The sequence below is a fragment of the Phyllobates terribilis genome, unplaced genomic scaffold (genome assembly GCF_046119375.1).
Source record: "Phyllobates terribilis strain yellow unplaced genomic scaffold, ASM4611937v1 Scaffold_3__8_contigs__length_932513732, whole genome shotgun sequence".
Classification (NCBI taxonomy): Eukaryota; Metazoa; Chordata; class Amphibia; order Anura; family Dendrobatidae; genus Phyllobates; species Phyllobates terribilis.
The window spans coordinates 8,980,937-9,052,289 of NW_027362763.1; the positions used below are offsets into that span (position 1 = coordinate 8,980,937).

A 71,353-nucleotide genomic window follows, 5' to 3' on the forward strand; every position below is an offset into this window, starting at 1 on the left:
AAATCTGCAGGTGCGGTAGACAAGCAGAGCAGATACACACAAGGTGCTTACAATGAAGTAGTGAGTGAACACTAAACTCACAAACAGAAGTACAGAGACAACGAATTGGAGTTAGGTGCAGGTTCAGACACTACAGGAAAAGAGAAGATACAAATATAGAGACAAACAAGTAACGGGCTAGGACACTGTTCAGACAGGAACTGAACCAGAAGCAAGATACAGGAACCAGCCTGGGAACTCAGCCCCCAGGGTGGCGGAAACAGACTAGAAGTCACAGATACAGGTAAAGGGTCTGGGTATACAGCCCCCAGGGTGGCGGAACAGACTAGAAGTCACAGATACAGGTAACAGGCCTAGGTATACAGCCCCCAGGTTGGCGGAACAGGCAAGATACAGGAGAGGACCTGGCAACTCAGTTGCACAGAACACACTGAAAGAAAGTGTTGCTCAGGCACCTTCTACTGGGTGGAGTGGGTTTAAGTATCCAGTGACTCACAACAATAGGCTGGGGAAACATTAGGAGTGCGTACACAGTAACTACAAGAATCAGACAGTAACTGCGCCGCCGCCCTAAGCAATCAGACAAGAGACATGCACACAGCAAGTACTGAAGCAAAGTATGCAGCCAGGACTGATAGGTAAGATGGCAGTCTTTCATGGTGGGAGGTGGTAAACCATGCCAGCATGCAGCCAGGGATGTTACAGTAACCCCCCCCCCTTTACGCCCCCTTTTCTTCAAGCCTGCAAGGATTTTCTGCAGAGAATTTGGAGGCCGATCCTTCTCTTCAAGAAGATTACCTCTTCTATCCACTAGAGGGAACGAAACTGGTCTCACCATCTTGGTGACTAGGATGCTTCCTCCCATCGAGCCATCCTCAGCAACAGATGAAGTGAGTGAAATACCAGGAACAGGACTCAGGAAAGTCTCTCTCCATTTGTTAATATCGGGTAGCACCCCAAAGGATTCACGGGACAACTGGAGATCCTCCACTGGGTTGGAGGGGTGCAGAGACTCGGGGGTAACCACCACCTTGACATACACTTTGCCAAGCTTACTAGATGAAGTGGGCGAAGTACCAGGTATAGGGTGCAGAAAAGTCTCTCTCCATTTGTTATCAGGTAGCACCCCAAAAGATCCAAGAGACAACTGGAAGTCCTCCGCCTGGTTGGAGGGGTGCAGAGACTTGGAGGTAGCCACCGCCTTGATGGACTTATTGCCAGATTTATTAGAGATGGAGGATCCTTGCTTAGGGACCAACTTCAGTCTGGTTTCTGAGATGACACGTCTGCGAGGCGGGACGGTACCTGAAGCCAGATCATTGGTACAATCATCAAGACTGTGTGGGGACAATGCCTCCGCTTCTCTTCCTTCGGAGACTTCAGCACACAGCGAGTCTGCGACTAGCAGATCTGGTGAAGAAGAAGAAGAAGACACTGCTGACTGTCCTGAAGATATGGGGACTGAACACCCCTTGTACCTCAGCAGTCCCCCAGGAAACACCATGCAGGATCTCCAGACTTGAGCGGGCATTAGATCTCTCGGCTGTGGACGACCTGTGGGTAAACCAGACAGCACCTGGAATGTGAACTTCTTCATGTGTAATGCTCCAATCTGGAGCTTAATTTGTACAGACATATTTTGACTGTTTCTAAGTAGGGCTCGTCCTTCCGCTCACAATGCCCAAACCGGATTCTGGAATTGTCGGACGGGAATCAGACACCGACTCTTCAAGGCTATATGCCCGAAACTTCCGGTTAATCCGAGGCCTTCACTTGTCACGGAGACAATCACGGTCATCTGTGGAGAGGAAACACTAACGCCAAGGGCAGCCTCTCCTACAGGCCTAAAGTCTTGGGATTCTCCAACCTTCGCTGGACAAAGACCGTCAGGGTGTCCCAAACAACTGCAGCGGGACCGCAATCCGATTTTGTGACTGAGTTCCGGACTCTGCTTTGCCTGATGAACATGGTCATCCTTCATGGATTCTGTGCAGGTAGCTGCCTCTACAGTCTGGGGAACAGGAGGTCTTTGGGAGGACAGAACCTGGCGTGACGGTTTACCTCTACGCCTAGCACGTCTGGACTGCCTCTTGAGGTTGGGAAGAGAAGAATTCTGTGGAGCATTGTCATCCTGTGTGGATTCTGTGTGGGCAGCAGTCTCTTCAGGCTGGAGAGCTGGTGGGCTACCTACACGCATCACCCATCGGGACTGCTCCAGGATATTGGGAAGGGAAGCTTTAGCAGAAGCCTCATGGTTAGGGTCATCGAAGACCATTAGAAAGATCACCAGGAAGGCCTGCAGATCAGAAACGATAGGATCCCATGCTTCCCATAGGGGGGTTATCCAATTCAAGGCATCACCCGCTAAGTAGGACATCATAAATGCTACTTTAACCCGATCAGTGGGAAAATAGTGAGCATAGAATTTGAAATGCAGCATACATTGCTCCACAAATGCACGGCTTTGTTTTGGATCCCCGTAGTACCGTGGTGGATCCGCAGGAACGAGTGCTGATAGCTCCATTTGGACTGGTGCGTAAATTGCCTGGACCTCAGCTTGAGAAAATTATTTTCCTTGGTGCATGTATTCGCTAGACAAGAATTCAAATGTCTCCAAGAGTGAAGGGCCATGGGGCTCAACGGGGACCATGGCTTGAGCAAACTGTTACGCACACACCCGGACTGACTGGCGTGAGCATGGTTAGTGATCCCACTGGACCATGAACCGAGGAGTGCATGGAGGGGCGTGGCTAAGTATCAACTCGGTCCAACCAAGGTCGCACGGCGGCTCAGTCGACTCCGTGAACCAGGGAGAAACCGAGCAGAGAGGCCATGTGCTACTCCATGTCTGACCCCGGTCACAGCTGTTGACCCACACCGGGGAATGCAGGAACAGACAAGTTAGACTGGCATACTGACAGGTGGGTACTGGCAGGCACAGCTGGTATGCAGACAGGTGGGTACTGGCAGGCACGGCTGGTAAGCAGACAGGTGGGTAATGGCAGGCACGGCTGGTATGCAGACAGGTGGGTACTGGCAGGTAGGAACGCAGGCAGGAGAGGGACCAGTACAGACTGGGATAAAGGAACAGAGCCACAGGTGCGGCAGACAAGCAGAGCAGAGCAAATCCCGCAGGTTCGGTAAACGAGCAGAGCAGAGCAAAAGCCACAGGTGCGGTAGACAAGCAGAGCAGAGCAAAACCCGCAGGTGTGGTAGACAAGCAAAGCATAGCAAAACCCGCAGGTGTGGTAGACAAGCAGAGCAGAGCAAAACCCGCAGGTGCGGTAGACAAGCAGAGCAGAGCAAAACCCACAGGTGCGGTAGACAAGCAGAGCAGAGCAAAACCCGCAGGTGCGGTAGACAAGCAAAGCAGAGCAAAACCCGCAAGTGTGGTAGACAAGCAGAGCAGAGCAAAACCCGCAGGTACGGTAGACAAGCAGAGCAGAGCAAAACCCGCAGGTGCGGTAGACAAGCAGAGCAGAGCAAAACCCGCAGGTACTGTAGACAAGCAAAGCAGAGCAAAACCCGCAAGTGCGGTAGACAAGCAGAGCAGAGCAAAATCCGCAGGTGCGGTAGACAAGCAGAGCAGATACACACAAGGTACTTACAATGAAGTAGCGAGTGAACACTAAACTCACAAACAGAAGTACAGAGACAACGAGTTGGAGTTAGGTGCAGGTTCAGACACTGCAGCAAAAGGGAAGATGCGAACATAGAGACAAACAAGTAACGGGCTAGGACACTGTTCAGACAGGAACTGAACCAGAAACAAGATACAGGAACGAGCCTGGGAACTCAGCCCCCAGGGTGGCGGAAACAGACTAGAAGTCACAGATACAGGTAACGGGCCTGGGTATACAGCCCCCAGGGTGGCGGAACAGACTAAAAGTCACAGATACAGGTAACAGGCCTGGATATACAGCCCCCAGGGTGACGGAACAGGCAAGATACAGGACAGGACCTGACAACTCAGTTGCACAGATCACACTGAAAGAAAGTGTTACTCGGGCACCTCCTACTGGGTGGAGGGGGTTTAAGTATCCAGTGACTCACAAGAATAGGCTGGGGACACATTAGGTGTGTGCACACAGTAACTACAAGAATCAGACAGTAACCGCACCGCCGCCCTAATCAATCAGACAAGAGACATGCACACAGCAAGTACTGGAGCAAAGTGTGCAGTCAGGACTGATAGGTAAGATGGCGGTCTTGCATGGTGGGAGGTGGTAAACCATGCGAGCACGCCGCCAGGGATGTTACACTTATGTCTCTGTGTGTTGCATTCCAGCACCTGCTTTACACAACGAGGCCCAGAAATGATGCAGGATCGCTGGTCCATCCTGGAAAAAACCCTATAGACACAGTAGACATCCCGCTGCCTCCCGGATTAAAGGGGTCATTCACATTCAGAAAAATATGTGCCAGTAATTATCGAATCTTCAGGAATTTTAATTTACCAGAATCGTCTGAATTTGGTTAAAAATTCTAATAACCCCTTTACCACACAAGGTGGTTTGCACGTTAATAACCAGGCCAATTTTTACAATTCTGACCAGTGTCACTTTATGAGGTAATTACTCTGGAACGCTTCAGCGGATTCCCCTGATTCTGAGACTATTTTTTCGTGACATATTGTACTTCATGATAGTGGTAAAATTTCTTCAATATCACTTGCATTTATTTGCTGAAAAAATGGAAATTTGGCGAAAATTTTGAAAATTTAGCAATTTTCAAACTTTGAATTTCCATGCCCTTAAATCAGAGAGATATGTCACACAAAATAGTTAAGAAATGACATTTCCCACATGTCTACTTTACATCAGCACAATTTTGGACCCAACAATTTTTTTTTGGTAAGAAAGCTATAAGGGTTAAAAGTTGACCAGCGATTTCTCATTTTTCCAACAAAATTTACAAAATCATTTTTTTAGGGACCACATCACATTTGAAGCGACTTTGAGGGGCCTTCATGGCAGAAAATACCCCAAAGTGACACCATACTAAAAACTGCACCCTTCAAGGTGCTCAAAACCACATTCAACGTTATTAACCCTTCACGTTCCTCACAGGAATTTTTGGAATGTGGAAGAAAAAAAATGAACATTTAAATTTTTTCACAAAAATTTTAGTTTAGACCCTAATTTTTTTATTTTTTCAAGGGTAGCAGGAAAAAATGGACCAAAAAATTTGTTGTGCAATTCCGCCTGAGCACGCCGATACTCCATATGTGGGGGAAAACCACTGTTTGGGTGCACGGCAGGGTTCGGAAGGGAAGGAGCGCCATTTGACTTTTTGAATGTAAAATTTACTTGAATAGCGGACTCCATGTTGCATTTGGAGAGCCCCTGATGTGCCTAAACAGTGGAACCCCCCACAAGTGACACCACTTTGGAAACTAGACCCCTTAGGGAACTTATATAATTGTGTGATGAGCACCTTGAACCCCTAGGTGCTTCACAGAAGTTTATAACATGGAGGTGTGAAAATAAAAAAATCTAAGTTTTTCCATTTTTTAGACCCAAATGTTTTATTTTCACAACGGTAAGATGAGAAAATGGACCCCCAAAACTTTTGTGCAATTTCTTATGAGTATGCTGATACCCCATATATAGGGAAAATACACTGTTTGGGCATATGGCAGGGTTCAAAAGGGAAGGAGCACTGTGTGACTTTTTGAACGCAAAATCTGCTGGAATCGAAAGCGTAAGCCATATCCCATTTCAGGAGCACCTGATGTGCCTAAATAGTGGAAACCCCCCACAAGTGACCCCATTTTGGAAACTACACCCCTCAAGGATTTTACCAAGGGGTATAGTGAACATTTTTAACTCAGAGGTATGAATCAGAAATTGATAACATTAGGTCATCATATTGACTAAGTTGTCATTAGTCTTGAGCGCAAGTGCTCGCTACTTGAATTTGCATCAGGCACCCAGGTATGCACCATGTATCGCGGGTGCTCGAGTGACATGCTCGAGTCTGCACCCCATATGTTTCACTGTTATTAGACACCCAAAACAAAACATGCGGGGATTACTCGAGCATGTCACTCCAGCACCCGCTATACTTGGTGCATACCCGAGTACCCGATGCAAACTCAAGTAGCGAGCACTTGCGCTCAACACTAGTCACCATATCATCATCATTTTTTTTCTTTACTTTTGAAAAAATCCCAACCCTAACCCTAGCACATCCCTAACCCTAGCACAACCCTAGCACAACCCTAACCCTAGCACAACCCTAACCCTAGCACAACCCTAACTGTAGCACAACCCTAACTCTAGCACAACCCTAACCCTAGCACAACCCTAGCACAACCCTAACCCTAGCACAACCCTAACCCTAGCACAACCCTAACCCTAGCACAACCCTAACTCTAGCACAACCCTAACTCTAGCACAACCCTAACCCTAGCACAACCCTAGCACAACCCTAACCCTAGCACAACCCTAACCCTAGCACAACCCTAGCACAACCCTTACTGCCATTTTGCGTGTGGTAAAATTGATAAGGCAGCTTTATTCTTCGGGTCAGTACGTTTACAGCGGTACCACATTTATATCATTTTTTTATGTCTTAGCGCTTTTACAAAATAAAAACTATTTTATAGAAAAAATATTTTTTTGTATCGCTTTAATCTGAGAGCTATAACTTTTCTATTTTTTGGCTGACGGTAGCTTGTTTTTTGCGGGACAAGATGTTGTTTTCAGCGGTACTATTTTTATTTACACTTGTCTTTTTGATCGCGTTTTATTCCATTTTTTTGTTTGGCGGTATGATGTTAAAGCATCGTTTTTTGTTTCGTTTTTTTTTTTTTTTTTTACCGTGTTCACTAAAGGGGTTAACTAGTGCGATACTTTTATAGGTCAGGTCGTTCCGGACGCGGTGATACCTAATATGTGTACTATTTTTTCTTTCGTTTTTTATTTTTCATAATAATATTTATTGATGGGTACATTATATATATATATATATTTTTTTTTATATTTTTACAATTTTTTTTTTCACTTTTTGACAGTTTTCCTACTTTTACACTATGTCCCACTATGGGACTTTCACTTTTTCGGCTGTATAGCATAGGAATGCAGCATCATCTCTGTGCTATATGCAGCCTGTCAGTGCTGCAAGCAGAAGATACTTTGATCGTGCACTGCGCATGGTCAAAATATCTTCCGGCTGTCTGGTGACCCGGATGTTGTCATGATGACATCCGGGTCACCATGACAACCACGGGACCTGGCCTCAGACAGCACAGGACGCCGGGGAAGAGGTGAGTACCGGTGCTTACCTCCGGAATGCTGCGATCAACTTCAATTGCAGCATTTCGGGGGTTAATGTGCTGGGAGTGGTGCGGTTTGCAGACTAGTATTAAAAAAAGACTTTTATTATATTCTGAGGTCTTCCAGCCCTGAAGTATAAAATGTTTGGTGTGGGAAGCAGTTAAAGAACAATAAGATGTCCTCCTCAGGACTCCTCTTATCTGTCCCCTCCGGCGCAGCTCCCACCCGTCCTCCGCTCGCTCCATAGCTCCGTCCTTCTCTTAGTTCTTTGCCGACAAATCCTGTTCCAGTTACACCATGAGATCATACCGTGTGCCAGGGCCGGATTTTAACCCATTTTAGCCCATTTGAATCCGGAACATGGCGGCCATTTTCCTGGATTTGTGTGCTTTATTTAATAAAAAATGTGAATTCTTCAGGATCAATTCTAAATAAACTTTTATCTACAAGCAGTTTGATCATCGTTACACGCAGGGTTGTGGAGTTGGGGTCGTGGAGTCGAAGTCGGTGTCCATTTTGGTGGAATCGGAGTCGGTATAAAATAGATCAACTCCGACTCCTAAAATATATAATAAATTGGGTACAGTAGTTCACTGCAGTTTGTGGGGAATATATTTTCATAAGAATTTGGGAAAGTTATGAAATGTCCTATAAATGTCTGTCCTATTCCTGATCTAAGGGTCTGGACTTTTAGCTGAGATGAATCTGTGCTACAGTAAATTTATCACTTAAACATGAGCCGTGTATGAGGGGGTCGGAGTCGGAGTTGGAGTTGGAGTCGTGGAGTCGGTGTCATGGAGATTCAGGAGTCGGAGTCGGAGGTTTGGCTTACCGACTCCACAGCCCTGGTTACACAAAATGTTCTACAACTAAAAAAATATACAGTAAAGACAGAAACAACCAGCAAAATGGATGTGTCTGTCTTTTGAAACAACAGACAAAGAATGTTTCACAACATCACTAGGATCCGCTGTGTCACCAGAGAGTCCTGATCTATCAGTAGACATCAGCTTGCAGTCGTCCTCATCTATGCGGCAAGAACCTGCTGTGAACGTCCCTGCTGTCTGTGGGAATCATTATTACAGCAGAGAGGATTATATAACGCTCCACCATCAACCACCAAGAAAGAGAACATCAGGCGGAAAGTGACCGACCGCCTAGTGACGAGAGAGGGAAAAGCAACCACTAGCTCAGCAAAGGTGGATTAGCTCAAGTGGTAGAGCGCTCGCTTAGCATGCAAGAGGTAGCGGGATCGATGCCCGCATTCTCCAAAATTATCATTTATTGTTTTTTTCAGTTGGTAGAGCGATGATTCTTTTGCAAACTGCTCATGGCTCCCACAGCTAGACCTAGGAGGCTTTCCTCCATAGGCCAAACAAGCCTTTGATAGCTCAGCTGGTAGAGCGGAGGACTGTAGTTGTAAATTAGCAATCCTACTGGCAAACACACCACTGCTATGCTCCTTCTGTACGACTATAAAAAAACCTAGTCCAGGAAACTTTCCTCCGGTGCACCTTGGGAATTCAAAATGTAGGTGGCAGCAACATAGCCTTTACTTGCGGGACCTGCTGTGGGCCAAAGAGGAACGTTCTTCAACCGTAGCATGATACCCAAGCAAAAGACACCAACGTCCCTGGGTGGGCTTGAACCACCAACCTTTCAGTTAACAGCTGAACACGCTAACCGATTGCACCACAAAGACACAAGCCTCTACATAAAACTCTGGTCTATAAAAATATAAAATGCAATAATATGAAAAATTATCAAAACAACTGAATTGCGTTATTTTTTTTGGTCGCCTCCCTGAAAAAATACAGTAAAAAATGAGCAAAGCATCAAATGTTCCCCAACTTCATATCAATAAACGCGTCAGATCACTCCACAAAATATGACAAGTCCCCACACGTCTCCATCAGAGGAAAAACAAAAACGCTACGAAAACAGTCTCTGAAAATGGCGACCGAAAGTGTTTGTTTTAACTTCTGAATTTCTTTTTCATGTTACAATAATCTGTGCAGAAGTTTGTTATCACATCGCTGTAATCGCATCGACCTGGAGAGTCGCGGCATTGTTCGCTTTACTGCATAAAGAACCCTGTAAGAACTTCAAGATGAAAAACACCTACCAGAAACCTGGGGGGGAAACGTATTAATACCGGTAATATATTCATCAGGCATAAGTAGCTGCCTGCAGTAAGAACCGCCACACCTCATAATAAACCAGGAGCAGATCTGGGGTCTCATCTCCAGAAGATCAGATCTACACTGGTGATGGGAGGGGGATACGTGAAGTGACGGGCGGCACAAGCCTGTGATGTGGGGCTTCAACACCGGCCGTCATTTATATCTGATACATAAATGGAGGAGTCTGAATAAGAAAGTACAGCGACTCCTGCATCATCTCCACGGATTGGGTCCTGGGTTGGGTCCTGGGTTGGATCTGAGAAGTCTTGGCTTTATACTGGTGCTGTATGCTCACAGCTTCTCCCATATGGTCTAGCGGTTAGGATTCCTGGTTTTCACCCAGGTGGCCCGGGTTCGGCTCCTGGTATGGGAAGATGGTTCCTTTATTTTGGCTGTTACCTTACTATTGTTACAGTCAGAATCTTATTGACCAGGAAATAATGTATATGTATAATATAGTATAGAAATGTCCAGTATTATGTGACCCATACACCTGGAGACGCAGTGAGGTGATGACGGCAGGAGAACTGCAGTACACAAGCTCAGCTGGTAGAGCGGAGGACTCTAGTGGGGTACAGACATCCTTAGGTCAGTGGTTCAAAGGATGTTTAATTACTTATTGTTATTAGGTGTGAACGGGGTCTTCCGTGGGCGTAACGCTACTCAGAAAACACAGGATGAGGATAAAACAGCGTGACAATACTTTATTGAACCACAAAGCGGACAATAAACACACAGAACAGTCCCAGCAAATGCCCAAGATGGTACAACATTACACAGTCTCACCCTTCCTTCTCCACTTGCCTGGGATAGAACAGCCGTGACTTTGGAGACTTTCAGGGCTGGCTACCTCAACCAGTGACCCCCTTCTTCTGGCGGGCCCTCACAGAGAGGAGGTAGTGACAAGCTTAGGAAGCTACAAGTCCATCAAGGTACAAGGCCAGGAAACCCGAGGGTCCCACCCTGGCCTTTCCGAGAGTATCCATAGGTTCTAGGTGACCGGTGGGTCCCTCCTAGCATTCCCAAAATAACATATCCATGGGGCCAGGTGACTTCTTAGTCCTCTGCTGGACTCCCCAAAATGTATCCATGGTCTCTCTGATGGTTAATGGAGCTGATCCAAATCTTTCCAGTCAGGGCCAATACCCTTAGACTAGAATCATATAGAATACAAATCTGTGTCTCTTTGGATGCCATGCAATCCATCTACGTTTCTGAAGACTGTCTCTCATTTTCCTTCCAAGGTCTTTCTGATGTTCCTTGATTCTCTGTCCCAAGTCTCATTTTGTCTCTAGCACTACAGACATCCCTGTTTATATTTACATCTGTGTAAGGTCATCGAGCACAGGTAAGAGGTAAAGGTGCAGGGCTCAGTTATTATTGAACTAATCTAGTTACATAGTTGGTATCACAGGGGCTGTTGTAAATAGCTGGCTTTTAGTACAATTAGCATATTAGCAAACAACATTGTTTCCAAGAGGAGACCGCAATCAGGGTTAGACAAATACTGGTCTGACCTTTAGAAATACACAAATGTGTACAAGACAATTTAAACACAATAATGTAATTTAAACACAATAGTGTATTCTTTTGACTTAACAAATCTAAATGTCTGGATTATTAAGATTTTACTCTGTATTGTCACAATAGGGTATAACTATCTTCAGAATTAAGCAGTCACATTACTGATGGGGTCACATTGACCACAATATTTATTTTCCTAAACAATCCCTCCTCGCCGTCCGCTCTCCTGATGTGGGTCCTCTATCAGGGTAATTACAGTTCATCACTTACTACAGGACGTTGGCAGATCCAGTAGATTATCCAGACTGAAGGTCGCTTTCTCTGATCACTTTTCTTGTCTGGTTTGTGTATGGAGACACCAGATCCACAATGGCCGCTCCATGATCATAAATCACCAGTGATTGCTTTATGGACAGTTAGGCGACACCACCTGTTACCCTGCAGTCCCACTCAATGGGGGTCAATGGGGTGACAGTGATCATTCCCCGCGTCTGTTTAGATGCTTTGCTGTCTATTGGCCGTTGCATCTAAGGAGTTCTGCCTATCGGGCTCGGGTTTATCTTTTTCTCTTTCGTTTATTCCACCATGACGACTTTTCGCAGCAATGATTCTTGTCTTCAGGGATTAACACCTGGATATTAGAGATGAACAAATAGATTAGAATTTTTTAGGAATTTGCTGAAACCAACAAATATAAACAACTTTCTGCTTCCATAACCCACTAATCGTGACCAATGGCCACACAACTGTGTGGGGGTAAAAGGAGATATTACCTTCACAATTGTACAGGCAACGCCCTCTGCTGGCAGGATCGGTTCCCGCATGTAAAGAGTAGTGTTGAGCAATACCTTCCGATATCGGGAAATATCGGATCGCATTGGATCAGACCGATACCCAAAAAGTATCGGATATCGCTGATTCCGATACCAGAAACCAATGCAAGTCAATGGGACACAAATATCGGAATAAAAATAAACCCTTTCTTTCCTTGTAGGTTAATTCTACATGAAGAAAAACAACTAAGAATAATGTAGAATGTATTACATGAAAAGCCGGCAATTCAGCAGCGGCATACACCGGTACCCGACAATTTACAACAGAAAGAATAGAGCATCACACATAGATTAGATAGATAGAAACATGTCAGTCACATATATATGAAGTACAGTGACAGTGTTGCTTACTGTACTTGTCATTTAGTGTAAAGGATTTATTTAAAAAAATAATAGTGTTTTCATGCACCGTCTCTTTAAGAAAGCCGGCCGGCAATTCAGCAGCGGTACCCGACAATTTAGAATAGAAAGAATAGAGAATCACACATAGATTAGATAGATAGAAACATGTCAGTCACATATATATGAAGTACAGTGACAGTGTTGCTTACTGTACTTTTCATTTAGTGTTAAAGGATTTATTAAAAAAAAATAAAAGTGTTTTCATGCACTGTCTCTTTAAAAAAGCCGGCCGGCAATTCAGCATCGGTACCCGACAATATAGAACTGAAAGAATAAAGCATCACACATAGATTAGATAGATAGAAACATGTCAGTCACATATATATGAAGTACAGTGACAGTGTTGCTTACTGTACTTGTCATTTAGTGTTAAAATAAAGGATTTATTAAAAAAACATTGGCGTGGAGTTGCCCGTAATTTTAGGCTCTAGCGGAGGTTAAGCAGACAGCTGGGGCAGATGTTTGAAGCCTGGGAAGGGGGTAATACCCACGGAGCTTCCCAGACTACTAATATCAGCCCCCAGCTGAATACCCAGCCTTTACTAGCTATTAAAATGGGGGACCCCCCCAAAAAATGACGTGGGATCCCCCCTATTTTAATAGCTAGCAAAGGCTAGGCAGACAGCTGGGGGCTGATATTAATAGCCCAGGAAGGGAGCCATGAATATTGGCCCCCTCCCAGGCTAGAAACACCAGCCGTCAGCCGCCCCAGAAATGGCGCATGCATAGGATTTGCCAATTCTGGCACTTAGCCTCGCTCTTCCCACTGCCCTGTAGCGGTGGCAGTGGGGTAATAGGGCTGGGGTTGATGTCAGCTTATAATGCCAGCTGACATCAAGCCCAGGTTAGTAATGGAGAGGCGTCTATAAGACACCCCCATTACTAACCCCATAGTCAAAGTTTAAAAAAACCACAAACACCCAGAATAAAGTCCTTTAATTGAAATAATGAGAATTTATCTCCAATCCCTGTTTTATCTGCGTGTGGGGCGGCTGAGGGACCGTCTGCTACTGTGAGGCATATTTATAGCCGACCCTATGAAAAAAAAACTCCGACATCCCTGGGTGGGCTTGAACCACCAACCTTTCGGTTAACAACCGAACGCACTAACCGATTGCACCACAGAGACACAAGCCTCTACTTGATTTTCTGACAGCCTCAGCCAGGTCAAACACAATTTACGCAGATGATTTGCAAGAATAACATGATAAAAGAAAGCTATAGAAACAAAGAAACAATTGCAGAACCCTAGGAATACTCTAATCTCAAATGTCACCAGAGGAAAGTATCACTTGGACACCAGCAGGACCTTGTGGATCATTGTGCAGAAGATCATCGTCTCCTCCTTTAGGGGCATTGTAGAGTTGAGCTTTGGGTTGATGTTACCACCACACCTCAGATTAGTGAATGTTGTGACTGACGATAATGTGCCGGTATCTCCACAGCTTTGAGGCAGCCTAAGGCTGATCATGGAACAGGTGGTAACTCTGCTCTAGGTGATGAAACAATTAGGGTCTACTGGTGCCAGTTTGGTTCTTCCTGACTATGAGGAAGAAAAATTTTTGTTCAAGACTTCAAAAATGTTGAACATTTATTTACAGCAGAGCGACCTACAGGGGGCACTAGTAGGGCAGTTTCAATCTTTCTGGAGAGGAGCTTTCCTGGAAACTTCTTTCTCGGGATCGTTGGCATAAAGACTCGTGACTCGTCAGGAGCTTCCATGGATCCGAACGAGTTCTGACTGTAGAAACCTCCCTCATCGGTGATTATTATAATGTATTGAAACAACGTCCACCATCAGGAGATGAGTCTGGAGACTTTCTGGGGGATCTCAGCTCTTTCCCTCATTCTTTCTCCAGTTCCAGGATGTCCGGTCTGCTCTGTGTATGGAGACATCAGATCCAAAATGATCGCTTCATAATCGAGATTCATATTTGACATTAATTGGTGTCACATTCACAGTTAGGAGGCGACACCACCTGTTATTAATCTACAATTACACTGCATGGGGATAAGGTGGGGTGGGTGGGCAGTCAGTGGCAGCCATCCCCTCTGTCTGTTTAGGTGCTATGGTCGCCATTACAGCTAAGTATCTCCGGCTCGGGTCTATATTTCTCTTTTCTGTTTATTCCACCATGATGACTTTTGCCAGCAGAGATTCTTCTCTTCAGTGATTACCACGGATATTAAAGATTAGCAAATAGATTAGATGCAAAATTAATTTGCAACAAAATTATAAGAATTGTCAGAACTCGACAAATGATAACAATTTGCTCTTCACTTCTTGTTAATCGATGAACATGGCCGACACCATTTTACAAATTGCAGATGATTTCATCATCCACAGAAGGTCACATGACCTCAAGTATGGTGGGGCTGCTTCCCCATAATGCCTTGCAGCTATCACATCACATGGTATAACACAGCCAATCAGGTGGGATTATCATAACCTCTACAAAAGGGAAAGCAGCAGCCATTTTGTGGTGATTCTGGATAGTGAAAGAACGTCACAACTCAGAAATGGAGATAAGGAGAGAAAGTAAAGAAATATTAGCCAAATTCTACAGACAATAATGTGCTGTACAACTGATATTGTCACAGGTGTGTCAGAGGTGACAGACAGTCTCCCTGCAGTTGGTTGCAGGAGATCTCTGTGTTTGACATTACAGACTTCTTCTTAGAGGCTGGCTGCCTCTAGGACCCAGAGGCTACCTCCCTCTGGCTAATTAGCTCCCTGGCCTGAGTGTATAAATACCTGGTGTGTCTGAGAGGGAGGGGCCAGCAATATTCATTACTACTTGTGCCGTGTAAGCATTTCTCTGGAATCGTCTAAAGCTAAGCAATCCACCTTGTTTCTCTACCGTTGTTGTCTATAGAGTTTAGTGGAGATCGACTAGTGCTCATTTCCTCCCTTCCCTAGCCTTAGCCATACGCCAGGGAAAGACAGGGCAAGACACGCGTGGGGCGATTGGTGAAGAACCAATATAGGGACGGTAGTTGAGACAGGGTGACACTAGACCAGACTAGGAGGTCTCCACTCCCCCCCACCTTTCCCTAGAGTCTGGGCTCCCTTTTCATCTGTGTTGCACTAAGTCTTTCCCACACCTTGTGTGACAGATATGTTCCCCCTTCGCCATTTTACAGTGTTTTTTTGCATGGAAAATTACAGAAAAAAAGGCTGACAAAACAGTAAAAAGAATGGTTCTGTTCATTTATAGGCTTTTGCCAGTGTTGTAAATGCTTTAGGCTTTCAAAGTCGATGATCGTTTGTAAAAAAGTAATTTACATTCATCAGGAGAAGACGCTCAATACTTAGAATACAAGTCAACGATAGAGATGAGCGTTGTTCTACTCGAACTGTTCGCCAATCTCAAATTCGAGCTGTTTTGGGCGGTGTTCGAGCCGTTCGGCGAACACGAACAATTTGAGAAAAATTCGGCTGTTCGAGGTTATGTTCGATAACTGTTCGTGCACCAAAATCATAACTGGATTTTTTTCTGAGTAATGATGAAAATTAATGTTAATACGCAGTTTGAGTGTACAGCGGGGCGGGGGGAGGGGCAGGGGATGGATCTCTGCAGGAACAATGAAGATCTCCATTTTTTTTTCTCTTTCCCGCATTTGCAGTGGGGAGGTGCAATCTGTCAGCCTATCAGCAGCGCACACACGGAGCGAAGTGCTTTTTTTCACACAAGCAAGGGCATGTGTGATTGGCAGTGTATGTCACATGTCCTTGCCCTATAAGACCAAGCCATTTTCCCCGTCGCCACCATTTTCTCACTGCTGCAGCTGCGTGTTAGACGGCACCGCTGTTGCTGTGTGCGCTATACCTTGTTAATTTCAAGCCAATTTTCGCACAAATCTACAGATAGCTTGGGAGTAGGGAATAGTTGTGATTGCAGTCCTTTTAAGGACTAGGTTACAGCATTTCCTACGACTTTTATCAGGCAGGTCTGTGCTCTTAAATAGATAGATTGTGGGAGTAAAGACTAATTGTAATTGGAGTCCTTTTCAGGACTAGGTTACATCAGTTCCTATCAGTTTTTGCAAGGCAGGTCTGTGCCAGTGCTGTGCAAGTTTTTTTCACAGCATTTGTGTTATGCACACGCCCGGGCTAAGCGGCGTGTGCGTGTGATTGGTAGTGATTCCACTGGACCGTGCCGGAGAGTGAATGCCTGGAGGGGCGTGACTAAGTATTCACCCGATCCGACCAGGGTCGCACGACGGCATACGACGCCAGTGCACCAAGGAGGAACCGAGCAGAGGGACCAGGTGCTACTCCAGGACAGACCCCGGACACGGCTGTTGACCCACACAGGGGAATACAGGAACAGGCTGGTAGGCTGGCACACAGACTGGTGGGTATAGGCAGGCACGACTGGTATGCAGGCAGGCGGGTATGCAGGCAGGGGGGTAAAGGCAAGCACAGCTAGAGTGCAGACAGGGAGGCACTAGCAGGTAGGAACACAGGCGGGATAGGACCCAGTACACACCGGGACTCAGGAACAATACAGGCAGAGGGTTACAGGCAAGCACAGCTAGAGTGCAGACAAGGCTGAGCAGGGAGGACAGGGCTCTGTTCACACGGAACAGACAGGAAGGGAAAGACAGAGCCAGATACTCACACAGTACTTGCAGAGACAACAAGCAGGAGTTAGGTACGAGTTCAGACTCTGCAGAAAAAGGAAGGGAACGAACATAGAGGCAAAACAGGTAAAGGACAGGAGAGAGTTCAGACTGGAACTGAGTGTACGGAGGAGACCGACACTGCAGAGGGATACAGGAGCGGGTCTGGAAATACGGCCCCCAGAGAGGCGGAACGAACAGGCAAGGAGCGTGTTCAGACAGGACAGACCAGACACAGGAGCGGGTCTAGGAAATCGGCCACTAGAAGGCGAGAGGAACAGGCTAGGAGCGAGTTCAGACAGGTCAGACAAGATACAGGAACGGGTCTAGGTAATCGGCCCCTAGAAGGCAGGAGGAACAGGCTAGGAGCGTGTTCAGACAGGACAGACAAGAGAACACAGAAAGGACTCAGTTCAGACACGGGAGCTGATACCGCAAGGCAGGAGACATACAGGACTCAGTTCAGACACGGGAACTGATACAAAAAGCAGGAGACAAGAGACGGGACCTGGCACCTTCAGAGTGCAAGCACACACTGAAGGAAACACTATGCTCAGGCCGGGATAGAAGGGAGCTGCTGAGCTATATACCAAGTGACAGACAGCAATAGGCTGAGGACGCACAAGGGGTGTGACCCACAGCAGGTACAAAAGGCAGGAAGTGATCGGGCGCCGCCCTTAAGCAGCAGAAACAGACACAAACAGACAGCATGGAGGGAAGCCAGAGAGACATTCTGGACAGGAGATCAAGTGCGCCCTCTTGCACAGTGGGAGATGGACCACCATGCAAGGACGCCGCCAGGTATGTTACAGTACCTCCCCCCTTACGCCCCCTCTTCTTCAGGCCTGCCAGAATCTTCCGCAGGGAATTCGAGGACCAGTCGTTCACTGGGTTGGAGGGGGACAGAGACTTAAGGGTAATCTCTGCTTCGAGGTACATCTTGTCAAGCTCACAGGAAGAAATAGACGAGTTATCAGGTACATAATGAGGAAAAGTCACTGTCTCTTTGTTATCTGGTGGTATCCCGGAGGATTCAGGAAACAACTGGAGGTCCTCCGCCGGATCAGAAGAGTGCAGAGGCTCAGAGAAAACAACTGCTTCAGAGTACACTAGATCGGACTCACTGGAGGAAGCAGGCGAGGTATCGGGTACCGAGTATAGGAAAGTCTCTGTCCATTCACCACCAGGTGGCACCCCGAAGGGTTCTGGAGACAGCTGGCGGTCCTCCGCCTGGTCAGAGGGGTGTAGAGACTCACGGGTAACCTCTGCTTCAGAGTACACTAGGTCGGACTCACTGGACGAAGCAAGCGAGGTATCAGATCCAGGATATAGGAAAGTCTCTGTCCATTCACCACCAGGTGGCACCCCGAAGGATTCTGAACACAACTGGAGGTCCTCCGCCTGGTCGGAGGGGTGTAGAGACTCAGGAGTAACCTCTGCTTCGGAGTACACTAAGTTGGACTCACTGGACGAAGCAAGCGAGGTATCAGATCCAGGATATAGGAAAGTCTCTGTCCATTCACCACCAGGTGGCACCCCGAAGGATTCTGAACACAACTGGAGGTCCTCCGCCTGGTCGGAGGGGTGTAGAGACTCAGGAGTAACCTCTGCTTCGGAGTACACTAGGTTGGACTCACTGGACGAAGCGAGCGAGGTATCAGGTACAGAGTATAGGAGAGTCTCTGTCCTTTCGCTACCAGGTAGCACCCCAAAGGGTTCAGGAGACAACTGGAGATCCTCCGCCTGGTCGGAGGGGTGTAGAGACTCGGAGGTAACTACCACTTTGGGGTACCCATTGTCAGGCTCACAGGACGAAGCGGACAAAGTATTGAGTACCGGGTGTAGAGAAGTCTCTCTCCATTTGTCATCGAGTGGTATCCCGGAGGGTTCAGGAGGCAACAGGGGATCCTCCGCCAGGTAGTAGAGGTGCACAGACTCTGAGGTAACCACAGCTTTGGAGCATCCTTGGACATGCACACCGGTTAAAGAGAAAGAAGCATCTGATGCCGGGTGCAGGAAGTTCTCCTGTGTGGAGTCTGGATGGGCAGAAGTCTCTTCGGCCAGGAGAACTGGTGCACTACCCACGCACATTACCCATTGGGGTTTCTCCGGGATACAGGGAGATGAAGCTTCAGTAGGGACTTCAAGGTTGGGGTCAGGAGGTCTCAGGGAGGACAGACCCTGGCGTGACGGCTTGCCTCTAAGTCTAGCACGTCTGGACTGCCTCTTGAGGTTGAGAGAAGTATTCCGGAAAGCGTAGTCACCCTGTGAGGATTCTGGGTGGGCAGTAGTCTCATTGGGCTGGAGGACTATTGCGCTACCCACACACATTACCCGTCGGGGCTGCTCCGGGATATTGGGAAGTGAAGCTTCAGCAGGGGCTTCAGAGTTAGGGTCCTCGAAGACCATACGAAAGGCCACCAGGAAGGACTGCAGGTCAAGGATGACAGGATCCCATGCTTCCCATAGGGGGGTGACCCATTTCAAGGCATCACCCGCTAGGTAGTCAATCATAAAGGCCACTTTAGCCCAATCGGAAGGAAAATAGAGAGGGTAGGCCTTAAAGTGTAGCATGCATTGCTCCACAAATGCACGACACTGTCTTGGATCCCCATAGTAACGTGGCGGATCCGCAGGAACGAGGGCTGATAGATCCATCTGGACGGGTGCGTAATTCGCCTGGAACTCAGCTAAAGGGGGAAAAAAATTTATTTATTTTATTTTAATGCATGTATTCGCTGGAAAAACTTCTCAAAGAGCGAAGGCCGTGGGGCTCAACGGGAACCATGGCCTGAGCATGCTGTTATGCACACGCCCGGGCTAAGCGGCGTGTGCGTGTGATTGGTAGTGATTCCACTGGACCGTGCCGGAGAGTGAATGCCTGGAGGGGCGTGACTAAGTATTCACCCGATCCGACCAGGGTCGCACGACGGCATACGACGCCAGTGCACCAAGGAGGAACCGAGCAGAGGGACCAGGTGCTACTCCAGGACAGACCCCGGACACGGCTGTTGACCCACACAGGGGAATACAGGAACAGGCTGGTAGGCTGGCACACAGACTGGTGGGTATAGGCAGGCACGACTGGTATGCAGGCAGGCGGGTATGCAGGCAGGGGGGTAAAGGCAAGCACAGCTAGAGTGCAGACAGGGAGGCACTAGCAGGTAGGAACACAGGCGGGATAGGACCCAGTACACACCAGGACTCAGGAACAATACAGGCAGAGGGTTACAGGCAAGCACAGCTAGAGTGCAGACAAGGCTGAGCAGGGAGGACAGGGCTCTGTTCACACGGAACAGACAGGAAGGGAAAGACAGAGCCAGATACTCACACAGTACTTGCAGAGACAACAAGCAGGAGTTAGGTACGAGTTCAGACTCTGCAGAAAAAGGAAGGGAACGGACATAGAGGCAAAACAGGTAAAGGACAGGAGAGAGTTCAGACTGGAACTGAGTGTACGGAGGAGACCGACACTGCAGAGGGATACAGGAGCGGGTCTGGGAATACGGCCCCCAGAGAGGCGGAACGAACAGGCAAGGAGCGTGTTCAGACAGGACAGACCAGACACAGGAGCGGGTCTAGGAAATCGGCCACTAGAAGGTGAGAGGAACAGGCTAGGAGCGAGTTCAGACAGGTCAGACAAGATACAGGAACGGGTCTAGGTAATCGGCCCCTAGAAGGCAGGAGGAACAGGCTAGGAGCGTGTTCAGACAGGACAGACAAGAGAACACAGAAAGGACTCAGTTCAGACACGGGAGCTGATACCGCAAGGCAGGAGACATACAGGACTCAGTTCAGACACGGGAACTGATACAAAAAGCAGGAGACAAGAGACGGGACCTGGCACCTTCAGAGTGCAAGCACACACTGAAGGAAACACTATGCTCAGGCCGGGATAGAAGGGAGCTGCTGAGCTATATACCAAGTGACAGACAGCAATAGGCTGAGGACGCACAAGGGGTGTGACCCACAGCAGGTACAAAAGGCAGGAAGTGATCGGGCGCCGCCCTTAAGCAGCAGAAACAGACACAAACAGACAGCATGGAGGGAAGCCAGAGAGACATTCTGGACAGGAGATCAAGTGCGCCCTCTTGCACAGTGGGAGATGGACCACCATGCAAGGACGCCGCCAGGTATGTTACAATTTGGCTGAATCTAGCAAAGCTAATCCTTTTTGGCCTATTGCAGAGTGTGTTAGTCAGTGGAGTAGCCTATCTGTGTTGCAAGATATACCACCTGTGTATAGAATACCAATTTTTTTACTGCACCTAGTGAAGTAAAATCTTTTGGGCATAGCATCATTCTATTAGTCCATCTATACTGACCTCCATCAGGTTGCAAATTGAATATAATTTTTTTCTGCATCTAACCCAGCCAATAGTTTTGGCCTAATACCACAGTTTGGCCACTCAGCTCTGCTCGGTTACCATCCATTGTTTTTTTTTGCAAACAACTCCAGAGTTGTGAATTAGTTAACCACCAAAATGAGTGGAAAAAGGCCTGCTGCTGGTGGAAAGGGGAATAGGCGTGTTGGGAAGGGGAAAAAAGGTTGTGTCCGTGGGGTAGGTGCAGAAGAAAGACCATCTTCCAGCCAAACTAAAATGTCTACTTCTTTTAGCGGACAATGTGATAAGATCCCTTTCTTACGGCCACGCCAATCGCTACAAATTCCAGATGAGGCACAAAAACAGCAGGTGCTTCAACGGATATCAAGTGCTCCTTTAAGTGGGCTCTCCTCCACATCAACTTCAACATCACAAATACTCCAGTCCTCAAAGGTGTCACCCCAATCGCACTTGCTTCCTCACAGCTCCCAAATCTCCAGCTGCCCGTCTGAGTATGAGGTAGAACAGATGGTTGAGTCTGCAGAGCTGTTTACTCATACTATAGCCTGGGAATCAGAGGTCGACTCCAGCGCTTCTGTGAATCCAGACGAGGAAATGATCTGCACTGATGCCCAGAATCTTTATGAGTCGGATCCAGGACCAGACGCAGAAGGTTCTGACCATAATGTAGACCCTCATTCCCAAACTGTAACTCCTGTTGGTGGAGACAATGAGGAAGACGATGATAAGACTCAAATACCTGATTGGAGCGACAACTTTAGTTTTTTGTCAGGGCAGGAACAGGTTGGCTCTGAGGACGACGGGTGTGATAACGCACAGGGTGATGATGATGAGGTTGGAGATCCCACTTACTGTCAACCCACAGTCAGCCAAGAGATGAGGTCAGCAGAGGAGGTGGAGGAAGATGCTAGTGACGACGAGGTCAGGTTGCGCCTTCCTGGACAGAGACGTAGTACTGGAAGCACGTCAACAACTGCATCCTCAAACACAACTCTGCCTCTCACCACAAGTCGTGGTGGCTCTTCAGGTCGCATGGGTGCTAAGCCTTGCATAGCCTGGGCATTTTTTCAGATCGATAAAGATGACCCAACTCGTGTTATCTGTAACATTTGTCAGCAAAAGCTAAGAAGAGGCCAAAAAATACATAGTTTGAGTACTTCATGCATGAACCGGCACATGGACATGAAGCATAAGTTGCAGTGGGAAGCTCAGTGTGCTACAATGCGGCCTAGCCGGCCGGGCCAACCACCGTCTGCCATATCTTGTGCATCCGCAGCCTCTTCATCCTCTGTGACTGGGGGGACAGCAGTCACACCTGTTTTGGGGCGCAGACCTGCCACCTCTTTACCCGCAACAGCCAGCGTGATTGGCAGGTCATCATTTTCTTTGGAGGTGGTAACACCAGCTGGTGTTGAGTGCTGTCCGACATCGATAGCACCACCTTTGGATCAAAGCAACCTGACATGTCCGCCTGCATCTTCCTCACAGACCGGCAGTTTGCCGGGGACACCCTTATCAACCCCGTCTAAGCACAATAGCCAGCCCTCGGTCCCTCAGATGTGGACAACTAAAAGACCATTTCCTCCTAGCCATGAGAAAGCTAAGAGGTTGAATTTCACCATCTGCAAGCTCTTGGCTACAGAAATGCTGCCTTTCCGCCTGGTGGACACAGAGGATTTTCGAGACCTTATGTCCGTCGCAGTGCCCCAGTACCAGATGCCCAGTCGGCACTACTTCTCAAAGAAAGGTGTGCCTGCGCTCCACCAGCATGTCGCACACAACATCACCGCTTCTTTGAGAAACTCTGTGTGTGACAGGGTGCATTTCACCACAGACACTTGGACGAGTAGGCATGGACAGGGGCGTTACATGTCGCTGACTGGGCACTGGGTAACTATGGTGAAAGCAGGACAAGAGGCTGCTGTCCAAGTCTTGCGGTCCCCACGAGTTGTGCGTCAATCCTCTTTATGTCAAAGTTCCTCCACTGCTTCTGCCTCCTCAACCTCCTCTCGGTCTTCTACCTGCACCCAAAGCCTGTCTGGTCATGCCACAAGCTTTCTAACTGCGCAGAAGGGATCCTGCACACCTCCTTACTATGCTGGCAGTAGGGCTCAACGTCATCAGGCGGTTTTTACTTTGAAATGTCTGGGAAATGTGAGTCACACAGCTGAGGAGTTGTGGTCAGCTCTGGAGAACCAATTTCATGAATGGTTGTCTCCACTGGACCTGAAACCAGGTAAGGCCGTGTGCGACAATGCTGCAAACCTGGGTGCGGCCCTTCGCCGGGGCAATGTCACACACGTGCCTTGTATGGCTCACGTGTTGAACCACTATCCCAGACTAGATGGCCTTCTGCAGAGGGCACGGTCGCTGTGTGCTCACTTCTGCCGTTCGCATCCCGCAGCTCAGCGACTTACATCTCTACAGAAGTCGTTGGGCCTGCCACTTCACCGGCTAAAATGCGATGTGCTTACCCGGTGGAATTCAACTCTGCACATGTTGCAGCGACTGTGGCAGCACCGACAAGCCCTGGTGCAATACGTTCTGACGTATAGCCTGGGCCAACGAGATCCAGACGTGGGGCAAATCACGCTGGAGGAGTGGTCTCAGATCAGGGACCTATGCACCCTTCTGCACAGTTTTGAAATGGCGACGAAGATGTTTAGTGCTGACGATGCCATTATCAGCATGACTATTCCGGTGATTTACATGCTGGAGCACATGTTAAACAGAATTTGGAGTCAGGTGGTGGCACAAGAGGAGGTGGTGGAAGTAGAGGAGGAGGAGTTGTATGCGGAAAGGCTAACATCTGCAAGGTCCAGACGGTCGGCAGCACCAAGGCGGCAGGCATGTGAGGGTGGGGGAGATGGTTTTACCAGGGCGCATGGTAGCAGCCAAACTAGTGAGGAAGGTGCAGGAGCCCAGGAAGAAGTGGAGGACGAACTGATGGAAGACTCATCAGATGAGGGAGACCTTGATCACATTTCTGTTGTGCGAGGTTGGGGGGAGAGGACAGAGGAAGGAAGCATGATTGTTACCTCGCCAGCAACACAACAGGGACTTGGTGCTCTTGGATGCGCAACACACATGAGTGCTTTCTTGCTGCACTACCTGCAACATGACCCTCGAATTGGGAGAATTAGAAATAATCCTGACTACTGGGTTGCCACACTGTTAGATCCCCGGTACAAAAGTAAATTTGCAGAAATTATTCCTGCCATAGAAAGGGATGCACGCATGCAGGAGTATCAGCAGAGACTGTTGCAGAATCTTACATGTGCTTTTCCACAAAACACCAATGGTGCACGTAGTGAATCTCACAGTTCCAACTTGCCAACCGTGGGACCGTCAAGTGTTCAGCACTCAAACCATAACAGAACCACAGTATCTGCTGGTAACATCAATTTTGCGCAATCATTTCACCACTTTTTTAGCCCATCCTTTGCAAGGCCACAGGAGACAAGAAGTCTGACACATAGTCAACGCCTAGAGACGATGGTACAGGAGTATCTCCAAGTAAACATTGAAGCCATGACTGTGTCACTGGACCCTTGCTCTTTTTGGGCTTCCAATCTGGATAAATGGCTGGAGCTAGCCACTTACGCCTTGGAGATCTTGTCATGCCCCGCAGCCAGCGTTCTGTTTGAACGTGTCTTCAGCGCTGCTGGTGGTGTGCTGACAGATAAGCGCACGCGGCTCTCCACTGATAATGTAGACAGACTCACGTTCATAAAGATGAACAAATCATGGATCCAAAACGACTTTTCTACCCCTGTGTCATCCTGGGGAGAGTAAAAGATGGATGATTGGTTAAAATCACCGTACCAACCGTTTTAAGCTTTCAAATTACTAATCATGTTTATCTGTATCTTGGCTGGAAAATAATTTGGGCTTTGTAGCAGTGTGCAGCACTGATTCTATTAGGCCATCTATAATAAGCTCCACCAGATTTAAAATTACTAATCATGTTTATCTGTATTTTGGCTGGAAAATAATTTGGGCTTTGTAGCAGTGTGCAGCACTGATCCTATTAGGCCATCTATACTAAGCTCCACCAGATTTAAAATTAATAATAATTTTTAGCTGCATCTAGCCCGGAAAATAATTTTGGGGCTCCGAGATGCGCAAGACACATAAGTGCCTTCTTGCTGCACTACCTGCAACATGACCCTCATATTGTCAGAATTTGAAGTAATCATGACTACTGGGTTGCCACACTCTTAGATCCGCCAAACTTTTCGATCAACCTTTTCATTTTAATAAAGACCAAAAAAAAGGTCATTTTTGAATTTATAAGCATTAGCAGGTTATTAGAAACTGAAATCAAACAGTTTTCAACTCAAAACTTTATTCTAGTTGATGTTACATTTTCACATAGGACCCCTTGTTCGAAAGGAGCTTCTGAACTCTCTCGTCCATTCAATTTGTCAGGTTTTGGATGGTTTCTGCTTCAATTGTTTTGCATGAGGACAGAATACCCTCCCAGAGCTGTTGCTTAGATGTGAACTGCCTCCCGCCATCATAGACACTCCTTTTGATGATGCTCCAGAGGTTCTGAATGGGGTAGAGGTCAGGGGAGCATGGGGGTCACACCATAAGTTTGTCCCCTTTTATGCCCATATCAGCCAGAGATGCAGATGTTTTATGTGCAGCATGAGATGGTGCATTATCATGCAGAAAAATGATCTTGCTGTGAAATACACGGTTCTTCTTCTTGAACCATGGCAGGAAGTGCTGTTTGAGAAAATCCACATACATTATGGAGTTCATCTTTAGCGCCTTCAGGGATCCTAAAGGGGCCGACAATCTCTCTCCCCATGATTCCAGCCCAAAACATTACTCCACCTCCTCCTTGTTGGCGCTGTAGCCGTGTTTGCGTGGGGTGTCCATCAACCAGCCATCCTCCACTCCATCCATCTGGACCATCGAGCGCTGCACGGCACTCATCCGTGAACAAAACAGTTTTGAAATCAGTCTTCATGTAATGTTTGGCCCACTGGAGCCGTTTCTGCTTGTGTGAAGTGGATAGAGGAGGTCGACAGGATGGCGTATGCACAGCTGCAAACCTCTGAAGGACCCTGCATCTTGTTGTTCGGGGGACGTTGGAGGCACCAGCAGCTTCAAAAACTTGTCTGCTGCTATGACAAGGCTTTTTTGCCGCTGCTCTTTTAACCTGACGTAATTGCTTGTAGGAAAGAGTCCTCAATTTGCCCTTATCAGCACGCACACGTGTGTACTGTGAATCAGCTACATACTTCTTGATTGCCAAGACACTTCATCCTGATCATCGCACAATGTTGATTGTAGTCATGCCTTGACCTAAACACTCCACAATTTGTTGCTTCTCAGCAGCCGACACATCCTTTTTCTTTCCCATTTTGGCAGAAAATGTAGGCTGCTTAATAATGTGAGACAGCCTTCTTAAGTAGTCTTGCCTTTCATTGGACACACCTGCCAAACTAATTAGCACAGGTGTCTGCAATTGCTTACAGTGATATAAAGAGCCCTGACACACATCACCATCAATGAGTTTAACTGACAAACAAACAAATTCTTCCCTTATCACTCCTAAACACTTTTTGCATAATAATTTGGAACACAGTGTACATGTGCTTTTCCACAAAACACCAGTGGTTCACGTAGTGAATCTTACAGTTCTAACTTGCCAACCGTGGTCTGTATGGAGTTGTTCAATAAAGGGCCCAAAATTAACATAGATGGGAGAGGTCTCTATGAATAGGAATTCCTAAGTATTTGATACCCTGTGAGGGCCAGGCAAAGGGAAAGTTGGACTGGATGGAATCCTATATGGATTTGGGGAGGGAGACATCGAGGGCCTCAGACTTCGCTGCATTGATTTTAAAATTTGACCATGTAACAAAGTGATCTATTTCAGCCATAACAGCAGGGATGGATATATGTGATTGAGTGATATATACTAGGACATCATCAGCAAATAGAGAGCACTTGTACTCGGTGCCTCCCACCTCAATCCACCTAATATTGGGGTTATGGCGAATTGATGAGAGCAGGTGCTCCGTCACTAGGATGTATAAGAGAGGGGACAGAGAACATCCCTGCCTTGTCCCATTGGTGATTGTGAAAGGTGATGAAAATGTTCTGACGCGCCCCCTGGGCCTTGGGACACCCGGAGCCGGACCCTTTTTGGTGGATGCTGGTGGTTGTAGTCTCCGTGGCGGCGACCCGGTTCCGTGGCTCAGGGCGGTCAAACCAGTGGCTGAACTATTTATGTGGTTTTGATGTTTAAATGTCCGACTACGCCACCCGTGGATTGCGGTCAGAGTGAACCGCCGCTCCAGGGCAGACCGCTGAGGCTGGTGTTGTGGGTGCAGCAGAGCGTAGCATAACTCCCCACGGGAGGAGTATAGCCTCAGGGCAGTGTATGCGGAGGATGGGGGTGATGGTGCAGAGCAGCAGCAGTAACGACACGGAGTCAATGATGCAGTCCAGGGCCTTTACTCACAGTTCTTATTATCCAGACCACGGCTGCAGGTAACGGCTGCCCACGTCTTACTGTGCTCACCAGGTGAGGGGCTCAGACAACTCCCAGATAACTTTGGAGCGCTTCACAGGACCCCCTTTGTGTGTCCTTTGTCTGGCCTTTCTTACCAACCCTTCTGTCCGGCTGCCTCGGGCCTCCTCTTGGTAAACTTGGTGCCAGTTTCCCTGACCCTATGTGGTGCCTTCCTAGCGGGTGTAGCGAGGGGCTGCACCACATAAAATGTCACAGCCTCCGGTTTCTAGCTGAGGGTCGTTTCCTGCCTCCACTAGTTTCGGGGACCGGTCTCCCCCTTTGGCCTGACCCCTCCACGCAGGTGGATTCGGGCGTGCGGTGGCGACTCGCCCGTCCGCACCCCAGGGATCCCTTCATTCCTCGTTCCTGGAGCCTTCTCCGCTCCTCTTCCTTCCTTTTCCCTCTTCCAGGCCTGGGCCTCTGTTGCTAGGCCCGCCTCTGGAGCAGAGCTCATGCAGAGCCCCTGCTCCCTGCCACTTCTGCTCAGACTTCTCTGCACTGAACTAAGATGGTGCCCACCTTTTATACTCCCTTCTCAATGCACCCAGGAACTGATTCCTCCCTGCTCCTGCACTACAGGGTTCCCCTTCCTCAGTGTTCCCTCCCCCCACTCCAGCCAGGGACAGGGACTGTCGTGCCCATCTCAGGGGCATATTGGTCGCCCTGCCCCACGGCAATGTGGTGTAATGCATGCAGGTGTCGGGTCCTGATCCACACTCCATCCTTACTTGAGAGTGAGATATCACACCTCTGGGTGAGGTGCAATACCTCTGTAGCAACCGAGCCCTCAGGGTAATACAGTTCCATTTATCTTCAGCCTAGGTGACGTATTGCGATACAGGGCCGTGATTTTGGCTATAAAAGGGTCCCCTAGACCCCTACCCCAAGCTTTTTAAGAGAATCATATATGGCGTGCCAGGAGACTCTATGGAATGCTTTCTCAGCATCCAACGAGAGTATCTAATTACAAATTTTTAACTGCATCTAGCCCAGGAAATACTTTGTGCCTAGGTGTCTGCTAGTCAGCGGATTATCCCGGCTGTTAAGCAAGCTACACCACCTGTAGTTTTGACACTTAATTTTTTCAAAGGAAATGCTTCGGGACCACGGGATACTCAGTGAAGAGCATCAGGAGGCACCCCAAGGCCTAGGGGCTGGGACTGGCAGTAGGATGCCTTGCGGTGGACAGCCGAGCTCGATCCTTATAAAAGCTTTTTAACTGCAGCAGCTTTAGTGGACGCTACTGGAGCTGGAATTACGCGGCTGCTGGCATGAGACTTGCCCTCCAATTGATCCTTGTAAATGGATTTAAAGTGTATTCATTCAAATTAGAGAGACAATTTAAATTAAAAAGCTTAGAACTGCCTCTACCACAGGGGGGCTCACTCGACCCACCAGCGGACAGGCACCAGTATTGGGAGAGGGGGGCTGGCCGTCAGGGTTCACCGCGGCTCTGGCACAAACCCGGCGACACGGAGGTGGCACGGGCAGGAGCGGACTGAACGTGTCGGCTTCTCACTTTTTGGATTTTAGAAGGGCATGACATGCCTATATCTGTGTCTCCCCCTCCTTTTACTCCTCCACCTCTTTTCTTTTCGCATGACTATATGTACTTGTCACTTTTCCATGTGTTAGTTGTGTCTTCAGAGCAGTTTGTCAGCTTTTGGACACCTTTGAAGGTGTTTTCTATGTGTTTCTATGTGTTTTTGTTTGCCTGCCATTGGTTTTAACGGTGTTCGAAGGTGTTCGACGAACAGTTCGGCGAACACACGGGTGTTCGACGAACCGAACCGAACTCGAACACTACGGGGGTGGCTCAACACTAGTCAACGACTAAATACTGCTGAGAAGATAATTAGGTGATTTTTGCTAGCTTTGTAAGTGTTTCTACCACATTTTATTCATTGCCTGATGGCTTTTAAAAAACGTGAAAAGTATAAAAAAAAAGCACAAAAATTGCTAACAAAACCCCAAACCAAAACAATGGTAAAAAAATGCTGAGTAAACATTCAGAGAACAACCACCTTACACAAAAAGATATATTTCCCAAATACAAAATGTCAGAAAATGGGAAAGTTTCCTCAAGCGTCTTCTGCTGGCAAGATACCGAAAAAAGATGCAGTGTGAACACACGTTTAGGCTCTGTGCGGACAAAAAAAATTGTTTTCATTTGTCATCGACTCGATCTCAAGGCAGGGTGTGTTACGGATCCGGATGGTGAAACCTCTGTGCTGCGGAGCAAGGAAGGACCAGAGGGGCGTGACTAGGTATCACCTCGGACTGACCAAGGTCGCACGACGGCTCAATCGACTCCGTGAACCAGGGAAGGACCGAGCAGAGGAACCAGGTGCTACTCTGGGCCTGTCCTTGTATGAGAGCAGGTGACTCCCACGGGTAACTGGCAGGAGCCTCCGGGTAGGCACGGCAGGTAACTTACAGGAGCCTCCAGGTAGGCTGACTGATAGGCACGGCAGGTAACTGGTACATTCTCCAGGTAGGCAGGCAAGCCAGGCCCATAGACAGACTGGCGGGTTTGGATCGTAGGCAGACAGTCGGGCTGGAGAGTACACTTGGCTGGCGGACTGGACTGGTAGTCAGGCTGGCGGACTGGACTGTTGTCAGGCTGGCGGACTGGACTGGTAGTCAGGCTGGCGGACTGGACTGGTAGTCAGACTAGCAGTGGGACCTGAGGGCTGAAGCAGAGTTTAGGACACAAAGCTACAACCTTGCACGGGCACCTCCATTTTGGAGGAGGTGCCTTTTTATATGAGAGGTCCTCCAGCCATTGGCCGGGGACTCCTTAGGACAGCGCACGTGGCCCCTTTAAGAGGGAGGGAGAGCGCGCACCCTAAGCACAGTGCCCGGGAAGCTGCGCGCACCGGCAGCAGCAGCAACAGGAGAGCCGGGAAGACGCCGGGCCGGGAGCGCAGCGGTAAGAGGGACGGCGTCTCTGCCTGTCAGGGGGCAGAGACACCAATACTACAGTAGCCCCCCCTTTACGCCCCCTCTTTTTTAGGCCGGAAAGAAATTTTTTAAGGAGAAGCGGAGCGTGGATGTTCTCCCTGGGTTCCCAAGTTCTCTCCTCTGGGCCAAACCCCTTCCAATCCACCAGAAAAAATGTTTTTCCTCTTACTCTCTTGGTGGCCAGAATATTCTCTACCTCATAGACGTCCTCAGCGGAGACCGGAGCTGGGGAGGTACCTGGATTGTCGGAAAAAGAATTAAGCACCACTGGTTTGAGGAGAGATACGTGGAAGGAGTTGTGAATCCGTAAGGTGGCCGGGAGTTTTAACTAGTAGGCTACTGGGTTGATTTGCTTGAGGACTTCAAATGAACCGATGAACCGTGGACGCAACTTATAGGAGGGTATTTTGAGACGAACATGTTTGGAGGAGAGCCAAACTTTGACTCCTGGACGGAATTGAGGGGGATCAAGACGTCTCTTATCAGCATGTCTCTTCATCCGCTCAGAGGATTGAAGAAGTGCGAATCTAGTGTCCCAAATGGTGGAAAATTCGCTGACCAGAGACTCAGCGGCAGGGTTGTCCACTGAAGCGGAGACAGGAAACGGAATCCGGGGATGTTGACCGTAGTCCACAAAGAACGGGGACTTGGAAGAAGAGTCACTCTCATGGTTGTTATAGGAGATCTCGGCCCATGGTAGGAGCTCTACCCAATCGGTATGGTGAGCGTTGACGAAGTGCCGGAGGAAGCTGGTAAGGATCTGGTTGATATGTCCACTTGGTCATTGGAAAGCGGATGGTAAGCAGAGGAGAATTCCAGGGTGACATCCAGCAGCTTACACGTAGCTCTCCCTAAGTGTGAAGTAAACTGGACCCCGCTATCAGACACAATGTGAAGGGGTAGGCCGTGGAGACGAAAGATGTGATGGATGAAGTCCTTAGCCAGCACAGATGCAGACGGGAGACCAGGCAGAGGGATGAAGTGGGCCATTTTAGAAAAGCGGTCAGCGACCACCCAAATGACCAAACAACCATCAGAAACAGGGAGATCAGTAATAAAGTCCATAGCAATGTGTTGCCACGGTGCAGCAGGTACTTGGAAGAGGCAGGAGGCGGCCGGCTGGAAGATGTCTGGTAACCATGTTGCAGGCACAGGACGAACAGGCTGTGACGAAGTCTACCACATCCTTGCGCAGGGTAGGCCAACAGTAATGCCGGGTAATGAGCAGGAAGGTCTTCTTCTGGCCAGCATGGCCAGCTAGTTTAGATGAATGACCTCAGTGAAGAACCTTCTTACGATCCGGAACCGCTACAAACGTCTTACCGGGTGGGAGACGAGACAGGTCCAAGGGGGCCACATTCATCACTTTGGAGGGATCGATGATATGCATAGGCTCCTCCTCTTGATTGGAAGACAGGAAGGATCGGGACAAGGTGTCGGCTTTAACATTCTTGTCCGCAGGGCGGTAATACAGGGTAAAGTTAAAGTGGGCGAAGAACAAAGACCACTGGGCCTGACGCGGATTGAGTCTTTGGGCATTCTGTAGATATGCCAGGTTTTTGTGGTCAGTGTAGATGACCACCGGGTGCAGAGCCCCCTCTAACAGGTAACGCCACTCCTCCAGCGCCAATTTGATGGCTAGCAGTTCTCGGTCTCCTATGGAGTAGTTGTGCTCGGACGAGGAGAAGAGCTTGGAGAAGAAGCCGCAGGTTACCATTCTCTCGGACAGAGATTTCTGGGTGAGCACCGCTCCGGCTCCGGAAGAGGAAGCATCAACCTCCAGAAAGAACTGTTTGTTGCTATCCTGACGTTGCAGCACTGGAGCAGAAGAGAAGGCTTGTTTTAAGGAGAGGAAGGCCTCCTCCGCTTCGGATACCCATCCCTTAGGATTTGCTCCCTTGCGGGTGAGCGCAGAGATGGGAGCAGTCCGGGAAGAGAAATGTGGGATGAAGAGACAGTAATAGTTGGCGAAGCCCAGGAATCGCTGAATCGCCTTCAACCCCTCCGTACGGGCCACTTTAAGATGGCAGGGAGCTTCTCGAGGTCCATCCGTAGACCTGTCTTAGAGATAATATAGCCCTGGAACGGAAGAGGCATTTCTCAAATTTTGCGTATAGGTGATTTTGCCAGAGCCTAAGCAGGACCTGACGAACATCCCTCCGGTGTGTGGGAAGATCCGGAGAGAAGACCAAGATATCGTCCAGGTACACCACCACGCAAAAATATAAGAGGTCACGGAAGATGTCGTTAACTAATTCTTGGAAGATGGCTGGAGCATTACAGAGACCGAAGGGCATCACACGGTATTCATAGTGGCCGTCCCGGGTATTGAATGCCATCTTCTACTCGTTTCCTTGGCGGATCCGGACCAAGTTATACGCCCCACGAAGATCGAGCTTGGTGAAGATCTTCGCACCTTTAAGGCGGTCGAACAGCTCAGAGATGAGTGACAGGAGGTATTTGTTTTAATAGTAATCTGGTTGAGTCCTCTATAATCGATACAGGGGTGTAGTGAACCGTCTTTCTTTCTTACGAAGAAGAATCTGGCTCCAGCCGGGGAGGTAGATTTCTGGATGAATCCCCTAGCCAGATTTTCATCGATGTACTCCAACATGGCCCGGGTTTCGGCCAATGACAACGGGTAAATACACCCACGGGGTGGAGTGGCACCGGGTACCAGGTCGATAGGGCAATCATATGGCCTATGAGGTGGCATTGTCTCTGCTTCCTTCCTGTCGAAGACATCTGCATAGGACCAGTAAGGTGCCGGTAGACCAGGTAAATTAGCCGGAGTAGACAGAGGTCGAGCCGGGTGAACCGGGACCAGGCAGGTCTCATGGCAATCCTGCCCCCAACGGAGCACCTCACCGGATTCCCAATTCAGAATGGGTTCATGTCTCTGTAGCCAGGGTAGACCTTGCAAAAGGGAGTGAGAGAGTCCGGAAAGCACATGGAAGGAGATCCTCTCTGAGTGCAGAATTCCCACTTGAAGGGTTACGGGCTCTGTGACGAGCAAGATGGTCACCGGAAGGAGTCTTCCATCCACGGAAGCGACTGCCAATGGTTCAGCCAGAGGTTTGGTAGGAATCTGATACTTCTCTACAAGGGACTGGGAAATGAGATTCCCAGCGGCTCTGGAATCCAGATGGGCGGTTTCAAAGAAGCGGTTCTCTCCACAGGAAATAAAGATGGATAAAGTCAAGAAGAGAGAGGATTTACTCTTGCCTAGGACGACCTCTCCGAGTTGTCCTAGACACTGGAGTTTCCCGGCTTCACCGGGCAGGAACGGATCAGGTGCTCCTTACTACCACAGTAGAAACAGCTCCCCTTGGCTCGGCATGTTTCTTGGCGAGACTTGACCATCTTGGTCTGGTCAATCTGCATAGGTCTGGGATAGCGTGCCCGGGGAGTTGCTGGTTGGGAGGCAGGTTTCTGGAAAACAGGAGCAAGACGAGGAAATCTTCTCTCCCGGGTAGTCTCCTTAGCACGTTCTAGGAAACGGATGTCAATCCAGGTAGCTAGTGACACCAGGTCATCCAGGGTGGTAGGAATGTCCGGCTGGCTAGCTCGTCCTTAATCCGACCGCAAAGACCCTCCCAGAAGGTGGACACCAGGGCCTCATTGTCCCAGGCAATCTCAGAAGTGAGGGTACGGAACTGTATGGCATATTGGCCCACGGTGAGACTCCTTTGGCGGAGACGGAGCAATGAGGAGGCAGTAGAAATCCTTCGTCCAGGCTCATCGAAGACCCTTCCGAAGGCAGTGAGGAAAGCCAGAAGATCGGACACCAGGGAATCCCCTCTCTCCCATAGAGGGTTTAGCCATACCAATTCTTTCCCGGTGAGGTGAGACATGATGAACGCCATCTTGGCCCGGTCGGAGGGAAACTGATGTGCCAGAAGTTCAAAGTGTAGCGTGCACTGGTTCAGAAAACCCCGACATAAGATGGGGTCACCCCAAAAATGAGGAGGCGCAGAAAGCCGGGGTCCTAGGCTGGATGCCGTGGTATTGGTAGGCAGCGGCGCCGCCGGAGCGGGTGTCGCTCGGCTCAAGGCGGGCACAGGTGGGACAGACAGCGTGTCCAGGCGAGAGTTGACAGACCGCAGGTAGGTCAGGATGGTCTCCTGTTGGGATCTCTGACAAGAAACCTCCTGGTACAGGTCAGCAAGCGAAGGAGCCTGGGGGCCACCGGGTTCCATGGCCCGTGCAAACTGTTACGGATCCGGGTGGTGGAACCTCTGTGCTGCGGCCAAGGAGGGACCAGAGGGGCATGACTAGGCATCAACTCGGACTGACCAAGGTCGCACGGCGACTCAATCAACTCCGTGAACCAGGGAAGGACCGAGCAGAGGGACCAGGTGCTACTCTGGGCCTGTCCTTGTATCAGAGCAGGTGACTCCCATGGGTAACTGGCAGGAGCCTCCGGGTAGGCACAGCAGGTAACTTACAGGAGCCTCCAGGTAGGCTGACTGATAGGCACGGCAGGTAACTGGTACATTCTCCGGGTAGGCAGGCAAGCCAGGCCCATAGACAGACTGGCGGGTTTGGATCGTAGGCAGACCGTCGGGCTGGAGAGTACACTTGGCTGGCGGAGACAGGTAGTCAGGCTGGCGGACTGGACTGTTAGTCAGGCTGTCGGACTGGACTGGTAGTCAGGCTGGTGGACTGGACTGTGGACTGGTAGTCAGGCTGGCGGACTGGACTGGTAGTCAGACTAGCAGTGGGACCTGAAGGCTGAAGCAGAGTTTAGGACACAAAGCTACAACCTTGCACGGGCACCTCCATTTTGGAGGAGGTGCCTTATATACGAGAGGTCCTCCGGCCATTTGCCGGGGACTCTTTAGGACGGTGCGTGCGGCCCCTTTTAAGAGGGAGGGAGTGCGCGCCCTAAGCACAGTGCCCGGGAATCTGCGCGTGCCAGGAGCAGCAGCAGGAGAGCCGGAAGACTCCGGGCCGCGAGTGCAGCGGTAAGAGGGACGGCGTCTCTGCCTGTCAGGGGGCAGAGACGCCGATACTGCAGGGTGACTTGATGGATGAACACTCTGTGGGAATATTGATCTTGTGAACCTAGATAGGTCGTCAAGGTCTTCTCCACCATTATCTTGATCCTATCAAGCCATCAGATTGCTGGTCTTCTGTGACCATACAGCTTAAAATCTTAATAAGCCAAATGATTTGATTAGTTAATCCAAGAGAAATACACTTTTGTGTTTAAATTGACTTGTATATGTTTGTGTATTTTAAAGGACAGACTAGTATTTGTATAATCCTGATTGCTGTCTCCTCTTGGTTAGGTGAACAATGTTGTTTGTTACTATGCTAATTACATATTATACTAAGTCAATTGAAAGTTTATTTACAATAGACCCTGTGATACCAACTATGTAAATAGATTAGCTCAAACAATGAGAGCTGAGCCATGTGAGTAACGCCCCCCCTACCCCCAACCTGTGACTGATGACCTTACACAAATGTAAATATAAACAGAGATGTCTTTAGTGGTGCAGACAGGATCAAGAAGGATCAAAAAAGACTTTACTAAGAGAATGAGAGACATCCTTCAGGAAAGTAGATGGATAGCATGGCATCCAAAGTGACACTCAGTAAGTAAGTAAGCTCAGGGTGTGTCAGGGTTACTAGCGGGGGGCCTCAAGGGTCTGTCTTGGGCCCTATATTATTTAATATATTTATTAATGATCTAGTGGAAGGGTTGCATAGTAAAATAGCAATATTTGCAGATGATACTAAACTTTGTAAAGTAGTTAATACAGATGAGGATAGGGCACAGCTACAGGAGGATTTAGATAAATTGGGGAGTTGGGCCAAAAAATGGCAAATGGAGTTCAATGCCGATAAATGTAAGGTCATGCACATGGGAAAGAAAAACAGCAGTCACCCATACATATTAAATGGGAAACTGTTGGGGAAATCTGATATGGAGAAGGACCTGGGCGTCTTGGTTAACAGCAAATTAAATTGGAGTGCCCAGTGTCAGGCAGCAGCTGCGAAGGCAAATAGAGTCATGGCATGCATCAGAAGAGGAATAGGGGCATATGATGAGAACATTGTTCTTCCTCTGTATAAAGCGCTGGTAAGGCCGCACTTAGAATATTGTGCACAGTTCTGGGCTCCGGTGCTCAGGAAAGACATATTGGAGCTAGAGAGGGTACAAAGGAGGGCGACTAAGGTAATAAAGGGAATGGAGGGACTAGAATACCCAGAGAGGTTGTCAAACTTAGGCCTATTTACGTTGGAAAAGAGAAGGCTTAGGGGAGACCTCATAAACATGTATAAATACATCAGGGGACAGTACAGAGATCTCTCCCATGACCTGTTTATACCAAGGATGGTGACAAAGACGAGGGGGCACACTATGCGTCTGGAGGAAAGGAGGTTCCTGCACCAGCATAGAAGGGGATTCTTTACGGTCAGAGCCGTGAGACTCTGGAACTCTCTGGGAGAGGAAGTGGTGATGTCCAACTCACTTAATGAGTTCAAGAGAGGACTGGACGCCTTTCTTGAGAACAATAAAATTATATCTTATGCTTAGTTAATTAATCCAGGGATTTAATCTGACTGCAAGATTGGTGTCGGGAAGTGAATTTTTCCTCAATGATGTAAATTGGCCTATACCGCATGGTTTTTTTTGCCTTCCCCTGGATCAATGCTGCGGAATAGCTGCAGTGCACAAGAAATAGGCTGAACTGGATGGACGCTTGTCTTTTTTCGGCCTTATAAACTATGTAACTATGTAACTATGACACAGATTTGGATTTTACATGATTCTAGCCTAAGGCTATCGGCCGTGACTGGAAAGATTCAGATCTGCTCCATTGACCATCAGAGAGACCATGGATACTTTTGGGGAGACCAGTTGGGATGATGAAGTCACCTGGCCCCATTGATATGCTGTTTGGGGTTGCCAGGCTGACCCACTGGTCGCCTGGAACCCACGGAAATATTCAGAGAAGCCAGATTGGGACCCACCGGTCATCTGGCCCCATGGAAACTCTCGGAGAGGCCAGGGTGGGATTCTCGGGCCTCGTAGCCTTGTACCTCGATGGACTGTTAGCTTCCCAAGCTTGCCACGACCTTCTCTCTGTGGGGGCCCGCCAGAAGCGGGGGGCCACTAGTTGAGGTGGTCAGCCCTGGAAGTCCCAAAGTCGCAGTTGTTCTATCCCAGGCGGGCGGAGAAGGAAGGGTGAGACTGTGTAATTTGCACCATCTTGGGCATTTGCTGGGACTGTTCTGTCTCTTTGTGGTTCAATAAAGTATTGTCACACTGTTTTACCCTCACCCTGTGTTGTCTGAGTGGCGTTATGCCCACGGAAGACCCCGGGTCTTCACATCTTCCTCTTTGCCTTGTTCCTTCTTCCGATCATGACGTCCTTCTCCAGTGATTGCTCTCTTCGTATGATGATGGTTTTTAAGGCATTAACAAAATCAGCAATTTTTCAGACAGAATCCTCTACTGGAAAAGCTCAGACAGTGACTGGTCTGTAGAGATTTCCTTCAGTAGCATCTTGAAATAATGATGGGCACGTTCTTTATCTTCCAGTCATTTTCTAAAACGAGGAAAAAATGAAAAACAAAGAGAAAGAACTCAGGAAAGTGAACTTTACATAGAAAACTCTTCCCATTCAAGTGTTTTACAGCAGTTTTTGAGTCCAGTCCCAGGTTCTGACTATGAGCACAATGTTGCTCTAGAACTCCGAGATCCTGAGGAATTTCTATGTAAAGGAAAAACAGAGAAATTCATCTGTGGGAGCTGAGCCGCACTGACAGCCGGAATTTCTTTAAGAAGGAATAAAAGACTTTCTGCATTGGCTGGGAATCGAACCCGGGTCAACTGCTTGGAAGGCAGCTATGCTCACCACTATAGCACCAACGCTGCATGTATGAGCTGCTCTTCAATTCTATAATCCTGGGAGCATTGTACTGTAGGATGTCAGTCATGGAGCGCTGCATGATAGCGTTGTGCTTGCAGTGTAGAGCAGTGACTGTCCACAGCCGCCCTGATGACTGGCAGTGAGCTGCTGCAGAGAGTAATTATCTCTTCATCTTCTCTCTCTTCTCTTAATGTTTGGCTGCTGCAGACAATCACAGAGATTTACTGCAGCTTTGCTCTATGGCTGCGGGTAAAAAAATTTTTTTCTCCGTTCCATTTAACCCCATCAATATACGGCGATTTTCTTTTTTGTTTTGGTTTCGATTTTTCTTCCCCTGCTTCCAACAGTCAGAACTTTTTTATTTTTCTGGCCATATAGGGCTTGTTTTTTGCAGGACCAGTTGTGCTTTTGAATGCCATGGATCTCATGTGGAGGATTGATATTTCCTCCTCTGTTCACAATATGGGGTTGGTCTGGGAGTCAGTGACAATAATGTAACCCAACCTCAATGTAGTGAATGATGTGTCTGCAGATGAGTGAGTGACACTGCACCAGCTGTAGTCGTGGCCGAGTGGTTAAGGCGATGGACTTGAAATCCATTGGGGTCTCCCCGCGCAGGTTCGAATCCTGCCGACTACGAGGAAAGTTTTGGTTGTACAATGATATAAGACAAACGCATCACTGAGACATTACTGTCACCAACTCAGAGACCAACCCCATTGTGAAGGAAAAATATAATTGTAAGGGATATATGACAGCAGTAGAGTTACATTTAGTGGACAAACTGGATTTACCAGTATTGTAAGAACTCAGAACACAGAGATCTTCTTGCTATGAGTACAGCAGTTTCAATCCCGACATGGCACCCCGGTCACAAACATTCATTATAACCAAGCTGAATATTTTTCATGTATTGTGTGGAGGGAGTAGCTAAAGACATAGGATATTTGACATGCAAGGTCCTGGACCCTAAATTAGCTCACCGTCCAATCACAAATAGCAATTTTTAAATAGTCCAATCCAGGACGTCCTGGAAACCCGAACCCAGGATCAAGTATATAAAAGCTGAGTGGCATAAAAGACAGTTGTTATGTGGGGATCAGCGTCTGCTGATTGTGATCCATAATTCATTTCTCCTTCCCTCAAGGAAACAGAAGATAACTGTAGATGGAAACAAATTTCTGATATTTCTCCCTTTTTATTTTATAACTGCTTTGCATATTTGTGTGTGGTGTTATTTTTACCTTTTTATTTATTTTACTGTAAGCACGGTATATTTTTATATTAAAGTTTAAAGTCTTTAATAACTTTGATCTTTGTATGCTCTAAAGAATCCATAGCCTCTCAGAGGGTGTGTGACCTTTTGATTGTCTGACAGTAAGATATATTTCGGGGACTTATCACCCCGGGTGTTTGATGAGTGGTGGCAGCGTGTTACATATCAGTGTTGTGTAGTCTGTGTCAGGGTGTGATTTATGTTCACTTTATATCCTGTAACAGAGGTTGAGTGCTGGATTGATTGAGAGGAGATAAATAAACCCTTGCAATCACACCCAATGTCAGGTGCTGAGAAGTGTGTACATGACACCCATTATGTTCTCAAAGGCGGCGACATGGACCCTCTACATGAGATCCTGCACCCATGTGATACTGTTCTGTTGGGACCATTATTTTTATCGGTTTGGTTTCAGGTTTCTGCAGTCAGTGCAGGTGCGGGTGCTGCCTCCCTTATTTTGAGCTGTACATTACATTTACAGTTGAAACCAGAAGTTTCCATACACTACATAAAAATACACATATGAATATTTTTCTCAATATCTGACATGAAATCAGAATAAACCTTTCCCGTTTTAGGACAATTAGGATTATACCATAATTTTTAATATTTGCCAAATGCCAGAATAATGAGAGAGAGAATGTTTTAAGGCATTTTTATTACTTACTGCAAAGTTAAAAGTTTCCATACATTTCATTAGTATTTGGTGCCATTGCCCTTAAACTGAATGACTCGGGTCACACGTTTGGGATATCCTTCCACAAGCTTCTCACAATAGTTGGTCAGAATTTGGGCCCATTCCTCCTGACAAAACTGGTGTAACTGATCCAGGTCTGTAGGTCGCCTTGCTCGCAGCCTTTTCAGCTTTGCCCATAAATTTTCAATTGGATTGAGATCAGGACTTTGTAATGGCCACTCCAAAACATTGACTTTGTTATCCTTAAGCCACTTTGTTACCATTTTGGCAGTATGCTTCGGGTCATTGTCCATTTGGAAGACCCATTTCTGCCCAAGCTTTAACTTCCTGGCTGATGTCTTGAGATGTTGCTTCAGTATTGCCACATAATCTTCTTTTCTCATGATGCCATCTATTTTGGGAAGTGCACAGTCCCTCCTGCAGAAAAACAACATCACAACATGATGCTGCCACCCCCGTGTTTCACAGTTGGGATGGTGTTCTTAGGCTTCCAAGCTTCTCTCTTTTTCCTCCAAATGTAATGATTGTCATTATGCCCAAAAAGTTACATCTTAGTTTCATCAGACCACAGGACATGTCTCCAAAAATTAAGAGCTTTGTTTCTGTGTGCATTTGCAAACATTAATCTGTCTTTTTATGTTGCTTTTGGCGTAATGGCTTCTTCCTGGCAGAGTGGCCTTTCAGCCCATGTTGATACAGTACTCGTTTCACTGTGGTTATTGACACAATCTTACCAGCTTCCTCCATCATCTTCACAAGGTCTTATGCTTTTGTCCTTGGGTTGATATGCACATGTCGGAATAAAGCACGTCCATCTCTGGGATACAGAACCTGTCTCCTTCCTGAGCAGTATGATGGCTGGACATTCCCATCTTGTTTGTACTTGCGTATAATTGTAAAGATGAATGAGGCACCTTCAGGTATTTTGAAATTGTACCCAAGGATGAGCCAGACTTGTGCAAGTCCACAATTCTCTTCCTGATATCTTGGCTGATTTCTTTAGACTTTCCCATGATGCTACACAAAGAAGTAGTGTGTTTCAGGTGTGCATTAAAATACATCCACAGTTGTATCTCTAACTCAGATGTTGCCCTGCAGTGGATTTCTACAGGACCAGACTGTGACTAGGAGTACAATATCGCTCAAGAGTGCCGAGATCCAGAGGAATTTCTGTGTAAAGTAAAAATATAGAAGGAAAAATTCTTTCCCAGGAGCTGAGCTGTGTGATGTCAGGAGAATCTTTGGACGCGTCCTCCGGGCTCCGCACTGACAGCCGGATTTCTTTATGAAGGAGTAAAAGATTTTCTGCGTTGGCCGGGAATCAACCCCGACTCAACTGCTTGGAAAGCAGCTATGCTGACCATTATACCACCAACGCTCGGCACTTCAGGTCCTCTACATCTCTATAATACTGGGAACCTCACAGTAGGAGGTCAATCATGGAGCTCTGCATGAAGGCGTCGTGTTCGCGGGGTAGGGCAGTTACCTCGATGGCTGGCAGTGAGCGGCTGCAGGGAGCAGATATCTCTTCATCTTCATCCTTTTCCCGTTTGGCTGCTGCAGATGATCACAGGAGATTTCTGCAGATTAGGACAGATTGTTGATACGATGGTTGAGTCCCGATATGAGCATATTGTCAGCAGAACATCTGATTACACGGGGTGATGTGCTGCCAATCAGTCACTGCTGCTGTGAACACTCATTCACCAACCACCCGCTGACAGGTGACAATCCTGCCTAATTAGCAGGTCCTGATACCAGGACTGAGGGCCTATGAGATCTGGTGAAATCAGCAGCAAAAATCCACAATTTTATAGATGTCAGCACAGTTACAGAGTTTTTCCAGGTGAAGCCGCTTCAGGGAAATGCCAGCGTCCATGTTCCTGAGGTGGCTTTGCCATCATTCTTTTGGCAGCTTTGTTCACAACGGCTTTCGCTCTCTAATATTGACCCCTTCACACCCGGGCGATTTTTTTCCATTTTTGAGTTTTCGTATTTTGCTCACCTTTTTCCCAGAGTCATAACTTTCTTGTTTTTCCATCAATATGGCCATGTGGGGGGCTTGTTTTTTGCTGGACAAGTTGTACTTTTGAATGACACTATTGATTTTACCATATAGTGTACTGGAAAATGGGGGGAAAAATTCCAAGTGCTCGAAATTGCAAAGAAAAAAAAATGCAATTCCACAATTGGTGGGAACCTGCTGTGAACGTCCTTCCTGCCTCTGGGAATTGTTATAGGATTGTATAACGCTCAACTATCAATCAACAAGAAAGAAAACATCAGGTGGAAAATGTCGTCACTGGCCACCTGGTGATGAGAAAGGGAAATGCAACAGTTAGCTCAGCAAAGGGGGATTAGTTCAAATGGTAGAGCGCTAGCCTAGCATGTGAGAAGTAGCAGGATCGATGCCCGCATCCTCCACCTTTTTCAATTTGAGAACATTTTTTGCTTTAGTCCTGATCCTCACACATACTCCCCATTACAGCACGAGGCGACTATCACTGGAGAACTACGAGGCCCACTGCGCAGAAATCTACAACCTCCGAGTAATGGCCCCGAGTGGTGACTGTACGGCCATTACTAATCAACACACTTCTTATTTCTTCCAATCTACGAACATGTTGATGAAATAACAAGATTTTTCTTATTTTGACCCCATGCAAAATTTCTTGGGATTTTTTTCTAGACATTTTCCCTGATTTTTGTTTGCTGCTGTCAACAGGGAAGAATGAAGCTGAAGACAAACGTTGCCGATCTTTAAACTTTAAAAATACATTTCTGTTGTTTTTTTGCATTTTTTTTTTCAGGCTTTTTACTAGAAGTATTTGTAAAAATAAAGGAAACAAGATGAGCTGGTCACATACATAAGATAAAATGGCATGAAAGTCGTGATGAGGGTCTACAAGCACCAAAGCACCCCCCCTCCGACCAAAGGCCGTGTCAGGTACTGCAGCTCAGCCCCACTCACTACACACAGCCCCGGTGAGCGGAGTTTACTCACAGATTTCAGACTGATATTACAGATGATGGAGAAGATCTGAGCTGAATAAGGCTCTTGTATATGGCTGACATCTGATGGATGAACAGGTAAATGTAAGGGGCACCGGAGACTCCAGTGTCAGGAAAGTCGTCCAAACTCGAAGAACTTTTTCAGTCTCCTCCATCATTTGCTTAAAAAATATTGAGAAAGACTGCATTATTTTTTCCAAAAAATGTGAATTTACCCTGATGGAGACTTTAGACATCACTGTTAGGAGCACAAACCCGTTATTGCTGCGTTATTTCCTGCAGTTTTTGTATAAATCTTGGCCAGGAGTTATCAGACTTGTGTTTTTTTTCTCACTTTTTGAGCCCAGGATACGTCAATGACAAATTTATTAAAGAAAAAAGAATCATGAGTGTTTTCTGCACACTCCATTCAGTTTATCTAGAGGACGTAAAATACACATGAAAAAAATGTGAAAAAATCCAAATATGTCTCCTGTAAAACAATGGGGTGAAATCAGCTGCTGTAAGGACCACCACACCTGGTAATAAATCAGAGCAGATCTGGGGTCTCATCTCCAGAAGATCAGCTCTACACCGGTGATGGGAGGGGGATACATGAAGTGACCGGTGGCACTGGCCTGTGATGTGGGGCTCCAGAAGACATTGTCACTTGTATTTGCTACATAAATGGAGGAGTTTGAATCTATATATATAATCGTCTTATCCCGACTGTCTGTCTGTCTGTCTGTCTGTCTGTCCAGGAAATCCCGCGTCGCTCATTGGTCCGGCAGCGGCCAATCAGCGCCGCGGGATTTCTGAAAAAAGATGGCGGCCGTTAGCGGCTCATCTGTGGGACGGAGCTCAGCGGCGATGCAGCAGGGAGATGACCGGCGCGAGGCGCTCATCTCCCGGCCGGTACCAGCAGAAGGACCTCGACCGCCGGACCCATCTGCGGGACGGAGATGCAGCCGGGAGATGAGCGTGTTTAAATGTGGAGCCAAGATCGGTGATTGGTCGCGGCCGATATTTAAATTTGGCGCCCAAATCGGTGATTGGTCGCGGGCAGCGCCAGCGACCAATCAGCGATTTTTAACAGAAATGTCCGGACCTTTGTAACACCATGCGGATACTGTGGGGACATCAGCAGCTAGGCTGTGAAGGGAGGACCGGGGAGCGGCGCTGCGGGTCGGGATACTTCTGCTGCGAGCGCCCGCTCATGTCCCAGGTTCTCGCAGCGGAAGTACCCGCACAGGCAGCGGCGCTCCCCGGTCCTCACTAATACGATTCGCTGATTGGTCGCGCTCTCCGCACCCGACCAATCAGTGATCTTGGCGCTAAACTTAAACACCGCTCTGCTGCTTGGTCGCGGCCGCTGCCCGCGACCAATCACCGATTTGGGCGCCACATTTAAATAGCGGCCGCGACCAATCACCGATCTTACGCCACATTTAAACACTGCTGTGCTAATTGGTCGCGGACGTCAGGTGTGACCAATCAGCGAGCTTGGCGCCAAATTTAAACAAAGCACTGCTGATCAGTCGCGGACACCAGACGCGTCCAATCAGCGAGATTGGCGCCAAATTTAAACAACGCTCTGCTGATAGGTCGCAGCTGGAGTCAACGACCAATCAGCGATTTTGGCGCCAAATTTAAACACCGCTCTCGTGATTGATCGTGGTCGCTGGCCGAGATCAATCAGCAGTATTGGTGCAAAATTTAAACACCGCTCTGCTGATTGGTCGCGGTTGTCGGCCGTGACCAATCAGCAGTATTGGCGCCAAATTTAAACCTCACTCTGCTGATTGGTCGCAACCACTGGCCGGCGACCGCGACCCAACAGCATTATTGGCGCCAAATTTAAACACCGCTCTGCTGATTGGTTGAGGCCGCCACCAATCAGCGATTTTGGCGACAAATTTAAACAACGCTCTGCTGATTGGTCGCGGCCGTCAGCCGCGACTAATCAGCGATTTTGGTGCCAAATTTAAACCCCGCTCTGCATCGCTCTGCTGATTGGTCGCGGTTGCCGGCCGCGACCAATCAGCAGTATTGTTGCCAAATTTAAACACCTCCTTGCTGATTGGTCGCGGCCGCGACTAATCAACGATTTTGGTGCCAAATTTAAACACGCTCTCCAGTCCTCACTAACACGGTTTGCTGAATGGTCGCGGCCGCCGCCCGCGACCAATCAGCAATTTTGGCGCAAAATTCAAACACCGCTCTGCTGATTGGTCGCGGCCGCCATCCGCGACCAATCAGCAGAGCGATGCAGAGCGGGGTTAAAATTTTGCCCCAAAATCGCTGATTAGTCGCGGCTGACGGCCGCCACCAATCAGCCGAGCGTTTTTTAAATTTTGCACCAAAATCGCTGATTGGTCGCGGCCGGCGGCCTCGACCAATCAGCAATTTTGGCGCCAAATTTAAACCCCGCTCTGCATCGCTCTGCTGATTGGTCGCGGTCGCCGGCCGCGACCAATTAGCAGTATTGGCGCCAAATTTAAACACCGCTCTGCTGATTGGTCGCGACTAATCAGCGATTTTGTTGCCAAATTTAAACACGCTCTCCAGTCCTCACTAACATGGTAAGCTGATTGGTCGCGGCCGCCGCCCGCGACCAATCACCGATATTGCCGCCAAATTTAAACACCGCTTTGCTGATTGGTCGCGGTTGCCGAACACGACCAATCAGCGATTTTGGCGCCAAATTTAAACACCGCTCTGCTAATTGCGCCCGGTCGGCCGCATACCTGTTCTAGAATACCCGATGCATTAGAATCGGGCCACCATCTAGTAGGTAATAACAACCAGTGACTCCTGAGTCATCTCCACAGTTTGGGTCCTGGGTCGGGTCCTGGGTCGGGTCCTGGGTCGGGTCCTGGGTCGGGTCCTGGGTCGGGTCCCTGGCTGGGTCCTGGGTCGGATCAGAGGAGTCTCGGCTCTTTGCTGGTGTTGCACATTCACAGCTTCTCCCATATGGTCTAGCGGTTAGGATTCCTGGTTTTCACCCAGGCGGCCCGGGTTCGACTCCCGGTATGGGAAGATGTCTTCCTTTATTTTTGCTGTTACCTTATTCTTGTCACAGTCAGAATCTTCATTACTAGGAAATAATGTACAAGTATAATATATTATACATAATTAATTTTATGACAAAATAGATAGAAGTCTTCAAGGAGAGACACCTTTATTCTCTATACAGACTGATCACATTGTGGGGTCATCGGAGCACAAAGACCCCCTTCATCAGGAATTAAAAGAATAAAATATAAGTACAGTTTGTAAACTCCTGATGAAGAGGTCTCTGTCTTCTGATTACGCCACATTGTGGTGATGCAGTGAGGTGATGACGGCAGGAGAGCTGCAGTACACAAGCCTTCGATAGCTCAGCTGGTAGAGCGGAGGACTGTAGTGGGGCACAGACAAGCTTAGGTCACAGGTTCGATTCCGGTTCAAAGGACATTTTATTACTTATTGTTAGTAGGGTATAATTATCTCCAGAATTAAGTAGCCACATTACTGATGGGGTCACATTGGCCAAAATATTAATTTTCCTTAACAATCCCTCCTCGCCGTCCGCTCTCCTGATGTGGGGCTTCTACTATAGTAATTACAGTTCTTCTCTGATCATTTTCTTCTGTTATCTCTGCTGACTGAGGACAGATACAAGAGGTGAGAGATGTGTCCAGGTGTGATCTCTGTGTACAGGGCGGTGTGTGTGATCTCTGTGTACAGGGCGGTGTGTGTGATCTCTGTGTACAGGGCGGTGTGTGTGATCTCTGTGTACAGGGAGGTGTGTGTGATCTCTGTGTACAGGGCGGTGTGTGTGATCTCTGTGTACAGGGCGGTGTGTGTGATCTCTGTGTACAGGGCGGTGTGTGTGATCTCTGTGTACAGGGAGGTGTGTGTGATCTCTGTGTACAGGGCGGTGTGTGTGATCTCTGTGTACAGGGCGGTGTGTGTGATCTCTGTGTACAGGGCGGTGTGTGTGATCTCTGTGTACAGGGAGGTGTGTGTGATCTCTGTGTACAGGGCGGTGTGTGTGATCTCTGTGTACAGGGAGGTGTGTGTGATCTCTGTGTACAGGGCGGTGTGTGTGATCTCTGTGTACAGGGAGGTGTGTGTGATCTCTGTGTACAGGGAGGTGTGTGTGATCTCTGTGTACAGGGCGGTGTGTGTGATCTCTGTGTACAGGGCGGTGTGTGTGATCTCTGTGTACAGGGCGGTGTGTGTGATCTCTGTGTACAGGGCGGTGTGTGTGATCTCTGTGTACAGGGCGGTGTGTGTGATCTCTGTGTACAGGGAGGTGTGTGTGATCTCTGTGTACAGGGCGGTGTGTGTGATCTCTGTGTACAGGGAGGTGTGTGTGACCTCTGTGTACAGGGCGGTGTGTGTGATCTCTGTGTACAGGGCGGTGTGTGTGATCTCTGTGTACAGGGCGGTGTGTGTGATCTCCGTGTACAGGGCGTTGTGTGTGATCTCTGTGTACAGGGCGGTGTGTGTGATCTCTGTGTACAGGGCGGTGTGTGTGATCTCTGTGTACAGGGTGGTGTGTGTGATCTCTGTGTACAGGGAGGTGTGTGTGATCTCTGTGTACAGGGCGTTGTGTGTGATCTCTGTGTACAGGGCGGTGTGTGTGATCTCCGTGTACAGGGCGTTGTGTGTGATCTCTGTGTACAGGGCGGTGTGTGTGATCTCTGTGTACAGGGCGGTGTGTGTGATCTCTGTGTACAGGGAGGTGTGTGTGATCTCTGTGTACAGGGCGGTGTGTGTGATCTCTGTGTACAGGGCGGTGTGTGTGATCTCTGTGTACAGGGCGGTGTGTGTGATCTCTGTGTACAGGGAGGTGTGTGTGATCTCTGTGTACAGGGCGGTGTGTGTGATCTCTGTGTACAGGGAGGTGTGTGTGATCTCTGTGTACAGGGCGGTGTGTGTGATCTCTGTGTACAGGGAGGTGTGTGTGATCTCTGTGTACAGGGCGGTGTGTGTGACCTCTGTGTACAGGGCGGTGTGTGTGATCTCTGTGTACAGGGCGGTGTGTGTGATCTCTGTGTACAGGGCGGTGTGTGTGATCTCTGTGTACAGGGCGGTGTGTGATCTCTGTGTACAGGGCGGTGTGTGTGACCTCTGTGTACAGGGCGGTGTGTGTGATCTCTGTGTACAGGGCGGTGTGTGTGATTTCTGTGTACAGGGCGGTGTGTGTGATCTCTGTGTACAGGGCGGTGTGTGTGATCTCTGTGTACAGGGCGGTGTGTGTGATCTCTGTGTACAGGGCGGTGTGTGTGATCTCTGTGTACAGGGCGGTGTGTGTGGTCTCTGTGTACAGGGCGGTGTGTGTGATCTCTGTGTACAGGGCGGTGTGTGTGATCTCTGTGTACAGGGCGGTGTGTGTGATCTCTGTGTACAGGGCAGTGTGTGTGATCTCTGTGTACAGGGCGGTGTGTGTGATCTCTGTGTACAGGGCGGTGTGTGTGATCTCTGTGTACAGGGCAGTGTGTGTGATCTCTGTGTACAGGGCGGTGTGTGTGATCTCTGTGTACAGGGCGGTGTGTGTGATCTCTGTGTACAGGGCGGTGTGTGTGATCTCTGTGTACAGGGAGGTGTGTGTGATCTCTGTGTACAGGGCGATGTGTGTGATCTCTGTGTACAGGGCGGTGTGTGTGATCTCTGTGTACAGGGCGGTGTGTGTGATCTCTGTGTACAGGGCGGTGTGTGTGATTTCTGTGTACAGGGCGGTGTGTGTGACCTCTGTGTACAGGGCGGTGTGTGTGATCTCTGTGTACAGGGAGGTGTGTGTGATCTCTGTGTACAGGGCGGTGTGTGTGATCTCTGTGTACAGGGCGGTGTGTGTGATCTCTGTGTACAGGGCGGTGTGTGTGATCTCTGTGTACAGGGCGGTGTGTGTGACCTCTGTGTACAGGGCGGTGTGTGTGATCTCTGTGTACAGGGCGGTGTGTGTGATCTCTGTGTACAGGGCGATGTGTGTGATCTCTGTGTACAGGGAGGTGTGTGTGATCTCTGTGTACAGGGCGGTGTGTGTGATCTCTGTGTACAGGGCGGTGTGTGTGATCTCTGTGTACAGGGCGGTGTGTGTGATCTCTGTGTACAGGGCGTTGTGTGTGATCTCTGTGTACAGGGCGGTGTGTGTGATCTCTGTGTACAGGGCGATGTGTGTGATCTCTGTGTACAGGGAGGTGTGTGTGATCTCTGTGTACAGGGCGGTGTGTGTGATCTCTGTGTACAGGGCGGTGTGTGTGGTTTCTGTGTACAGGGCGGTGTGTGTGACCTCTGTGTACAGGGCGGTGTGTGTGATCTCTGTGTACAGGGCGGTGTGTGTGATCTCTGTGTACAGGGCGGTGTGTGTGATCTCTGTGTACAGGGCGGTGTGTGTGATCTCTGTGTACAGGGCGGTGTGTGTGATCTCTGTGTACAGGGCGGTGTGTGTGATCTCTGTGTACAGGGCGGTGTGTGTGACCTCTGTGTACAGGGCGGTGTGTGTGATCTCTGTGTACAGGGCGGTGTGTGTGGTTTCTGTGTACAGGGCGGTGTGTGTGACCTCTGTGTACAGGGCGGTGTGTGTGATCTCTGTGTACAGGGCGGTGTGTGTGATCTCTGTGTACAGGGCGGTGTGTGTGATCTCTGTGTACAGGGCGGTGTGTGTGATCTCTGTGTACAGGGCGGTGTGTGTGACCTCTGTGTACAGGGCGGTGTGTGTGATCTCTGTGTACAGGGCGATGTGTGTGATCTCTGTGTACAGGGAGGTGTGTGTGATCTCTGTGTACAGGGCGGTGTGTGATCTCTGTGTACAGGGCGGTGTGTGTGATCTCTGTGTACAGGGCGGTGTGTGTGATCTCTGTGTACAGGGCGTTGTGTGTGATCTCTGTGTACAGGGCGTTGTGTGTGATCTCTGTGTACAGGGCGATGTGTGTGATCTCTGTGTACAGGGAGGTGTGTGTGATCTCTGTGTACAGGGCGGTGTGTGTGATCTCTGTGTACAGGGCGGTGTGTGTGATCTCTGTGTACAGGGCGGTGTGTGTGATCTCTGTGTACAGGGCGGTGTGTGTGATCTCTGTGTACAGGGAGGTGTGTGTGATCTCTGTGTACAGGGAGATGTGTGTGATCTCTGTGTACAGGGAGGTGTGTGTGATCTCTGTGTACAGGGAGGTGTGTGTGATCTCTGTGTACAGGGCGGTGTGTGTGATCTCTGTGTACAGGGCGGTGTGTGTGATCTCTGTGTACAGGGCGGTGTGTGTGATCTCTGTGTACAGGGCGGTGTGTGTGATCTCTGTGTACAGGGCGGTGTGTGTGATCTCTGTGTACAGGGCGGTGTGTGTGATCTCTGTGTACAGGGCGGTGTGTGTGATCTCTGTGTACAGGGAGGTGTGTGTGATCTCTGTGTACAGGACGGTGTGTGTGATCTCTGTGTACAGGGCGGTGTGTGTGATCTCTGTGTACAGGGAGGTGTGTGTGATCTCTGTGTACAGGGAGGTGTGTGTGATCTCTGTGTACAGGGAGGTGTGTGTGATCTCTGTGTACAGGGCGGTGTGTGATCTCTGTGTACAGGGAGGTGTGTGTGATCTCTGTGTACAGGGAGGTGTGTGTGATCTCTGTGTACAGGGCGGTGTGTGTGATCTCTGTGTACAGGGAGGTGTGTGTGATCTCTGTGTACAGGGCGGTGTGTGTGATCTCTGTGTACAGGGCGGTGTGTGTGATCTCTGTGTACAGGGAGGTGTGTGTGATCTCTGTGTACAGGGAGGTGTGTGTGATCTCTGTGTACAGGGAGGTGTGTGTGATCTCTGTGTACAGGGAGGTGTGTGTGATCTCTGTGTACAGGGCGGTGTGTGTGATCTCTGTGTACAGGGCGGTGTGTGTGACCTCTGTGTACAGGGCGGTGTGTGTGATCTCTGTGTACAGGGCGGTGTGTGTGATCTCTGTGTACAGGGCGGTGTGTGTGATCTCTGTGTACAGGGAGGTGTGTGTGATCTCTGTGTACAGGACGGTGTGTGTGATCTCTGTGTACAGGGCGGTGTGTGTGATCTCTGTGTACAGGGAGGTGTGTGTGATCTCTGTGTACAGGGCGGTGTGTGTGATCTCTGTGTACAGGGCGGTGTGTGTGATCTCTGTGTACAGGGAGGTGTGTGTGATCTCTGTGTACAGGGAGGTGTGTGTGATCTCTGTGTACAGGGAGGTGTGTGTGATCTCTGTGTACAGGGCGGTGTGTGATCTCTGTGTACAGGGAGGTGTGTGTGATCTCTGTGTACAGGGCGGTGTGTGTGATCTCTGTGTACAGGGCGGTGTGTGTGATCTCTGTGTACAGGGCGGTGTGTGTGATCTCTGTGTACAGGGCGGTGTGTGTGATCTCTGTGTACAGGGCGGTGTGTGATCTCTGTGTACAGGGAGGTGTGTGTGATCTCTGTGTACAGGGCGGTGTGTGTGATCTCTGTGTACAGGGCGGTGTGTGTGATCTCTGTGTACAGGGCGGTGTGTGTGATCTCTGTGTACAGGGAGGTGTGTGTGATCTCTGTGTACAGGGAGGTGTGTGTGATCTCTGTGTACAGGGAGGTGTGTGTGATCTCTGTGTACAGGGCGGTGTGTGTGATCTCTGTGTACAGGGAGGTGTGTGTGATCTCTGTGTACAGGGCGGTGTGTGTGATCGCCGTGTACAGGGAGGTGTGTGTGATTTCCGTGTACAGGGAGGTGTGTGTGATCTCTGTGTACAGGGCGGTGTGTGTGATCTCTGTGTACAGGGAGGTGTGTGTGATCTCTGTGTACAGGGCGGTGTGTGTGATCTCTGTGTACAGGGAGGTGTGTGTGATCTCTGTGTACAGGGCGGTGTGTGTGATCTCTGTGTACAGGGCGGTGTGTGTGATCTCTGTGTACAGGGCGGTGTGTGTGATCTCTGTACAGGGCGGTGTGTGTGATCTCTGTGTGCAGGGCGGTGTGTGTGATCTCTGTGTACAGGGAGGTGTGTGTGATCTCTGTACAGGGCGGTGTGTGTGATCTCTGTGTACAGGGCGGTGTGTGTGATCTCTGTGTACAGGGCGGTGTGTGTGATCTCTGTGTACAGGGCAGTGTGTGTGATCTCTGTGTACAGGGCAGTGTGTGTGATCTCTGTGTACAGGGAGGTGTGTGATCTCTGTGTACAGGGAGGTGTGTGATCTCTGTGTACAGGGCGGTGTGTGTGATCTCTGTGTACAGGGCGGTGTGTGTGATCTCTGTGTACAGGGCGGTGTGTGTGATCTCTGTGTACAGGGCGGTGTGTGTGATCTCTGTGTACAGGGCGGTGTGTGTGACCTCCGTGTACAGGGCGGTGTGTGTGATCTCCGTGTACAGGGCGGTGTGTGTGATCTCCGTGTACAGGGCGGTGTGTGTGATCTCCGTGTACAGGGCGGTGTGTGTGATCTCTGTGTACAGGGCGGTGTGTGTGATCTCTGTGTACAGGGCGGTGTGTGTGATCTCTGTGTACAGGGCGGTGTGTGTGATCTCTGTGTACAGGGCGGTGTGTGTGATCTCTGTGTACAGGGAGGTGTGTGTGATCTCTGTGTACAGGGCGGTGTGTGTGATCTCTGTGTACAGGGCGGTGTGTGTGATCTCTGTGTACAGGGCGGTGTGTGTGATCTCTGTGTACAGGGCGGTGTGTGTGATCTCTGTGTACAGGGCGGTGTGTGTGATCTCTGTGTACAGGGCGGTGTGTGTGATCTCTGTGTACACGGAGGTGTGTGTGATCTCTGTGTACAGGGCGGTGTGTGTGATCTCTGTGTACAGGGCGGTGTGTGTGATCTCTGTGTACAGGGCGGTGTGTGTGATCTCTGTGTACAGGGCGGTGTGTGTGATCTCTGTGTACAGGGAGGTGTGTGTGATCTCTGTGTACAGGGCGGTGTGTGTGATCTCTGTGTACAGGGCGGTGTGTGTGATCTCTGTGTACAGGGCGGTGTGTGTGATCTCTGTGTACAGGGCGGTGTGTGTGATCTCCGTGTACAGGGAGGTGTGTGTGATCTCTGTGTACAGGGCGGTGTGTGTGATCTCTGTGTACAGGGAGGTGTGTGTGATCTCTGTGTACAGGGCGGTGTGTGTGATCTCTGTGTACAGGGCGGTGTGTGTGATCTCCGTGTACAGGGAGGTGTGTGTGATCTCTGTGTACAGGGCGGTGTGTGTGATCTCTGTGTACAGGGAGGTGTGTGTGATCTCTGTGTACAGGGAGGTGTGTGTGATCTCTGTGTACAGGGCGGTGTGTGTGATCTCTGTGTACAGGGCGGTGTGTGTGATCTCTGTGTACAGGGAGGTGTGTGTGATCTCTGTGTACAGGGAGGTGTGTGTGATCTCTGTGTACAGGGCGGTGTGTGTGATCTCCGTGTACAGGGAGGTGTGTGTGATCTCCGTGTACAGGGCGGTGTGTGTGATCTCCATGTACAGGGCGGTGTGTGTGATCTCCGTGTACAGGGCGGTGTGTGTGATCTCTGTGTACAGGGCGGTGTGTGTGATCTCTGTGTACAGGGCGGTGTGTGTGATCTCTGTGTACAGGGCGGTGTGTGTGATCTCTGTGTACAGGGAGGTGTGTGTGATCTCTGTGTACAGGGCGGTGTGTGTGATCTCTGTGTACAGGGCGGTGTGTGTGATCTCTGTGTACAGGGCGGTGTGTGTGATCTCTGTGTACAGGGCGGTGTGTGTGATCTCTGTGTACAGGGAGGTGTGTGTGATCTCTGTGTACAGGGCGGTGTGTGTGATCTCTGTGTACAGGGCGGTGTGTGTGATCTCTGTGTACAGGGCGGTGTGTGTGATCTCTGTGTACAGGGCGGTGTGTGTGATCTCTGTGTACAGGGAGGTGTGTGTGATCTCTGTGTACAGGGAGGTGTGTGTGATCTCTGTGTACAGGGAGGTGTGTGTGATCTCTGTGTACAGGGCGGTGTGTGTGATCTCTGTGTACAGGGAGGTGTGTGTGATCTCTGTGTACAGGGAGGTGTGTGTGATCTCTGTGTACAGGGCGGTGTGTGTGATCTCTGTGTACAGGGCGGTGTGTGTGATCTCTGTGTACAGGGCGGTGTGTGTGATCTCTGTGTACAGGGAGGTGTGTGTGATCTCTGTGTACAGGGCGGTGTGTGTGATCTCTGTGTACAGGGCGGTGTGTGTGATCTCTGTGTACAGGGCGGTGTGTGTGATCTCTGTGTACAGGGCGGTGTGTGTGATCTCTGTGTACAGGGCGGTGTGTGTGATCTCTGTGTACAGGGCGGTGTGTGTGATCTCTGTGTACAGGGCGGTGTGTGTGATCTCTGTGTACAGGGCGGTGTGTGTGATCTCTGTGTACAGGGAGGTGTGTGTGATCTCTGTGTACAGGGCGGTGTGTGATCTCTGTGTACAGGGTGGTGTGTGTGATCTCTGTGTACAGGGCGGTGTGTGTGATCTCTGTGTACAGGGCGATGTGTGTGATCTCTATGTACAGGGCGGTGTGTGTGATCTCTGTGTACAGGGCGGTGTGTGTGATCTCTGTGTACAGGGAGGTGTGTGTGATCTCTGTGTACAGGGCAGTGTGTGTGGTCTCTGTGTACAGGGCGGTGTGTGATCTCTGTGTACAGGGAGGTGTGTGTGACCTCTGTGTACAGGGCGGTGTGTGTGATCTCTGTGTACAGGGCGGTGTGTGATCTCTGTGTACAGGGAGGTGTGTGTGATTTCTGTGTACAGGGAGGTGTGTGTGATCTCTGTGTACAGGGCGGTGTGTGTGATCTCTGTGTACAGGGCGGTGTGTGTGATCTCGGTGTACAGGGCGGTGTGTGTGATCTCGGTGTACAGGGAGGTGTGTGTGATCTCTGTGTACAGGGCGGTGTGTGTGATCTCTGTGTACAGGGAGGTGTGTGTGATCTCTGTGTACAGGGCGGTGTGTGTGATCTCTGTGTACAGGGCGGTGTGTGTGATCTCGGTGTACAGGGCGGTGTGTGTGATCTCTGTGTACAGGGAGGTGTGTGTGATCTCTGTGTACAGGGCGGTGTGTGTGATCTCTGTGTACAGGGAGGTGTGTGTGATCTCTGTGTACAGGGCGGTGTGTGTGATCTCTGTGTACAGGGCGGTGTGTGTGATCTCCGTGTACAGGGCGTTGTGTGTGATCTCCGTGTACAGGGCGGTGTGTGATCTCTGTGTACAGGGCGGTGTGTGTGATCTCTGTGTACAGGGCGGTGTGTGTGATCTCTGTGTACAGGGAGGTGTGTGTGATCTCTGTGTACAGGGCGGTGTGTGTGATCTCTGTGTACAGGGCGGTGTGTGTGATCTCTGTGTACAGGGCGGTGTGTGTGATCTCTGTGTACAGGGCGGTGTGTGTGATCTCTGTGTACAGGGCGGTGTGTGTGATCTCTGTGTACAGGGCGGTGTGTGTGATCTCCGTGTACAGGGCGGTGTGTGATCTCTGTGTACAGGGCGGTGTGTGTGATCTCTGTGTACAGGGAGGTGTGTGTGATCTCTGTGTACAGGGCGGTGTGTGTGATCTCTGTGTACAGGGCGGTGTGTGTGATCTCTGTGTACAGGGCGGTGTGTGTGATCTCTGTGTACAGGGAGGTGTGTGTGATTTCTGTGTACAGGGCGGTGTGTGTGATCTCTGTTTACAGGGCGGTGTGTGTGATCTCTGTGTACAGGGAGGTGTGTGTGATCTCTGTGTACAGGGAGGTGTGTGTGATCTCTGTGTACAGGACGGTGTGTGTGATCTCTGTGTACAGGGCGGTGTGTGTGATCTCTGTGTACAGGGCGGTGTGTGTGATCTCTGTGTACAGGGAGGTGTGTGTGATCTCTGTGTACAGGGAGGTGTGTGATCTCTGTGTACAGGGCGGTGTGTGTGATCTCTGTGTACAGGACGGTGTGTGTGATCTCTGTGTACAGGGCGGTGTGTGTGATCTCTGTGTACAGGGAGGTGTGTGTGATCTCTGTGTACAGGGAGGTGTGTGTGATCTCTGTGTACAGGGCGGTGTGTGTGATCTCTGTGTACACGGCGGTGTGTGTGATCTCTATGTACAGGGCGGTGTGTGTGATCTCTGTGTACACGGCGGTGTGTGTGATCTCTGTGTACAGGGCGGTGTGTGTGACCTCTGTGTACAGGGAGGTGTGTGTGATCTCTGTGTACAGGGCGGTGTGTGTGATCTCTGTGTACAGGGAGGTGTGTGTGATCTCTGTGTACAGGGCGGTGTGTGTGATCTCTGTGTACAGGGAGGTGTGTGATCTCTGTGTACAGGGCGGTGTGTGTGATCTCCGTGTACAGGGCGGTGTGTGTGGTCTCTGTGTACAGGGCGGTGTGTGTGATCTCTGTGTACAGGGCGGTGTGTGTGATCTCTGTGTACAGGGCGGTGTGTGTGATCTCTGTGTACAGGGCGGTGTGTGTGATCTCTGTGTACAGGGCGGTGTGTGTGATCTCTGTGTACAGGGCGGTGTGTGTGATCTCTGTGTACAGGACGGTGTGTGTGATCTCTGTGTACAGGGCGGTGTGTGTGATCTCTGTGTACAGGGCGGTGTGTGTGATCTCTGTGTACAGGGCGGTGTGTGTGATCTCTGTGTACAGGGCGGTGTGTGTGATCTCTGTGTACAGGGCGGTGTGTGTGATCTCTGTGTACAGGGAGGTGTGTGTGGTCTCTGTGTACAGGGAGGTGTGTGTGATCTCTGTGTACAGGGCGGTGTGTGTGATCTCTGTGTACAGGGCGGTGTGTGTGATCTCTGTGTACAGGGCGGTGTGTATGATCTCTGTGTACAGGGAGGTGTGTGTGATCTCTGTGTACAGGGCGGTGTGTGTGATCTCTGTGTACAGGGCGGTGTGTGTGATCTCTGTGTACAGGGCGGTGTGTGTGATCTCTGTGTACAGGGCGGTGTGTGTGATCTCTGTGTACAGGGCGGTGTGTGTGATCTCTGTGTACAGGGAGGTGTGTGGTCTCTGTGTACAGGGAGGTGTGTGTGATCTCTGTGTACAGGGCGGTGTGTGTGATCTCTGTGTACAGGGAGGTGTGTGTGATCTCTGTGTACAGGGAGGTGTGTGTGACCTCCGTGTACAGGGCGGTGTGTGTGATCTCCGTGTACAGGGCGGTGTGTGTGATCTCCGTGTACAGGGCGGTGTGTGTGATCTCCGTGTACAGGGCGGTGTGTGTGATCTCTGTGTACAGGGCGGTGTGTGTGATCTCTGTGTACAGGGAGGTGTGTGTGATCTCTGTGTACAGGGCGGTGTGTGTGATCTCTGTGTACAGGGCGTTGTGTGTGATCTCTGTGTACAGGGCGGTGTGTGTGATCTCTGTGTACAGGGCGGTGTGTGTGATCTCTGTGTACAGGGAGGTGTGTGTGATCTCTGTGTACAGGGCGGTGTGTGTGATCTCTGTGTACAGGGCGTTGTGTGTGATCTCTGTGTACAGGGAGGTGTGTGTGATCTCTGTGTACAGGGAGGTGTGTGTGATCTCTGTGTACAGGGCGGTGTGTGTGATCTCTGTGTACAGGGCGGTGTGTGTGATCTCTGTGTACAGGGCGGTGTGTGTGATCTCTGTGTACAGGGAGGTGTGTGTGATCTCTGTGTACAGGGAGGTGTGTGTGATCTCTGTGTACAGGGAGGTGTGTGTGATCTCTGTGTACAGGGAGGTGTGTGTGATCTCTGTGTACAGGGAGGTGTGTGTGATCTCTGTGTACAGGGAGGTGTGTGTGATCTCTGTGTACAGGGCGGTGTGTGTGATCTCTGTGTACAGGGAGGTGTGTGTGATCTCTGTGTACAGGGCGGTGTGTGTGATCTCTGTGTACAGGGAGGTGTGTGTGATCTCTGTGTACAGGGCGGTGTGTGATCTCTGTGTACAGGGAGGTGTGTGTGATCTCTGTGTACAGGGAGGTGTGTGTGATCTCTGTGTACAGGGCGGTGTGTGATCTCTGTGTACAGGGAGGTGTGTGTGATCTCTGTGTACAGGGAGGTGTGTGTGATCTCTGTGTACAGGGAGGTGTGTGTGATCTCTGTGTACAGGGAGGTGTGTGTGATCTCTGTGTACAGGGCGGTGTGTGTGATCTCTGTGTACAGGGCAGTGTGTGTGGTCTCTGTGTACAGGGCAGTGTGTGTGGTCTCTGTGTACAGGGCGGTGTGTGATCTCTGTGTACAGGGAGGTGTGTGTGATCTCTGTGTACAGGGCGGTGTGTGTGATCTCTGTGTACAGGGCGGTGTGTGTGATCTCTGTGTACAGGGAGGTGTGTGTGATCTCTGTGTACAGGGCGGTGTGTGTGATCTCTGTGTACAGGGCGGTGTGTGTGATCTCTGTGTACAGGGCGGTGTGTGTGATCTCTGTGTACAGGGAGGTGTGTGTGATCTCTGTGTACAGGGCGGTGTGTGTGATCTCTGTGTACAGGGAGGTGTGTGTGATCTCTGTGTACAGGGAGGTGTGTGTGATCTCTGTGTAAAGGGAGGTGTGTGTGATCTCTGTGTACAGGGAGGTGTGTGTGATCTCTGTGTACAGGGAGGTGTGTGTGATCTCTGTGTACAGGGCGGTGTGTGTGATCTCTGTGTACAGGGCGGTGTGTGTGATCTCTGTGTACAGGGAGGTGTGTGTGATATCTGTGTACAGGGAGGTGTGTGTGATCTCTGTGTACAGGGAGGTGTGTGTGATCTCTGTGTACAGGGCGGTGTGTGTGATCTCTGTGTACAGGGCGGTGTGTGTGATCTCTGTGTACAGGGAGGTGTGTGTGATCTCTGTGTACAGGGCGGTGTGTGTGATCTCTGTGTACAGGGCGTTGTGTGTGATCTCTGTGTACAGGGCGGTGTGTGTGATCTCTGTGTACAGGGCGGTGTGTGTGACCTCTGTGTACAGGGCGGTGTGTGTGATCTCTGTGTACAGGGCGGTGTGTGTGATCTCTGTGTACAGGGCGGTGTGTGTGACCTCTGTGTACAGGGCGGTGTGTGTGATCTCTGTGTACAGGGCGGTGTGTGTGATCTCTGTGTACAGGGCGTTGTGTGTGATCTCTGTGTACAGGGCGGTGTGTGTGATCTCTGTGTACAGGGCGGTGTGTGTGATCTCTGTGTACAGGGAGGTGTGTGTGATCTCTGCGTACAGGGAGGTGTGTGTGATCTCTGTGTACTGGGCAGTGTGTGTGGTCTCTGTGTACAGGGCGGTATGTGTGATCTCTGTGTACAGGGTGGTGTGTGTGATCTCTGTGTACAGGGCGGTGTGTGTGATCTCTGTGTACAGGGAGGTGTGTGTGATCTCTGTGTACAGGGCGGTGTGTGTGATCTCTGTGTACAGGGCGGTGTGTGTGATCTCTGTGTACAGGGAGGTGTGTGTGATCTCTGTGTACAGGGCGATGTGTGTGATCTCTGTGTACAGGGCGGTGTGTGTGATCTCTGTGTACAGGGCGGTGTGTGTGATCTCTGTGTATAAGGAGGTGTGTGTGATCTCTGTACAGGGAGGTGTGTGTGATCTCTGTGTACAGGGAGGTGTGTGTGATCTCTGTGTACAGGGCGATGTGTGTGATCTCTGTGTACAGGGCGGTGTGTGTGATCTCCGTGTACAGGGCGGTGTGTGTGATCTCTGTGTATAAGGAGGTGTGTGTGATCTTTGTGTACAGGGCGGTGTGTGATCTCTGTGTACAGGGAGGTGTGTGTGATCTCTGTGTACAGGGAGGTGTGTGTGATCTCTGTGTACAGGGCGGTGTGTGTGGTCTCTGTGTACAGGGCGGTGTGTGATCTCTGTGTACAGGGCGGTGTGTGTGATCTCTGTGTACAGGGCGGTGTGTGTGATCTCTGTGTACAGGGCGGTGTGTGTGATCTCTGTGTACAGGGCGGTGTGTGATCTCTGTGTACAGGGCGGTGTGTGTGATCTCTGTGTACAGGGCGGTGTGTGTGATCTCTGTGTACAGGGCGGTGTGTGTGGTCTCTGTGTACAGGGCGGTGTGTGTGATCTCTGTGTACAGGGCGGTGTGTGATCTCTGTGTACAGGGAGGTGTGTGTGATCTCTGTGTACAGGGCGGTGTGTGTGATCTCTGTGTACAGGGCGGTGTGTGTGATCTCTCTGTACAGGGCGGTGTGTGTGATCTCTGTGTACAGGGCGGTGTGTGTGATCTCTGTGTACAGGGCGGTGTGTGTGATCTCTGTGTACAGGGCGGTGTGTGTGATCTCCGTGTACAGGGCGGTGTGTGATCTCTGTGTACAGGGCGGTGTGTGATCTCTGTGTACAGGGTGGTGTGTGTGATCTCTGTGTACAGGGAGGTGTGTGTGATCTCTGTGTACAGGGCGGTGTGTGTGATCTCTGTGTACAGGGTGGTGTGTGTGATCTCTGTGTGCAGGGCGGTGTGTGTGATCTCTGTGTACAGGGCGGTGTGTGTGATCTCTGTGTACAGGGCGGTGTGTGTGATCTCTGTGTACAGGGCGGTGTGTGTGATCTCTGTGTACAGGGCGGTGTGTGTGATCTCTGTGTACAGGGCGGTGTGTGTGATCTCTGTGTACAGGGCGGTGTGTGTGATCTCTGTGTACAGGGCGGTGTGTGTGACCTCTGTGTACAGGGCGGTGTGTGTGACCTCTGTGTACAGGGCGGTGTGTGTGATCTCTGTGTACAGGGCGGTGTGTGATCTCTGTGTACAGGGCGGTATGTGTGATCTCTGTGTACAGGGCGGTGTGTGTGATCTCTGTGTACAGGGAGGTGTGTGTGATCTCTGTGTACAGGGCGGTGTGTGTGATCTCTGTGTACAGGGAGGTGTGTGTGATCTCTGTGTACAGGGAGGTGTGTGTGATCTCTGTGTACAGGGCGGTATGTGTGATCTCTGTGTACAGGGCGGTGTGTGTGATCTCTGTGTACAGGGCGGTGTGTGTGATCTCTGTGTACAGGGCGGTGTGTGTGATCTCTGTGTACAGGGAGGTGTGTGTGATCTCTGTGTACAGGGAGGTGTGTGTGATCTCTGTGTACAGGGCGGTATGTGTGATCTCTGTGTACAGGGCGGTGTGTGTGATCTCTGTGTACAGGGCGGTGTGTGTGATCTCTGTGTACAGGGCGTTGTGTGTGATCTCTGTGTACAGGGCGGTGTGTGTGATCTCTGTGTACAGGGCGGTGTGTGTGATCTCTGTGTACAGGGCGGTGTGTGTGATCTCTGTGTACAGGGCGTTGTGTGTGATCTCCGTGTACAGGGCGGTGTGTGTGATCTCTGTGTACAGGGAGGTGTGTGTGATCTCTGTGTACAGGGCGGTGTGTGTGATCTCTGTGTACAGGGAGGTGTGTGTGATCTCTGTGTACAGGGAGGTGTGTGTGATCTCTGTGTACAGGGCGGTGTGTGTGATCTCTGTGTACAGGGCGGTGTGTGTGATCTCTGTGTACAGGGAGGTGTGTGTGATCTCTGTGTACAGGGAGGTGTGTGTGATCTCTGTGTACAGGGCGATGTGTGTGATCTCTGTGTACAGGGCGGTGTGTGTGATCTCTGTGTACAGGGAGGTGTGTGTGATCTCTGTGTACAGGGAGGTGTGTGTGATCTCTGTGTACAGGGAGGTGTGTGTGATCTCTGTGTACAGGGAGGTGTGTGTGATCTCTGTGTACAGGGCGGTGTGTGTGATCTCTGTGTACAGGGCGGTGTGTGTGATCTCTGTGTACAGGGAGGTGTGTGTGATCTCTGTGTACAGGGAGGTGTGTGTGATCTCTGTGTACAGGGCGGTGTGTGTGATCTCTGTGTACAGGGAGGTGTGTGTGATCTCTGTGTACAGGGCGGTGTGTGTGATCTCTGTGTACAGGGAGGTGTGTGTGATCTCTGTGTACAGGGCGGTGTGTGTGATCTCTGTGTACAGGGAGGTGTGTGTGATCTCTGTGTACAGGGAGGTGTGTGTGATCTCTGTGTACAGGGCGGTGTGTGTGATCTCTGTGTACAGGGAGGTGTGTGTGATCTCTGTGTACAGGGCGGTGTGTGTGATCTCTGTGTACAGGGAGGTGTGTGTGATCTCTGTGTACAGGGAGGTGTGTGTGATCTCTGTGTACAGGGAGGTGTGTGTGATCTCTGTGTACAGGGCGGTGTGTGTGATCTCCGTGTACAGGGCGGTGTGTGATCTCCGTGTACAGGGCGGTGTGTGTGATCTCTGTGTACAGGGAGGTGTGTGTGATCTCTGTGTACAGGGAGGTGTGTGTGATCTCCGTGTACAGGGCGGTGTGTGATCTCCGTGTACAGGGCGGTGTGTGTGATCTCTGTGTACAGGGCGGTGTGTGTGATCTCTGTGTACAGGGCGGTGTGTGTGATCTCTGTGTACAGGGCGGTGTGTGTGATCTCTGTGTACAGGGCGGTGTGTGTGATCTCTGTGTACAGGGAGGTGTGTGTGATCTCTGTGTACAGGGCGGTGTGTGTGATCTCTGTGTACAGGGAGGTGTGTGTGATCTCTGTGTACAGGGAGGTGTGTGTGATCTCTGTGTACAGCGAGGTGTGTGTGATCTCTGTGTACAGGGCGGTGTGTGTGATCTCCGTGTACAGGGCGGTGTGTGATCTCCGTGTACAGGGCGGTGTGTGTGATCTCTGTGTACAGGGCGGTGTGTGTGATCTCTGTGTACAGGGAGGTGTGTGTGATCTCTGTGTACAGGGAGGTGTGTGTGATCTCTGTGTACAGGGCGGTGTGTGTGATCTCTGTGTACAGGGCGGTGTGTGTGATCTCTGTGTACAGGGCGTTGTGTGTGATCTCTGTGTACAGGGAGGTGTGTGTGATCTCTGTGTACAGGGCGGTGTGTGTGATCTCTGTGTACAGGGCGGTGTGTGTGATCTCTGTGTACAGGGAGGTGTGTGTGATCTCTGTGTACAGGGAGGTGTGTGTGATCTCTGTGTACAGGGAGGTGTGTGTGATCTCTGTGTACAGGGAGGTGTGTGTGATCTCTGTGTACAGGGAGGTGTGTGTGATCTCCGTGTACAGGGCGGTGTGTGTGATCTCTGTGTACAGGGCGGTGTGTGTGATCTCTGTGTACAGGGCGGTGTGTGTGATCTCTGTGTACAGGGCGGTGTGTGTGATCTCTGTGTACAGGGTGGTGTGTGTGATCTCTGTGTACAGGGCGTTGTGTGTGATCTCTGTGTACAGGGCGGTGTGTGTGATCTCTGTGTACAGGGAGGTGTGTGTGATCTCTGTGTACAGGGAGGTGTGTGTGATCTCTGTGTACAGGGAGGTGTGTGTGATCTCTGTGTACAGGGCGGTGTGTGTGATCTCCGTGTACAGGGCGGTGTGTGATCTCCGTGTACAGGGCGGTGTGTGTGATCTCTGTGTACATGGCGGTGTGTGTGATCTCTGTGTACAGGGAGGTGTGTGTGATCTCTGTGTACAGGGCGTTGTGTGTGATCTCTGTGTACAGGGCGGTGTGTGTGATCTCTGTGTACAGGGAGGTGTGTGTGATCTCTGTGTACAGGGCGGTGTGTGTGATCTCTGTGTACAGGGCGGTGTGTGTGATCTCTGTGTACAGGGCGGTGTGTGTGATCTCTGTGTACAGGGCGGTGTGTGTGATCTCTGTGTACAGGGCGGTGTGTGTGATCTCTGTGTACAGGGTGGTGTGTGTGATCTCTGTGTACAGGGAGGTGTGTGTGATCTCTGTGTACAGGGAGGTGTGTGTGATCTCTGTGTACAGGGCGGTGTGTGTGATCTCCGTGTACAGGGCGGTGTGTGATCTCCGTGTACAGGGCGGTGTGTGTGATCTCTGTGTACAGGGCGGTGTGTGTGATCTCTGTGTACAGGGAGGTGTGTGTGATCTCTGTGTACAGGGCGGTGTGTGTGATCTCTGTGTACAGGGAGGTGTGTGTGATCTCTGTGTACAGGGAGGTGTGTGTGATCTCTGTGTACAGGGAGGTGTGTGTGATCTCTGTGTACAGGGCAGTGTGTGTGATCTCCGTGTACAGGGCGGTGTGTGATCTCCGTGTACAGGGCGGTGTGTGATCTCCGTGTACAGGGCGGTGTGTGTGATCTCTGTGTACAGGGCGGTGTGTGTGATCTCCGTGTACAGGGAGGTGTGTGTGATCTCCGTGTACAGGGAGGTGTGTGTGATCTCTGTGTACAGGGCGGTGTGTGTGATCTCTGTGTACAGGGCGGTGTGTGTGATCTCTGTGTACAGGGCGGTGTGTGATCTCTGTGTACAGGGAGGTGTGTGTGATCTCTGTGTACAGGGCGGTGTGTGTGATCTCCGTGTACAGGGCGGTGTGTGTGATCTCTGTGTACAGGGAGGTGTGTGTGATCTCTGTGTACAGGGAGGTGTGTGTGATCTCTGTGTACAGGGCGATGTGTGTGATCTCTGTGTACAGGGAGGTGTGTGTGATCTCTGTGTACAGGGCGGTGTGTGTGATCTCTGTGTACAGGGAGGTGTGTGTGATCTCTGTGTACAGGGCGGTGTGTGTGATCTCTGTGTACAGGGCGGTGTGTGTGGTCTCTGTGTACAGGGCGGTGTGTGTGATCTCCGTGTACAGGGCGGTGTGTGTGATCTCTGTGTACAGGGCGGTGTGTGTGATCTCCGTGTACAGGGCGGTGTGTGTGATCTCCGTGTACAGGGCGGTGTGTGTGATCTCCGTGTACAGGGCGGTGTGTGTGATCTCCGTGTGAGGTTGATTCATAAAATTTGTTATATCAGGAAAGTGGAATAAAAGCATTGAAAAGTCACAACAGTTTGAAACAGGCGGAGCTGGGGAGGGGCGAGGGCAGGATGGGGGCGGAGCTGGGGAGGGGCGAGGGCAGGATGGGGGCGGAGCTGGGGAGGGGCAAGGGCAGGATGGGGGCGAGCTGGGGAGGGGCGAGGGCAGGATGGGGGCGGAGCTGGGGAGGGGCGAGGGCAGGATGGGGCGGAGCTGGGGAGGGGCGAGGGCAGGATGTGGGCGGAGCTGGGGAGGGGCGAGGGTAGAATGTGGGCGGAGCATCGGGAGGTGCGAGGGAAGGTTGGGCGGAGGTGGGCGGGGCAAGGATAGGATGGGGTGGAGCTGGGAGGGGCAAGGGTAGGATGGGGCGGAGCTGGGGAGGGGCAAGGGTAGAATGGGGGCGGTCATGTTCACTTGTCCAATTAATTTTGTGCACACACATTGGAATGCAGCACATTCACATACATTGGGATATAGCGCCCCCATAACATGCTCTTAGAGGCAACCAATAAAAAAAAATAAAAAGATGCATCCCTGGGTGGGCTTGAACCACCAACCTTTCGGTTAACAGCCGAACGCACTAACTGATTGCACCACAGAGACACAAGCCTCTGGTCAGTTTACCGGCAGCCTCCGTCAGGTCAAGCAGCTTCCTCAGGTCTATTCGCAGCGCCCGGAGGACTCTAGTCGCTGATAGTGATGAGTAGTGTTGAGCGAGTATGTTCTGTTAACCCTTTCGCCGAGTATGCTCGGGCCGAGCTCCGAGTATTTACAGCTGCTCGTTGATGAGGTTGAATCGCTCCCGTGTGTATGATTTGCGACTGTTTGACAGCTTTATTACATGTGAGGATTGTCTATTTCTTACACATTCCTCCCATGTAATAAAGCTGTCAAACCGTCGCAAATCATGTACACGGAAGCGATTCAACCTTATCACCGAGCAGCTATAAATACTCGGAGCTCGGCCCGAGCATACTCGCCGAAAGGGTTAACAGAACAAACTCGCTCAACACTACATGTGAGGAATGTGTAAGAAATAGACGTTCCTCACATGTATTAAAGCTGTCAAACAGTTGCAAATCATGTTCACGGAGCGACAAAAACTTAAAGCCCGAGCACACTATAAATACTCGGTGCTCGGCCGAGTATGCTCAGCGAAAGGGATAACAAAACATACTCGCTCATCACTAGTCGCTGACATATAATCTCTTTCCTGCTGAACTTGCTGCTCCGCGTCTCCACCTGATTATTAGACTCCACATTACTTCTCAGTTTATCGTCTCCATCCTTTCTCTGCACCTATGACCCTTACAGGGATTCTCACTTTTTTTCTCTATTTTTAGGTAGACAGCCTTCTGGACCTGGAGATACATAATAACCACGGCATTGGTGGAGTGTCTCTTCAGTGTCTTTTCCTCTACTTTTATTAGATCACATTTTCTATCTCACTGTAATAACCTTCCCTAATACCTGGGAGTGGATAGAGGTCTGCAGTCCCCGCACCTATTGTGCTCTCAGAGGCCACCAGACTCCTATCCCTCATGTGTACAATGTCTGCAGTGCTGGAGTGTATGTGTTTGCATGGTTTGGATAAGTAAGTTCGGGGTCAATGTCTCCTCCTTTGGGTGCATGGTGGGACAGTGACACCTCCATCACCATCATTATAGTGACTGCTGAGTCTGTGCAGGTTGAAATCCTGCTGACTACGTGGGAAGACTTCTGTAAATTAAAAAATTCCAAAACCTTATTTATTGTGGGATCTCCATGTTTAGGAACCAGGAAAACTCTGGGCCAGAGATTTGCTCCTACGGGCTTCGGGGCCCTCGCCTTTCTCCATAGGGCCAGCTTACAGGACACATGGACTGCGCTTGGCCTCGTCCTGACGTCGGCTTATATGGGGCAGTTTGCTCAGCTCTCGAGGCTTGGTTTTTGGCCGGATCTTCTAATCTGAGCACGGCCCATATTTCATGGGTGTATAAAACCCTGAAACCGACCTGACAGAGAGCAGAGCCGGGAAGTGGCACTGACTCTGAGAGATTAGAGAACATAAGATTATAGAGGACCCCCAGGACAACTTCTCCGGACCACGACTCATCTCTGCAGCCCCAATATGTTCAGCCCTTCACTTCTCCAGGACTTCCCATCCTCTGCACAAACTGCCCATTATAGGGACGAGAAATTTTATCTTTACTTTTCTTTTAAGTATTATCTATAATTAAGATCAGAGTTTGGGGGCTCTCCGATCCAAGGTGCCTCACAGGAGCAGCCGGACCCTCAGCTGCCCACACACAGGATCAGATTGGGCTAAATCGGGTTTGGAGATGATTTATGACTCCATTAGAGCTGTTATATAGTATAGGGCGCGTCTGTGCTGATTAGTAATGCACAGATTGTGTCTGGTGACGGTTCCTGCAGCTTCACATGAATCCCCCTATTTATAGTATAAGTCTGGGGTCCGCACAAGACAAGCAGATTTTACCTTCAGCCAGGGGTGTCCACTTCATAAGTGGGGCCTCCATATGCCCACTCAGGTGCAGGAGTAGGTGGCTCCGGTAGGGTGCCCAGGAGCAGGTCAGCTGAGCAGGCGCCCAGGTGGTATGGACATTCCACCAGGGGATCGAAGAGCTGGTCGGTGGAACGAGCGCCCGGGTATGGAGACTCTGGGCTTTGGAGCAAGTCTGGTGCATGCGCGCCCGGGTACGGAGGCTCCGCCTGGGGGCGCAGGAGCAGGTCAGCGTGGTCTGCGCCCAGGACAGGGAAACTGTTCCTACCTGCTCCCGCGGCCGCTCCTGTGCTGCTCTCTGCCTCCTGGTCCTGGTTAGGTTCCGCCGGGGCTGGGGCGCTGCCGGTGGACTCTGGTACTTGCTGCCCTCTGATTCTCATTTTCTCCAACACTTCTCTCTTCCAGCCGGCGATGGCAGTTTGCTGGGCCTCTCCCACCCGCTGACTTAGCTCACACATTTTGGCGTGGAGGAACTCCGCATCCTCCAGGGACAGCTTACTGATCACCTCTCCCAGGGTAAGAGGTGTCTCGTTCTGCTTCAGGCTGCAGTTCCAGGCTCGCCTCCTTCCATCTTGCCTGCCGGGTGTGGTCTGTCTAGACTCTTTGAGACCACACCCTGTCTCCCAGTTTCCTTCTTTTTTCCTCTCCCCTTTCTGGGGCGGTCCCATGGCTGCTTGCTGTCGGCCACACCAGGGGGCAGCTCCCCCACCTTGATGGACACATCTACGTTCATGGTCACTGCTACTTGGGGCGTGCTCCGTTTTTGCCGCCATTCTGGGACCCGGCCCACGATGGGAGGCGGTCTCTTGTTGTCTTTTGGTTCGCACATAATGGCGCCCATTCTTCAGGGGCGGGCGCCACATTCAGCATAAAACACAGTCTCTAGGCGCACAATACCCGGTGATAATGGGTGGGTTCATATCCTGTTCGTGACGCCAAAGGTGACGCGCCCCCTGGGCCGTGGGGTACTCGGTTCCGGGCTGGTCATTGCTAGGGGAGATGTCACAGTGGTGGTGACCCGGTCCGTGACCCAGGGCAGTCGATCAAAAGGGGTTATATTTACAGGGGATTATAGTTTTTATATATATAGTTCGTGACGCCACCTGCGGTATGTGTCTAAAGGGGGCCGCCGCTGCGGAGCACGTCCTCTGGAGCTGATGTCAGTGCAGAAGAGTTGTTTTAGCTCTCCACAGGTAGAGCTTAGCTACAGGGCAGTGTAGATGTTATAGATGATATAGGTGATGCTGGGCGTTGTAGTGCAGGGGGTGATGGCGCGGATAATAATCACAGAGACAGTGGGGTGCAGTCTTCAGAGTTTACTCACAGTTGTTAAGTTCCTCAGGTTGCACTGTCCAGCTTACAGCCCCCCACGTCGCGCTGCGTTCACCAGGCAGGGGTTCAGCAATCCCTCAGGTAATTCAAGAGTGCCTGACAGGACCCCTCTCTATGTGCCTTCCTCAGTCGTCTTCCTGCGCTGGCTCTCGCCCTCCTGCCCTGCGCCTCACAATCAGTGTCCCAATCCGGTAGCCTCGGGTCTTGTCGGGCGACCTGCAGTCCCCTGGACACTCTGTGCCACCTTTTCGGCGATGTAATTGTGGTTGTGGCCACTGCACCTTCAAGTACAGCAGCCTCTGGTTTCTAGCTGAGCCTTGTAGTTCTCCATTAGTTTAGGGGCCGGTCCCCTCTGCGGCTTGATCCCTCCACACCAGGTAGATTCGGGCGTACGGGTGGCCTCCAGCACAGCCCGTACCCCTAGGATCCCCTCGTTCCTCCTGGAGCCTTCCTTCCTGCTCCTCTCTCCTTCTCAGTCTTGGGCCTCTCACTAGGCCCACCCTGGAGCAGAGCTCGTGCAGAGCCCCTGCTCCCTCCACTCCTCCTCTCAGACTGGCTTCTCTGACTGAACTCACTAAAACAAGATGGTTCCCTCTTTTATACAACTTCCTTTCCTGTGCTCCCCTGAATTACGTCCTCCACCCACACCCACTACATGTTTCCCCCTCACTTGGTTCCCCTCCACTCCAGCCAGGGACCAGGGACTGTGCTCTCCCTTAGGAGCAATCTCGCCCTGCCCTACTGAAGTGGATGTGTTGGATGCAGGTGTTAGGGTCCCGGGCAGTACTCCCTCCTTACCTGAGAGTGGGATACCACACCTCTGGGTGAGATGCAGTACCTCTGTGGCGACTGAACCCTCAGGGGCACCACACTCTCCCTGTTCCTCCTTGCAGTCCTGCTGCTCTCCTACGGCCCCCTCCACGTCTCCTGGTGTACTGTCCTGTCTCCTGGTAGCGCCTCCAGCCTCTGGACACTACGCTGACAGACGCAGCTGCCCTTCTTGCCACAGCTCGCATTGATGTGCCATCCTGGACACCGCCTCATGCTAATGTACTTCTAGGGGTGAGAGCAATGACAAACTGCGAAAGTGACCAAAACAGGAGCCAAAAAGTATGAGAACAGAGAAATTGTCTGTGGTCACCACCTGCAGAACCGCTCCTTTACAGGGGGATTTCACAGAAGTGTGATTGCTGTGAAATCCCCCCGTTAGACAGCCACAAAACATGCGGTGATTGCCCAAGTATGTCAGGAAATACCTGAATGTTTTGTGGCTGTTTAAGAGCCACGAAACATGAGGGCGCGGGGACTCAAACATGTCACTTGATCACCCATGATACTCGGTCCATACCCCAGCAGACTCAAGTAACGAGCGCTTACACTCATCACTACTCAGAATAAATGATACAGAACGAGGCGACAATCACTGGAGAACTACGAGGTCTTACTGTGCAGAGGTCTACAACAGCCGAGTAACCGAGTGGTGACTGCACCGAGACTGTGCGGCCATTACTGATTACCGACCGCTAGGACCGAGCGCTGCAATTCTTATTACTTCCAATATACAGAAATGAGGGAGAAATTACTGAGAATTGTCTTATTTTGACCCCTCGCAGCTTTTCTTGTCTCACTTTTCTGGCTTTTTTTGCTGCTTTCTATATTAAATAACAAAATACAAAGAAAGATTCATATCAGAAAGAAAACGAGCGAATCACATCCATGTAAGTCAGGATCGGAGGAAATGTCATCTTCAGTCCTCAGAAAGAAGCAAAATGAAGAAACGTTCTCTGGTGTCATCAATCATTGTCTTTTGTTGTAAATGTCGGTTTCCTGCCGTCATCTCTTCAACTAGAACATAAAAAAACAAAGAAACAATTGCAGAACCCTAGGAATACTCTAATAGCCCACAAATAAGCTCTTACTGATGAATTCCATCGCATGGACCTGAAGTCAGACAGTAATTAGGTTCTCCTCTTATCACCTGTAACCAGCAGCAGAGTGGCGCAGTGGAAGCGTGCTGGGCCCATAACCCAGAGGTCGATGGATCGAAACCATCCTCTGCTAAGTTATTGCTTTTTTTTATAGAATTCACCTTTACATTTTGCCAAAATGCGTCAAAGCAAGCGCGTTTCGGCTAAAAAAAAAAACAACTAAAAAATATTGACAAAAATCGCAAATTCCAGGTCAACTTGGGCCAAAGGACCAGAAGGCTCCTGCTCTTTGCTCATATCTTTCATGTCTCCCTCTTCCAGTAGATGAATTATTTCGGCCCCCTCTCCCATTATCTCTTCTCCTTTCTTCCCTTCCTCTGCGGTTCGTGTCCTCTCTTACCTCTCGGCACCTTTTGGTAAAGTCACATAAATGGTTCTCACAAATCTCTCTGGACACAAGTTATAATGAAAGGAGAATTTTTGGAATGAGGTTTTCATGTGGCTGCGTTGTCT

The 71,353-nt window shown here is 50.0% G+C and overlaps 6 non-coding genes across 6 annotated transcripts; 3 read left to right on the top strand and 3 right to left on the bottom strand.

Moving 5' to 3' along the window:
- Positions 1 to 8,908: 8,908 nt before the first annotated feature.
- Positions 8,909 to 8,982, bottom strand: TRNAN-GUU (transfer RNA asparagine (anticodon GUU)). Its single transcript has one exon. It is a non-coding gene; the product is annotated as a tRNA-Asn (tRNA).
- Positions 8,983 to 9,764: 782 nt separating this feature from the next.
- Positions 9,765 to 9,836, top strand: TRNAE-UUC (transfer RNA glutamic acid (anticodon UUC)). Its single transcript has one exon. It is a non-coding gene; the product is annotated as a tRNA-Glu (tRNA).
- A 3,441-nt stretch (positions 9,837 to 13,277) lies between these two features.
- Positions 13,278 to 13,351, bottom strand: TRNAN-GUU (transfer RNA asparagine (anticodon GUU)). The gene has a single exon. It is a non-coding gene; the product is annotated as a tRNA-Asn (tRNA).
- A 25,788-nt stretch (positions 13,352 to 39,139) lies between these two features.
- On the top strand, positions 39,140 to 39,221 carry TRNAS-UGA (transfer RNA serine (anticodon UGA)). The gene has a single exon. It is a non-coding gene; the product is annotated as a tRNA-Ser (tRNA).
- Positions 39,222 to 46,513: 7,292 nt separating this feature from the next.
- Positions 46,514 to 46,585, top strand: TRNAE-UUC (transfer RNA glutamic acid (anticodon UUC)). Its single transcript has one exon. It is a non-coding gene; the product is annotated as a tRNA-Glu (tRNA).
- Positions 46,586 to 65,606: 19,021 nt separating this feature from the next.
- TRNAN-GUU (transfer RNA asparagine (anticodon GUU)) lies at positions 65,607 to 65,680 on the bottom strand. The gene has a single exon. It is a non-coding gene; the product is annotated as a tRNA-Asn (tRNA).
- Between the last annotated feature and the right edge of the window lie 5,673 nt (positions 65,681 to 71,353).